Raw genomic sequence first — 60948 nt, 5'->3', positions numbered from 1 at the left:
AAAAGAAAAACAGGGAGAAGCTCAAAAGTCGTCCCTAAGGGGATGCAGAGCATGACGAAGCTACAGAAAGCCGTTCCTAAGGGAGCACAGCATAAGTTTTCTGCTCAAAAGTCGTTCCTAAGGGAATGCAGAGCCAAATACCGCCGAAATCTAAGGCGAAGCGCGAAAAGTCAACGCGAATATCGCCGAAATAGAAGGCGAAGAAGTTCAAAAGACGTTCCTAAGGGGATGCAGAACTTACACCGAAAAATAAGCGGTGCAGCCGAAAAATAAACGACAAAGAGATTTCAGTTATTCCTAAGGGAATGAAGGTTGTGGATGAAGCTTCGAATGTGTGTGTTTGGGCATTCATTTGCACGATACATTACATCATACATTGCATTCATAAACATTCATTTAGACATACATAGGATCATCATCATCATATCATACAGATACAGGCAGTTGCTTCGGCCCTGAGCATACAGCTTCAAAAGCAGATTTATGCTTCGTTGTGTACAAAAAGAAGGGAAGGTGTTTTTCGCCTTCAGCTCAAAAAATACAAGTTTCGTCCACATCAAAGCATTTCATATATCGATGGAAAGGTAAAAATATATTACAAGGTATGGACAAATTTACAGAGTAGAATCTGATTCTTAAGTTACAATATTGTTTATAAAGGTTAATACAAGTGTCTTCTTAGAATTTTTCCACAGCTAGGTATTCGAGCTTCATCACCATCTGTTGAGCTTCGGATCGTCTTCTAAGCTTTGGCTCTGTGTTCTTCGGCTTCGTCATCCTGTACATATCAAAGCATTATAAGAAAAATTCAAGTTTCGAGGAAAAGGTAAGCACAAGGTATGATTTTATTACCGGCTTGAGATGACTCCAAGCTTCGTCACCAGCTAGGCTTCGCCCACCCTTCGTCCATATTTGCTTTATAAATCTGTTTCCTATGCTTCGAGCTAGACTGGGAATATCAATCAGATCTGCTGGTGATAAGCTGAAGTTTGGTCTATTAACAATCTTTCCATGTGTGCAACCAGACTTCATAAAGGCAACAATTGTGCCCCGAGAAGCTAACAGGGCATAGAAATCACCGTGTCCGGCTATAACTTCATCAAGAGCATCAACTTCGCCCTCAATGTGTTCGAAGGTCCCTGGCAGGTCTTCAGCCAAAGGACAAAATTTCTCAGAGCTGGCTCCAACTGAGTTAAAGACCTGCTTTAGCCGCTGCACGCATCGGTTGCTGAACTCTAGATATTTTTCTTGAAGCTCTTTCAATGATTTTTGCAAATTTGAACTTTTTTCGACCTCAACCTCAAACTTTGTATCAAATTTCTGCTTTTCTTGTTCGAAGCTTTTTGATTTTGAGAGAAGCTCCTTATCCAACTTTGCAATTTTGGCTTCAGCTTCTGCCAGTAAGCCTTCCATTGTCTGAAGTTCGAAATCTTTCTTTTCAAGAGCAGCTGCTTGATCTTTTATTTTGTTTTCTAAACCTTCAATTATAATCTCATGTCTTCAAGGTCCTGTTGCATCCTCAAAGCTTTGCTCAATAACATACTCTATACAGAAGCAACCTTCGTTAGAAAACACCTTCGTTGTTAAAAACAATGCAAAGTCGAAGAAAAGTTTTTACCTTGAAGTTAGAATAGAATAAACTACCAACGATATGCTGTCGTCGGTAGCGGCTGATATCGGTCTCAAGCTTCGGGAAACTGATACTCTTTGACAGAGTACCAACGACCTTCGCTCCAGTCCGGTCTCGGAGGTAACCTAAGCTTTCATCGTTGATACCGCCGAAGAGTAGAGCCCCTGACTGATACCCGCAGGATATGGCATAATCTCTCAACTCTTCTTTCTCAGCCTTTGTCAATTCTTGTCCAATTAAGTTTTGAAAGTTGAAATTTTCTTCTTCTAAAGTATCTTCGGCTATTTTCTTCTCTTTCTCAGGCACTGTGGCCATGGTCTCTTCGGCGGCTGTAGCAGCTTCTTCTGCGGCCATATCCAGAAGTATTTTATCTATATCAGAAAGTGTGCTTTCTAAGTTTGCTTCCTTGGTCGTTGCAGCTTCGGCAATTGTGGCTTCGGTAGGTGCAGCTTCGGTAGCTGTAGCGCTCTCGATAGCAGGCGCCTTTGATGCCGAAGCTCGCGGTGGTGTTTCTTCAATGGCCTCTGTCACAGTAATAATTCTTCATTTTTTCGGCCCAGCAGACTTCTTTGTTGCCGAGGGCTCCTTCTTCTTCTGTAAAAGCTTCGACAGATGTAGCCCTAGTGGACTTAGCTTGATAGGCAAGGATTCAGTCATTACCTTTAGAATTTCTTCCACGTTGGCAGCAGAAGGTGTTGAAGGAGTTTCTTCTTCAATATCAGTCGCCTTCTGCTTCGGAGCCGCAGCTTTCCTTTTCTTCGGAGCGACTGCCTTCGGCTCAGGGCTCAATTTTCTTTTCTTCAGGATTTCTTCATCTTCTTTCACCATTCTAGCAGCCTGTCTGCCCACAACACTAACAATTCTTTTTCTTTTCTGCCCTTCGGCGCCCTTGTTCAATCACTCATAGTCTGGATATTCAAAATTCAGGGCATCCATTACCCGATTCAATCTTCGCTTTGGTCGGGTGCCGAAGGCTGCAATCATCAACTGATCTTCTTTTCTCGTATAATTGCCCAAAATCTCATTGCACATAACTTCAATTGTATCCAACCATTCTTGGCAGGGTTCTTTGAAGTGTTTCTTGAACTTGAAATGATAGGGCAGCCGAACGAGTTCATTCTTCTTCTTCTTTCCTTCAAGCTTCGGCATACCCCATTCCCTCAGCGTTGGAAATACTCGGTTGGCCACGTATTCTTGAACTAAGTCCCTAGTTCCAAAGTGTTCAGATACAACTCTAAACTCATACACAACATCTAGGCATGGTGCCCCCGGTGTCATGTTGCACTGAGGCCTAGTTAGCCCGAAGGTTAACTCCAACGGGCTCTGCACTAGCTTCTCCTTTTTCTCATCAATCTTAACATAAAACCATTCATATTTCTAACCGGTCGGCCATTTAGTGCGATAGCTGACCACCGGTGTCTTCATGTCTTTGCAATAAGCAAAGTTGTAGCAGCCAAAGTTCTCATGCAGTCCGTCTTCCCTAGCCTTCGTCTGATAGTGAAGTTCATGTACTCGGCAGAAGGCTTCGGCGAGTGGCTCCACCCCTTGACTTTGGAGGGCCCAGATGTAAACGCTGAGCCTAACAATGGCATTAGGGGTCAATTGATGAAGGCAAATCTCAAAATTTTCCAAGACATCTGCAATCATCCTGTGCAGAGGAAATCTCAACCCTGCTTTGAAGAAGCTCTTAAAAACCACCACTTCATCATTTTCTGGTTTCGGGATAGTCTCTTCCCCACCAAAACGAATCAACCCCTTATCGGCTTCTCTGAAGTAGCCTAACTTCGTCATCATAGCCATATCAGCTTCAGACATAGTTGACTTCCCAAAATCCAAATGGCTGGGCTTCGATGGCATAGCGGTGTTATAATCAATTTCTTCTTCACCAATATCGCCCTCTTCAACATCTTCAGTAACAGGGGTGCCTTCGTCAGGAGCGTCCTCTGTCACAACTAGTCCCGACCGCCTCATAACTTCGGAGGTTGGAGCAATTTTAGTTTCAGTAGTTTCGGTTTCCTCTCCGTCGTGTGCAACCCTAGCTGTTGAGCGCACTCTGGCCATTTGATGTTGAATTTCTTGCGTTTTAACGAAGTTGAGTATTTTTGACGAAGCTCCCTCTTCTCACGAAGCTGGAGCAAAGTGATCCTTTGACTGAGAATACGGTGAATAAGCTTCGGCGGTGGTCAAATTTTTCGGCAGCACAACAGTACAATAGCAGTAAATGCTGTGGTAACTTCACAACTACCCGTCTGTTTATATAGTGCTGCAGGTGGGAAGGTGAATCGTCAAGTCGCTCACACCCGCTGAACAGTCACCCGCACACGCTGAATGGTGGACCATAGTGCCCAAGAAGCTGAATCACCAGATCGCGCGTACTCGTTGCATGGTGGGACCATCCTTCACTTGGAATATTTAAATCGTTCCTCGGCAACGAGCTCAGAGAAGATGTTTTTCGGACCTTCGGCATTCCGAAGCCTGAGAGAGTTTTTCACGGGTCAAGCTCGTTACGAAAAATGATCTGGCACCGTGAAGGGGCTACTGTTGGGGGCCTGCTTCGTCGCTGAAGGTCCCATAAGAAGAAACACCTTCGGAAGATTGACACAAAGCCGAAGCTATCAATCAGAGAGCTTCGGAGTACATTTCCAAATGCACCGACTTAAAGATGAAATGATCAATCGGCCCGTGATAACTTGTATTATGATTGTAAACCTTTGTAAAGGGCATGAATGTAATTTCTCACAGGCTGCGTCCTGTGCCTATAAATAGATGAACAGTACCCCTGTACTATTCACGCTATCTTGTATTCGCTCGTGTGCAACACTTGGATTTTTGCTTTCTGTCAAGCCGAAGGTATAAATGTAATTAAATACCGTATTTAAATATCCAAGTTTATATAATGAAGACATATGGATGATATTATATGTTTGTTCATGTTATCTTCCATATTTCATATGTTTCGCCTTTCATTTTCTTATACCATGATGATGAAGGTACGTCCTTCATGACCTTCATCCGAAGATCATTATATCCTAAGGGAAATACTGCTTCGATAGACGAAGGACATTAACATTTAATACTTTGTGTTGCCTTGTTCTTGACTCATAGCATTTGAGAACAAGTCCCCAACACTCACTAAATTTGAATGACTTGCTTTTCTTTTATTTAACATTTTGGACCACATTTGCACCACTTGTTTTGTTTTTGCAAATCCTCTTGGAAAATCTTTTCAAAGTCTTTTGCAAATAGTCAAAGCTATATGAATAAGGTTGCAAGAAGCATTTTCAAGATTTGAAATTTCTCCCCTGTTTCAAATGCTTTTCCTTTGACTAAATAAAACTCCCCCTCAATGAAAATTCTCCTCTTAGCTTTCAAGAGGGTTTTTGAAATAGATTCCAATTTGAAATTTTGACCTTTAAAGATACCAATTTAAGGATTAATTGTAAATTAGATACAATTGATAAATTTTCATTTACATAGATACAAATGTGAAAATATCAATTAAAACTTCATTTCAATTTTTTTTTGAAATTGTGGTGGTGCGGTCCTTTTGCTTTGGGTTTAATATTTTCTCCCCCTTTGGCATTAAGCGCCAAAACGGAGACCTTGAGAGGCCTTTGAATATTTTGTCCCCCATTGATGAAAGAAATATGAGTGAAGGATTATACCAATTTGAGAGATTTGTGGAGTGACGACGAAGGGTAAATGATACGTTAGAGTTGAGTGGAAGCCTTGTCTTCGCCGAAGACTCTATTTCCCTTTCAATCTACGACTTAGTATAGAAATAAACTTGGAAACACATTAGTCGTAGACTTGGCACAAGGATAACAAGAAATATGCATTTGTACCAGGTGAAAGAGACATGATCAAAGGTATATAAATGAGCTATGTGTGCAATGTTTCAATCAAAATTCCGAGAATCAAGTATATTTAGCTCATTCCTTCAATCAAAATTCCGAGAATCAAGTATATTTAGCTCATTCCTAAGTTTGCTAAAGGTTTTCTCATCTAATGGCTTGGTAAAGATATCAGCTAATTGATTTTTGGTGTTTACATAAGCTATTTCGATATCCCCCCTTTGTTGGTGATCTCTCGAAAAGTGATACCGAATGTCTATGTGCTTAGTGCGGCTGTGTTCAACGGGATTATCCGCCATGTGGATAGCACTCTCATTGTCACATAGGAGAGGGACGTTGCTCAATTTGTAGCCATAGTCCCTTAGGGTTTGCCTTATCCAAAGTAATTACGCACAGCAATGGCCTGCGGCAATGTACTCGGCTTCGACGGTGGAAAGAGCTACTTAGTTTTGTTTCTTTGAAGCTCATGACACCAGGGATCTCCCCAGAAACTGACAAGTTCCTGATGTGCTCTTCCTATCAATTTTACACCCTGCCCAATCGGCATCAGAATATCCTATTAAATCAAAAGTGGATCCCTTGGGGTACCAAAGCCCAAACTTAGGAGTGTAAACTAAATATCTCATGATTCTCTTCACGGCCCTAAGGTGAACTTCCTTAGGATCGACCTGGAACCTTGCACACATGCATACAGAAAGCATAATATCTGGCCGAGATGCACATAAGTAGAGTAAAGATCCTATCATCGACCGATATACTTTTTGATCTACGGATTTACCTCCCATGTCGAGGTCGAGATGACCATTGGTTCCCATGGGTGTCTTGATGGGTTTGCCATCCTTCATTCCAAACTTCTTAAGTATGTCTTGATTGTACTTTGTTTGGCTGATGAAGGTGCCATCTTGGAGTTGCTTGATTTGGAATCCAAGTAAATACTTCAACTCCCCCATCATAGACATCTCGAATTTCTGTATCATGGTCCTACTAAACTCTTCACAAGTTGACTTGTTAGTAGACCCAAATATAATATCATCAACATAAATTTGGCATACAAACAAGTCTTTTGCAACAGTTTTAGTAAAGAGAGTAGGATCGGCTTTGCCGACTTTGAAGCCATTAGTGATAAGAAAATCTCGCAGACATTCATACCATGCTCTTGGGGCTTGCTTGAGCCCATAAAGCGCTTTTGAGAGTTTATACACATGGTTAGGGTACTCACTATCTTCAAAGCCGGAAGGTTGCTCAATGTAGACATCTTCCTTGATAGGTCCATTGAGGAAGACACTTTTCACGTCCATTTGATAGAGCTTAAAGCCATGGTAAGTAGCATAGGCAAGTAATATACAAATTGACTCAAGCCTAGCTACGGGTGCATAAGTTTCATCAAAATCCAAACCTTCGACTTGTGAATAACCTTTGGCCACAAGTCGGGCTTTGTTTCTTGTCACCACACCATGCTCATCTTGCTTGTTGCGGAATACCCACTTGGTACCTACAATATTTTGATTAGGGCATGGAACTAAATGCCATACCTCATTCCTTGTGAAGTTGTTGAGCTCCTCCCCCTTATGAATGTCACCAAGTATGGAGTTGACATGGTGATCTCGTTGAATTGCTTGGTGAACTCTTGGGTGTGGCGGTCTTTGACCCTGAACTTCTTGATCATCTTCCTTGTCTTCATTATCTTCATCTCCCCTTTGATCATTGTCCTCCTCTTGAGGTGGCTCATCTTCTTGATCTTCGTTTTCATCATCTTGGGCCTGATCCTTGTCTTGAGTTGGTGGAGATGCTTGGTTGGAAGATGACGGTTGATCTTGCGCTTGTGGAGGCTCTTCAGATTCCTTAGGACACACATCTCCAATAGACATGTTCCTTAGCGCAATGCACAGAGCCTCTTCATCATCTAATTCATCAAGATCAACTTGCTCCACTTGGGAGCCATTAGTCTCATCAAACACAATGTCACAAGAAACCTCAACTAATCCAAAGGATTTGTTGAAGACTCTACATGCCCTTGTGTTTGAGTCATAACCAAGTAAAAAGCCTTCTACAACCTTAGGAGCAAGTTTAGATTTTCTACCTCTTTTAATTAGAATAAAGCATTTACTCCCAAAGACTCTAAAATATGAAACATTGGGCTTTTTACCAGTAAGGAGTTCATATGATGTCTTCTTGAGGATTCGGTGAAGATATAACCGGTTGATAGAGTAGCAAGCAGTGTTGATTGCTTCCACCCAAAACCGGTTCGGTGTCTTGTACTCATCAAGCATGGTCATTGCCATATCTAGTAGAGTTCTATTCTTCCTCTCCACTACACCATTTTGTAGAGGTGTGTAGGGAGAAGAGAACTCATGCTTGATGCCCTACTCCTCAAGAAAGCCTTCGATTTGAGAGTTCTTGAACTCCGTCCCATTATCGCTTCTTATCTTTTTTATCCTTAACCCGAACTCATTTTGAGCCCGTCTTAAGAATCCATTTAATGTATCTTGGGTTTGTGATTTTTCCTGCAAAAAGAACACCCAAGTGAAGCGAGAATAATCATCCACAATAACTAGACAATACTTACTCTCGCCGATGCTTATGTAAGCGATCGGGCCGAATAGGTCCATGTGGAGTAGTTAGAGCGGCCTGTCAGTGGTCATGATGTTCTTGTGTGGATGATGAGCACCAACCTGCTTTCCTGCTTGGCATGCGCTACAAACCCTGTCTTTCTCAAAATGAACATTGGTTAGTCCTTAAATGTGCTCTCCCTTTAGAAGCTTATGAAGATTCTTCATCCTAACATGTACTAGTCGATGATGCCAAAGCCAACCCATGTTAGTCTTAGCAATAAAGCAAGTGTCTAGTTCAGCTTGATTAAAATCAACTAAGTATAGCTGACCCTCTAGCACTCCCTTGAAGGCTATTGAATGATTACTTCTTCTAAAGCATTGGAAATAGAATGGTCAGTAAATAGACAGTTGTAGCCCATTTTACATAATTGAGAAATAGAAAGCAAGTTGTAATCTAAAGAATCTACAAGAAAAACATTGGAAATAGAATGGTCAGGAGATATAGCAATTTTACCAAACCTTGATTTCCATCCACGAATGTGATAGCTCGTTGGGGATCTTCATTTTTCTCATAGGAGGAGAACATTCTTTTCTCCCCTGTCATGTGGTTTGTGCACCCGCTATCGATTATCCAACTTGAACAACCGGATGCATAAACCTACAAAACAAATTTAGGCCTTGTTCTTAGGTACCCAAACAGTCTTGGGTGTTTTGACGTTAGAAACAAGCACCTTGGGTACCCAAACACAAGTCTTTGAACTCTTGTGTTTGCCCCCAACATATTTGACAACTATTTTGCCTGATTTGTTAGTTAAAACATAATATGCATCAAAAGTCTTAAATGAAACATTATGCTCATTTGATGCAGCAGGAATTTTCATTCTATGCATTTTAACATGTGTGGTATGCCTAGAGCTAGAAGCCTCATTTTTATACATGAATGCATGGTGAGAAACATTATGAGGTTTCCTAGCATGAATCTTCCTAATTTTGTGTTCGAGATAGTTTGCAGGGTATAAAATATAGCCTTCATTATCCTGAACCATGGGAGCCTTGCCCTTTACAAAGTTAGATAATTTTTTAGGGGCATTAAACTTGACATTGCTCCCCTGTTGGAAACCAATGCCATCCTTAATGCCAGGGTGTCTCCCATTATAGAGCATGATACAAGCAAATTGAAAATTTTCATTTTCGAGTTCATGCTCGGAAATTTTAGCATCTAATTTAGCTATATGATCATTTTGTTTCTTAATCATGGCAAGGTGATCATCTGTAACACCCTGAATTTGGGGGTATAAAATTTCTTTATAATTATCACCCAAATTCATGTGTTACTCTTCTCTCTCTCTCACTCTAGGTTTTATCTCTCTCTAGGTTCTCTCTCCCTTTTTCCCTTTTGAGTAAAAATAGCTTAAAGTTAGGGGGATTTAATTATTTATTTTTGCCAAAACATTATGAGTCATGACATGTTGTATCATGCTGAACTTAAAATATTCTTTGAAGTGTTGCACAAGTTTGAATTTATTTGAATTTGATACCTAGTTTGAATTTGGATTTGAAAACCCTAGAGAAAAGAAATAGAAAAGGAATTAGAAAAGCTAGAGAAAAAGAAAAAGAGAAAGCAGCCCAGACGGCCCACTAAGCCCAGCTTCGCCCGCGTGCCTTCGGTCTCGGACAGGTGGGCCCCGCCTGTCGGCGCCGACCCGCGCCCCTCTTCCCTTTCTCCCTCTCGCTGTTCGGTGGGGTTGCCCTGTCGGCGCTTCGGCCCGTTATGCGCTCGCGCATCTGTGCCGCTGTCCCGTGGGCCCCGCTCGCCAATCCCCCCTCCTCCTTCAACCGCTCGCCTGCACGGACCGCGCGCATGTACGTCGAGATTGCCGCGCCCACGTCGCCACCCAGCTCCAATCCGGCACCCTGACCCCCTCTACAAGTCCCCGCACACCCCACTTCCCCCCTGCCTCGCTCATTTCACCTCTGCCCACTCACCCGAGCTACGCGCGCTGGTTCTTCAAGCCCACCGGAGCTTCCCCATCGCCAGGCCTCCTGCGCCCGAATTCGTCGCCGGTAGAGCTCGGCCGCCGTCCGCGATCGTGCTCTGCCACCATTACGCCTAGCCTCGTCCTCATCCCTGCTCCACCCGAGGTGAATTTCCCCGCCGAACTTTCTCTTCTCTCTCCCCCATTTCCTCTGTTCCATCAATTAGTCGCCGGTGATCATCGGTTCTGGTCCCGCACCATCGAACCGAGTCCGCCCGGCCAACCGCAGCCGCCCCGTGCCCTGTTCGCCCACGCGGAGTCACCGGCTCCAGCCATGGTGCTCGCGCCATGCGCACTGCCGAGGTAGACAGCGGTCTTGACAAGGAGGACCCGCCCGTCAGCCTCCCCCTATCTTTCCCCACTCTTGGTCACTGCCTGGAGGGCCTCGTCTGTCAGCACACACCCGCGATATCGCGCCTGCGCGTGCCCTCCACCGCTGACTAGCGGGCTCGACCTCCCTATGGCCCTGTTTGTCAGGCTCTCGCCGTTTCCCCCCTGTTGGTCCGAGTCGCCGACCCGTGGGCCCCGCCCACCAGGGAGCGCCCGCACTCGCGTCCCGCACCGAGGATACCCGGGCCGCTGACGCGTGGGACCCGTCGGTCAGCCCTCGCGTCCGATCCCGTGCGGTCGCTTCTAATCTCGGGCGTCCGTTCCCGATTGGAAGGCCGAGAAGCCAGGATACCCTTTCGCGGTGGTCGATTTGCTTAAGACCCCCTCGGCTTTCTGTGAATAGAACCCGCCGTCCTTAGACTTTACATGCAGGTCCCTGAGTTATTACAAACAGACCCTATCCTTTTAAATAATTACACAGTAGGGCTTAATTTTGTATTTCAACTCCTAAACTTGTTTATTTCATATCTTTTACATATGAACTCCAAATTTAGTGATTCAAATTGCAAAATGTTCATAGAATTATTCTCTGTTTAAATAAATTAGTTCCACTTACATTCTGTGTTTTCTAATTTTATGGTTAACTATGAACTAGTATATGTTTAGATTTGTTTATTTAATAAAATAAAAAGGGGAAATCCTAGAGATTAAAGCATATTTAATCTTGTAAGATTAATAATGTGTATTACATGAATTCATCTATGTTCTAATTTTTAGGTCACAATAAAATAAATTGAACTATGCTATGTATTTGTGAGTAACACTTAGAGAAGTAATAAACTATTTCCAAATGAAGTTGGTTTATGTTATAGTTTATGTTATACTTTGAACCCATTATCCCTTATGTAGTATTGTGCCTTTTGAGATATATTCCTATGTTTGTACATGTTTGGTGTGCTGTTCATTTGTACTTTCCAAATGTATTGAATGCATGCTCGCTTTATTTAGACAACGAGCAGTCCGAGGTTCCTGAGTGTGTTGCTGGAGACCTCCCTGAGCAACAACCTGGTGAAGGCAAGTGTCCTCTGACCTATTATGTCCTACTTACTTTAGAATTCACTGTCTCGCATTACTTTATGAAACCTAAGGATTGACTAGTCTGTATTTACCTTATCCTTGTTTACCTTTAGGGTTATCATGGTTAGCATGTTGCTATTGCCTTAACTTAGTCAATGAACATGATGTGAACATTTATGATATGATACTGTTATCCTGATTATGTGGATGATCTTGTGATACCTTAGGGGGATCAAGCCTTTTTCCTGAGTACCTCTCTGTAAGGACCTGTTCGTGGAGTGACCACCCGGGATAACAGTACAACCATGAGGGTGGAATGGGATGCCCTTAGCTGATTAATTAGATGAACCTAGGGGTGTAGTTGGCTTTGCCGAAGGGTCGTCAATGGGGGCCGGGGCGTAGTGCTCGCTCTGCCAAGGTTGGGGTGCAGAGGTTCTTTCGATTTGTTTTTGTTAGTCACCCACCTTGGGGAGGTGTACTGCGCTTATACGACTGGCGAAACCTAACGAGCAGCTATGCATCAGGGGAGTCTTTGTAAAGGCTATGTAGTGTATCCCTGGCCATTCACCTCGGTAGTGAAGATCAGGTCTGTACAACCCAGGCTGGAAAGGGATCACTGTGACACCCCAGTGTCACCTAGGGTTTCTCTTAAAAAGCCACACCAAGAGCCATTACTTCCTGTGAACCAAAGTAAGCATGAGCATCAAAATAACTTAAGTGACAAAGAATTCACCAAGTATATGTTTAAAAGTGTCATGATCAAAACAATTGAGTCCTTGAAAAGATAAGAATGTGCAACCCTAATTAAGAACTCTAAGTGAACCCCATGAACAAAATTCAAGAAAATAAGCAAAAGGGAATGAAAAGTTTAAAATTTTGAGTTGAGCCAATAATATAAGTTAAAGTATATTTGATAAGCAACAAGATAGATTGAGAAAGCTTAACCAAAATAATTCAAGAAAACCCCCAAATCAAGCTTCTTTTGTTGGGACTCATTGGGAATTCTGAATTTCAGAATTCTGAAATTCAGACCTTGAGCCAAAGATCAGGGATGTTCACCTTGATCCCTAACTCGAATCCTAATGGCCCCATTGACAAATTTGTGTCTAACTAACCCCTCTGTCGTGTGCCAGAAGATGGCATTGGGACGCGAGCCCTAGACACGACAAAACTTGGGATTTGCCTCGGGTTTGGGCAGGGAGATAGACCAGATTTCCTGGCTCCATATCTCTGCAACCAGTAGGCAAAATCCTATGACCTCCACACAAGAATGGTAGCTTGTAGGGAGGAGAAGAGGTTTTGTGCACTGACCCAGGCGAGAGCAGGCTCGGATGAGCGACCACACGCGCCAGAGCTTGGGCAGAACGCACGGGCACACGTGTTCGACCCTGGTCGGCACGCCAGAGCTCGCCCAACCCGCGCGCGCGCTCGCCCCGGCGTCCGGTCAAGTCCGCCGCGCGCCCACGCCCTCGGCCGTGCCCGCCCGCGCCTATAAAGCTTCCCCGGGCGCACCTCTCTTCGCCCCGCACTCACCCTCATCGGCCAGCCACCGTTCCTTAGCTCCGGCGAGCGTATTTCCGCCCGCCATTGCCGCCAGAGCTACGGCCGCCGTGGCCAGCCCACTCCAGCCGCCCTCCAGCCCAACCTGTGCTTCGGCTAGCTCCGCCAGTAGCCCGTGAAGCTCGCCAAGCCCTCGGACCCGACCGGACTTCACCGGAGGCCCGAGATCAACCTCACCGGACTTCGGTCTTCCGCCGCCGCGCGTGGACCGAGCTATCCAGTGAGTCTTCGCCCAATTCCTTTCGCTCATGTCTTCTCTGGCATCCCGTGGATCTCCCTGACCCATTTGATTGAACTATCTCGCCGTGACCAGGCCGGTCTCCTCGCCGCCGACGAGCATCCCCGCCTGCGCGCGTGGACCGACCAACTCCGGCCATCTCCGTTGACGTTCCGCACACCGTTGTGATCCCCGCGACCTCCCCTTCGCCCTCGACCACTTCACCGGAACAGTCTCGCCGCCGGTGAGCCCCTCCGCCCTTTTCTTCGCCGCGGCTACTGTTTGAGGTAGAAGAAGGACCTCGGGTTAGGATCTGTAGAACCCGAGGGGTTTTCTGTAATGTCAGCGACTCATATGAATAGTAACCTAAGGACTGATTCGCGAGGAAAACTTAGAAAAACCGCCAGGGACCCCAGTGCAAAGTGGTTTTTCCCTTTTATCAATTCTGTTATTCTTTTTAAATAACCAAAGAACTTAGAAAATTCATAACTTGATGAAATCTTAATGAAAAGCTGTCAAACCAATTTTGCTAGCTCTGGAATATTATGATCTATCGTTTAAAATTATTGAACCATATGCTTTCTGTTCTAAATTTTAGAGCTTAAAATTAAAAACAGAAACCCCCTAAACCTTGTTTAATTAAGGAAAATTAGTTTTTCTTTTGTGCTGAGCTTAAGAAATTTTGTAGATGCTTATACCCTAATTAGACATTGTTTAAAAATAGTAGAATCCCCAGCATTAGAGATTATGATGTAGTTATTCATTTAAAGCCATGTTGTCCACAACTTAGAGAAAATCAGAAAAGCATTAGAAAATGTTGAACAGTGATTAGTAATATTTTTCCTAGTTTACTTATGCAACAAAGAACCTAGGAAAAATGCAGAGACCATTAATTAGGACCAATTTCTAATTAAGATGCTTTAATCAGCCTTATGTGGACTGAAAATCAATTATTAAAATTGCAAAACCATAACCAAAGTGGTTAACAAAAATCCAGTGAACTTATAACCACCAGAGCCCCACTACAAAAATACAGAGCACCCCAGCCTAACTTTTTAAGTAAGGAAAATAAATACAAAGTGGTAATAAGGCATTTTCCCAATAAATCATAAACAACCTCAAATAATGAGATAATGGGCAACCAAAAATTTGCTAAGTCCATGATGAGATAAACCACCAGAGAAAAATACAAACCCATGAAAAAGAAGTGAACCCATGCCTTTTGCTAGTAAGTTGTGAGAAAGGCCATTTAGCTCAAATAATGCAAACCACCCCTTCCCTTAGGCAAAAGGAAGCCAAACTCCAGAATGACTGCTCTTGCACAAAATACTAGCTAAGAAAAATAAGAACTCTGTTGTTTGATGTTTTTCAAACATAGTGGTAGTAGAAAGCACCCCTTTGGCTAGAAACCTTAAGAAAACCATAGGAAAAGAATTAAAAGGTATTAATGACTAGAAATTTGTATCAAGTCATGTTATGACACCTAAAAGCCAGCAAAAATAAGTTTTAAAGAATTACCCACTGTTAAATAATAGTTGTAGTTCAAAGTACCCCTTCTGCCTTAAGATTTGGCAATTTTGTCCAGAGAAAACCATTCACTTTCTGAACCCCAAATTTTGAGACAGAGAATCATACACCAGTAACAAGCCACTGTAATTTTTGCAGAATTTTTGGAATTCTATAAAAGCAACTTGTAGTTCAAACCTACTCCAAAACATTAAAGAGAATAAAAGAAAAGAGAAGAAGGAATAAACCTCATCCCATTAAAACTAACCCAATTTACCAAGTATACCACTAAAGGGTTTTACATAAGAAAGGTTAACTTGTTTAAATTCAAAAAGACCATACATCTTTAAGTTGTAAATTCTAAAGCACATATCATATCATGCATGTATCTAACGCATTGCATTCATTAGATTGTAATCTTGCCGACGGAGAGTACGTGCTCATCCCCGAGCAAGGACCTGTCCAAGAGGAGGACCAGGAGCAGGCTTCAGAGGCTGCTATTGAGGATCTCCCCGCAGCCCCAGCAATTGAAGGCAAGCCCCGGTTTTATGCATAACCATGTTAATATATGCTACTTTACTACACTTAATGCTTGTAGGACTGTAATGTGCACTTAAGTGTAGGAGTTGCTTGAAACCCCTAGTTGCATGAACTTAGGACTCCTTTTTGAGATGAATACTAGTATTCTAGGTCGAGTAGCTGCTTGCTAATCAGGATCTCGGTAGAAGTCGAGTGATTTTTCTAGCACTCGCGCGAGGTCAGGAATTGATTGTATTCATCTTGATAATGGGATATATGTTGGTCTATGGATTTGGATCCAGGGAGGATGCCTTGTCCATGAGACGGGAAAAATGAATTAAGGATTAATGTGTGGATACCTGAGTCAAGCTTTTGAATGTACTAAACACATGCCGGGAAAAATGGTAACCGGTAAACCTAGTACCTGAGTGAAGCCGGGCGCGGACTTTATCCCTCATGCGACCTGAGACAGGGTCTCCCATGCTAGCTATGGTGGGTACAAGTGCGGTCACTGCACGGCGGCAGCCGGGGTCAGTGGAGCATTGTATGCCAAGGCGGTGAGGCCTGGACGCGAACGGGGAATCGATGGGGACGGTTGTCATGTGCGGGGTCAGAGTGCCCTGACATGCCGTGTGTTTAGGTTTACCTTGCAAGGTTAAAACTCGATTCGAATCGTCTGCTTCTCGCAGCTAATGAGACTGCTTGATTCCTTGTACTGCATCGAGTAAGAAGTGAAATGTGGATTACATGAGATAACTTGTTGATTGAACTAATTGCTTGTTACCATGTATGCTTAGAAGGAGCCAATCTAGCTAAGTTAATGATGGTAGAAATTGAAAAGCTAAAAGTTGATTTTAGAAACAGCTAGTGCTTTTGGCAAACCAAACCCCTCAGCCAAACAGCTGCATAGTCTAGAGGTAGAGGAGTAGACTCCTCACACCGGTTAAGTCTAGCTGAGTATTAGTATACTCAGCCTTGCTTGTGGCACCATTTTTGCAGGTACCATGCAGGATGTAGTTGATGGTGTGACTTGGCCTACCACCCTGCCACCGGGTTGGACGGTCGAGTGGGATGTTGCTCCGGCAGGAGAGGAGCATGAGGAGTAGTGGGCTAGGCCTTGCCCATTTCCTCGTTACCGACGACATCGATTATCCGCTGCACTTTAATTTGTGAACTTTATTTGCTACTCCAAAAACTCCGATTTATGTAATAACTCCGTACTTAATTTGAGGTTTCCTGTTTTATTGTATTTCTTCTGTGACTCACCTTCGAGTGAGATTGTGGAATTTGATCCTGGTTAAGTGGCTCTATCAGACTAGATCTGAGGGACTGACGGGTTATTCCGATTTAAGTGTGTTACGGCCCCTGAGGCGTGACTTAGGCACTTAAGCTGGAATAATTCGGGTGGTTCTGCCACAGCTGGTATCGGAGCAAATTCCACCACAGAGAAGGACAATAAACCATGAATACCGATTTTCAAAATCTAAAACTTGCCTAGAAACTACTACGGATCGTCACGACTAGACCGCTAGACCTAGGACGAAAGGCCTTAGGCATAGAGGGAGAAATAGGTGGCTAATTAATTAGGCCCTGTGGGCCAATACTTATATTTTAGGATGCCCTAAAAAGGCACCCTATTTCCCTTTTGAGAGGCAACGTTTCTTTCCGCATGCATGCATTATAAAACACAAAGAGGAATTAAAATTTGAGCTAACCCCTTTTCTTTAAATCATCCGGGCTCTCTTTTTCTTTTTCCTTCCACCATAATCTTTATCTTGATTCCCTTCCGCAGATGAATTCACCTACCCCCGCCAGTGGAGGAGACTCTCGTTTCAGTTCTGACTTCCTTTCTCGCGATGGCTTTCCTTCCATCTTGTGGGAAGTGCTTAACTCCGCCGGTTACCCTACGCCCCCTATGTACACGGTGCAGTTGTATGAGGAGCATCGGGTACCTCGTTGTCGGGTCTGGCTAACTTTGGAGGCTCATCCCCTTCAGCCGGGTTGGCGTTCTCTTGACTCTGAGACGATTGGACTCAGGACGGACGACACCGTTGAGGCAGCAGCCATGAAGACTCTGACGACTTTCTGTGGCTACCATCCCCTGGAGATGGTGATGCACCCCTTGGGACTCTTCCCTGCTGAAAAGAAGGATGATCCCATGTGGTGTAACCGCGTGAGCCACGTGAAGGATGTGTGGGCAATGTATCCTGACTTGGTTGGGAGGGTCACTGTTCAGTGCATGAGTGCGCTGTACCGCCTTCAGACCCTTCAGAGCGATGCTATGACACTTCTTGCTAACACCGCTCAGGCTGCCAAGCTCACTCTCGATAGTCGGGAAGATTTTGTGGTCGACCTATCCACAGAGTTGGTGGAGAAGGATCTGCAGGTGGAAAGGCTGAGCCAGCGTATTACCACCCTGGAGCAGCAAGTGGAGATCCGAGATAACACTATTGATGTCTTGGAGAACCAGCTCCACGACGTGCAGAGGGAACTCGAGGAAGCCAATGACCACTTGGACATGCACCACCTGGAGATGGAGGCCAATGAAGCAGGAAGCGAGGGAGAAGAGGCTCCCGAGGAGCTAGGACCAGCCCCTGGTGCCAATGGGACTACCTCCGCGATGCCTCCTTCACCCGTATCCAGTGTCGCTTCCACCGCTCAGGGTTAAGCAGTCGCTTTGACATTTCTTTAGGCGGATAGAAACCTATGCGAGCTTAGTAGTATCACCTTTTGGACTAGGCTTATGGGTACTTTCCCCTGATTAATGTAACCCTGTAAACTTTTGATATCTGTGGGATCCTTGTCACCATGTTATCTTCATTTTCGAACCTAATATTATGATTATGGCCTTTTCCTTCCATATGAGATGATATCTTGTCGTTCGGAAATATGAGTCGGGATAACATTGGCGACAATCTCTGTTTTCAGATGGCAGCGAGGCAGCGTCGCGGGCAGAATGAGCAAGCTCCCCCGCCACCTCCTCCAGCTCCCACAGTGCAGGAGCTGATGGCCCAGCAGAATGAGATTCTGCGACAGCTCTTGCAGCGCCAGCCCCACCAACAGCATCATGGTGGAGGCCAGCATCAGCGACCTCCGGCTATGGCAACATACCAGGAGTTTCTGAGCACGCAGCCGCCCTTGTTCACCAAGGCAGAGGATCCGTTGGACGCCGACGTGTGGCTTCGCGTCGTCGAGTCCAAGTTTCCCCTCCTCACGGGAGACTGCCCTGATGAGGCCAAGGCTCGCTTCGCCGCACAGCAGCTTCGCGGCCCAGCTCGGACTTGGTGGGACCACTTCCGTGCTATGCTCCCCGCTGATCATGAAGTATCTTGGGAGGAATTCAAGACCGCCTTCAGAGGACACCACATTCCAGCTGGCATTCTTGATCGGAAGTTGAATGAATTCATGGCCCTCAATCAAGGAACCCGCACGGTACTGCAGTATGCGCAAGCCTTCAACGACTTATGCCAGTATGCAGGGTATCATGCTGATTCTGATGAAAAGAAGAGGGATCGCTTCCGCAGGGGTCTCAATACCAAGCTGCGGGAACGACTCAACACTGTCCGGGCCAATAGCTTCAATGAGTTGGTCAACATGGCCATCTCTCAGGAGGATTGCATTGTTGCTCACCGGGCAGAGAAGAAGAGGAAGGCACCAATGGCAGCACCATCCGCTCAGGCTCAGAGGTTCCGGATTGTTTCTCACAATCAGAGCAGGGGTTTTCAGCAGCAGGCAGGCAGATGGGTGATCAGGCCACCTCAGCAGCAGCAGCAGCCGGCACCCAACCGCTATCCAGCTCCCGCCCCAAGGAACAATCAGCCTCCGCAGCAGCAGCAGTTCCGCCAGGGCAATGGGAACAAGTGTTTCACTTGTGGCAATGTGGGCCACTATGCCAAGAATTGTCCCAGGAACCAGCAGAGGCAGATGCCAGCACCAAATCAAGACAAGGGAAGAAAGCAGAAGGTGCAAGTCAGGCAAGGGAAGCTCAACTTCACTGCTCTAGAGGAAGTGCCAGAAGGAGCTCCTATCATGACCGGTACCTTTTCAGTTTATAATCAACCTGCTTTAATTCTGTTTGATTCTGGTGCATCTCATAGTTTCATTAGCCAAAAGTTCAGTGCTAATTGCAAACTGCCATTCTCTCACTCAAAAGGGTCATTCATGAATAGTCACACCTGGGGGTAAAATTGCAACTAACCAATTAAACCAAAGTGTGCCTATTCAACTGGGAAGCCACATTGTCAAAACCACTCTTCTTGTGTTGGGATTGGAAAATGTGGACATTATTCTAGGAGCAAATTGGATGACCTTGCACCAAGTTGTGCTTGATGTAGCCAGTCGTACCGTGGAAGTTAATTCTCCTTTCTGCGGGAATTTCACTTTGATTCTGCCTAGTCAGGGTTCTTCTCAGTCATGTGCTTTCTCTATGACGGAGTTACCCCTGAAGAAGATCCCAGTGGTCTGTGAGTATGCAGATGTCTTTCCTGATGAATTGCCAGGAATGCCACCGGACCGGGATATTGAATTCGCCATCGAGTTGCAACTGGGAACGACCCCAATTTCTAAGAGGCCCTACCGAATGCCACCCGCTGAGTTGGCAGAGTTGAAAAAGCAGTTGCAAGAGTTGCTGGATAAGGGATTTATTCGCCCAAGCACTTCGCCTTGGGGATGTCCAGCGCTATTTGTGAAGAAGAAGGATGAAAGCTTGAGGCTGTGTATAGATTACCGCCCTCTTAATGCGGTAACTATCAAGAACAAGTATCCTTTGCCTCGTATTGACGTTCTCTTTGACCAGTTGGTCGGGGCCAAGGTGTTTTCCAAGATAGACCTTCGCTCTGGCTACCATCAGATCAAAATACGAGCAAGTGATATTCCGAAGACGGCATTCTCAACCAGATATGGGCTGTATGAATTTTTGGTGATGTCATTCGGGCTGACAAATGCACCAGCATACTTCATGTATCTGATGAATTCTGTTTTCATGCCAGAATTGGACAAGTTCGTAGTGGTTTTCATTGATGATATTCTGGTGTACTCGAAGAACGAAGAAGAACATGCCGGGCATTTGCATGTAGTGCTTCAACGTCTGCGAGAGCACCACCTTTATGCCAAGCTATCCAAGTGTGATTTTTGGCTAAAGGAAATCAAATTCTTGGGTCACACTATCTCTCAGGATGGAATAGCTGTTGATCCTGATAAAGTGCAAGAGGTGATGAACTGGAGGCCACCAACGACTGTTCGCCAGATTCGGAGTTTTCTGGGATTGGCCGGTTATTACCGAAGATTTATTCCGGACTTCTCTCGGATTGCGAAGCCTATTACTGAGTTGCTGAAGAAAGAAGTCAAGTTTGTGTGGAGTCAGAAGTGCGAAGATGCCTTCCATGCATTGAGGCAGCATCTGACCACCGCACCAGTTTTGGCGCAACCCGACAGCAGCAAGCCTTTTGATGTATATTGCGATGCCTCTGGCACCGGGCTAGGTTGTGTCTTGATGCAAGACAACCGAGTCATTGCTTATGCCTCAAGAGCACTCAGGCCTCATGAGCAAAATTATCCCACTCATGACCTTGAGTTAGCAGCAGTGGTTCATGCATTGAAGATGTGGAGGCACTACCTGATGGGAACCCACTGCAACATCTTCACTGATCATAAGAGCCTTAAGTACATTTTTACTCAGGCTGATCTCAACATGAGGCAGAGAAGATGGCTAGAGCTGATCAAGGATTATGACCTGGAGGTACATTATCACCCAGGGAAAGCTAATGTGGTAGCTGATGCCTTGAGTCGGAAGTTGCAATGCAACTGTATTCTGATGGATTCTCGTGTTAACACCTTGTGTGATGAGTTGAGCAAGATGCAAATTGAAGTGATTCCTTCTGGTTCTTTGTCTCACATTTCTGTTGAGCCAGCTTTGCAAGACCAGATTATCATGGCCCAGCTCAGTGACAAGGGAGTGCAGATTATCAAGAAGAATCTCCATCAGAAGGTTGAGAAGTATAATTGTTTCCGCCAGGATGAGAAGGGTGTGTTATGGTTCAAAAGCAGATTGGTAATTCCTAAGGACCGGGATCTCAAGAAGAAAATTTTGGATGAGGCTCACCTCTCCAAATTCTCTATGCATCCGGGAAGCACCAAGATGTACCATGATCTGAAGCTTTTGTACTGGTGGACCAGAATGAAGAGGGAGATAGCCTAGTATGTATCAGAGTGTGACACCTGTCAGAGGATAAAGGCAAGCCACTTGAAGTCCGCTGGAGCTTTGCAACCACTGTCCGTACCTTCGTGGAAGTGGGACGACATCAGCATGGATTTCATTGTGGGTCTGCCCAACACCTCTCGTCATCATGATTCAATTTGGGTTATTGTGGACCGATTGACTAAAGTGGCACATTTTCTTCCTGTGCACACCACTGATAAGGCTCAGAAGTATGCAGAATTGTATATCGACCGGATCGTGTGTTTGCATGGATTACCTCGGACCATTGTTTCTGACCGAGGAGCCCAATTTGTTGCCAGATTTTGGGAACAATTGCAAGAGTCTTTGGGAACCAAGCTAATCAGGAGTTCAGCTTACCACCCACAGACTGATGGTCAGACGGAAAGGGTAAACCAGATTCTGGAGGATATGCTGAGAGCTTGTGCGATCGATTGTGGCAAGAACTGGGATAAGCACCTCTCCTTGGCAGAGTTTGCTTATAACAATAGTTATCAGTCCAGCCTAAAGATGGCACCTTTTGAAGCTCTCTATGGGAGAAGGTGCAGGACACCACTCAATTGGTCTCAGCCTGGTGAAAGAGAAGTTTTTGGACCTGATTTGGTGACTGAAGCCGAAAGGAAGGTCAAGCTGATCAGGAAGAATCTAGAAGCTGCTCAGGCCAGGCAGAAGAGCTATCATGACAGAAGAAGGAAACCTCTCCAGTTCGAGGTGGGAAGTTTTGTATACCTCAAGGTATCACCCACCAAGGGAGTGCAGAGGTTTGGAATCAAAGGCAAGCTAGCCCCTCGTTACATTGGACCTTATGAGATCATTGAAGCATGTGGACCCGTGGCATACAAGCTGAAGTTACCTTCAAAGATGTCTGCCATTCACAGCGTATTCCATGTATCTCAGCTAAAGAAGTGTGTTCGATTGCCGACTGAGATTCTAGCAGAGCCAGAATTGGAGATAGAGCCAGATCTCTCGTACCAAGAGTACCCCTCCAAGATTCTGGATTGCAAGGAAAGATCAACTCGGGCTAAATCGATCAAGATGTTCAAGGTCCAGTGGAGTAATCACTCAGAGGAGGAAGCTACTTGGGAAACCGAGGAATTCTTAAGATCCAACTTCCCCGATTGCCTACCTAAGGAAGCTGGTATGTAATCACCCCCAACCCCTCCTCCTGCCTTTCGAATCTAATTTCCAAAAATATGATCTTAATTCAGAATGAAGTAACTAAAAGATAAAACTTAAAAGGACTTCCTTCTGAAGTTGCAAAGAGAATGACATTCGAAGAGCAGTTTTGCCCTAATAATAACAATCATCACCCTTTTTCCTATCAGTCTCACCCTTCGCTTCACCCCGGGAGGACTCTGGCCTGAATCTCGGGACGAGATTCCTTTAAGGGGGGAAGGTTGTGACACCCCAGTGTCACCTAGGGTTTCTCTTAAAAAGCCACACCAAGAGCCATTACTTCCTGTGAACCAAAGTAAGCATGAGCATCAAAATAACTTAAGTGACAAATAATTCACCAAGTATATGTTTAAAAGTGTCATGATCAAAACAATTGAGTCCTTGAAAAGATAAGAATGTGCAACCCTAATTAAGAACTCTAAGTGAACCCCATGAACAAAATTCAAGAAAATAAGCAAAAGGGAATGAAAAGTTTAAAATTTTGAGTTGAGCCAATAATATAAGTTAAAGTATATTTGATAAGCAACAAGATAGATTGAGAAAGCTTAACCAAAATAATTCAAGAAAACCCCCAAATCAAGCTTCTTTTGTTGGGACTCATTGGGAATTCCGAATTTCAGAATTCTGAAATTCAGACCTTGAGCCAAAGATCAGGGATGTTCACCTTGATCCCTAACTCGAATCCTAATGGCCCCATTGACAAATTTGTGTCTAACTAACCCCTCTGTCGTGTGCCAGAAGATGGCATTGGGACGCGAGCCCTAGACACGACAAAACTTGGGATTTGCCTCGGGTTTGGGCAGGGAGACAGACCAGATTTCCTGGCTCCATATCTCTGTAACCAGTAGGCAAAATCCTATGACCTCCACACAAGAATGGTAGCTTGTAGGGAGGAGAAGAGGTTTTGTGCACTGACCCAGGCGAGAGCAGGCTCGGATGAGCGACCACACACGCCAGAGCTTGGGCAGAACGCACGGGCACACGTGTTCGACCCTGGTCGGCACGCCAGAGCTCGCCCAACCCGCGCGCGCGCTCGCCCCGGCGTCCGGTCAAGTCCGCCGCGCGCCCACGCCCTCGGCCGTGCCCGCCCGCGCCTATAAAGCTTCCCCGGGCGCACCTCTCTTCGCCCCGCACTCACCCTCATCGGCCAGCCACCGTTCCTTAGCTCCGGCGAGCGTATTTCCGCCCGCCATTGCCGCCAGAGCTACGGCCGCCGTGGCCAGCCCACTCCAGCCGCCCTCCAGCCCAACCTGTGCTTCGGCTAGCTCCGCCAGTAGCCCGTGAAGCTCGCCAAGCCCTCGGACCCGACCGGACTTCACCGGAGGCCCGAGATCAACCTCACCGGACTTCGGTCTTCCGCCGCCGCGCGTGGACCGAGCTATCCAGTGAGTCTCCGCCCAATTCCTTTCGCTCATGTCTTCTCTGGCATCCCGTGGATCTCCCTGACCCATTTGATTGAACTATCTCGCCGTGACCAGGCCGGTCTCCTCGCCGCCGACGAGCATCCCCGCCTGCGCGCGTGGACCGACCAACTCCGGCCATCTCCGTTGACGTTCCGCACACCGTTGTGATCCCCGCGACCTCCCCTTCGCCCTCGACCACTTCACCGGAACAGTCTCGCCGCCGGTGAGCCCCTCCGCCCTTTTCTTCGCCGCGGCTACTGTTTGAGGTAGAAGAAGGACCTCGGGTTAGGATCTGTAGAACCCGAGGGGTTTTCTGTAATGTCAGCGACTCATATGAATAGTAACCTAAGGACTGATTCGCGAGGAAAACTTAGAAAAACCGCCAGGGACCCCAGTGCAAAGTGGTTTTTTCCCTTTTATCAATTCTGTTATTCTTTTTAAATAACCAAAGAACTTAGAAAATTCATAACTTGATGAAATCTTAATGAAAAGCTGTCAAACCAATTTTGCTAGCTCTGGAATATTATGATCTATCATTTAAAATTATTGAACCATATGCTTTCTGTTCTAAATTTTAGAGCTTAAAATTAAAAACAGAAACCCCCTAAACCTTGTTTAATTAAGGAAAATTAGTTTTTCTTTTGTGCTGAGCTTAAGAAATTTTGTAGATGCTTATACCCTAATTAGACATTGTTTAAAAATAGTAGAATCCCCAGCATTAGAGATTATGATGTAGTTATTCATTTAAAGCCATGTTGTCCACAACTTAGAGAAAATCAGAAAAGCATTAGAAAATGTTGAACAGTGATTAGTAATATTTTTCCTAGTTTACTTATGCAACAAAGAACCTAGGAAAAATGCAGAGACCATTAATTAGGACCAATTTCTAATTAAGATGCTTTAATCAGCCTTATGTGGACTGAAAATCAATTATTAAAATTGCAAAACCATAACCAAAGTGGTTAACAAAAATCCAGTGAACTTATAACCACCAGAGCCCCACTACAAAAATACAGAGCACCCCAGCCTAACTTTTTAAGTAAGGAAAATAAATACAAAGTGGTAATAAGGCATTTTCCCAATAAATCATAAACAACCTCAAATAATGAGATAATGGGCAACCAAAAATTTGCTAAGTCCATGATGAGATAAACCACCAGAGAAAAATACAAACCCATGAAAAAGAAGTGAACCCATGCCTTTTGCTAGTAAGTTGTGAGAAAGGCCATTTAGCTCAAATAATGCAAACCACCCCTTCCCTTAGGCAAAAGGAAGCCAAACTCCAGAATGATTGCTCTTGCACAAAATACTAGCTAAGAAAAATAAGAACTCTGTTGTTTGATGTTTTTCAAACATAGTGGTAGTAGAAAGCACCCCTTTGGCTAGAAACCTTAAGAAAACCATAGGAAAAGAATTAAAAGGTATTAATGACTAGAAATTTGTATCAAGTCATGTTATGACACCTAAAAGCTAGCAAAAATAAGTTTTAAAGAATTACCCACTGTTAAATAATAGTTGTAGTTCAAAGTACCCCTTCTGCCTTAAGATTTGGCAATTTTGTCCAGAGAAAACCATTCACTTTCTGAACCCCAAATTTTGAGACAGAGAATCATACACCAGTAACAAGCCACTGTAATTTTTGCAGAATTTTTGGAATTCTATAAAAGCAACTTGTAGTTCAAACCTACTCCAAAACATTAAAGAGAATAAAAGAAAAGAGAAGAAGGAATAAACCTCATCCCATTAAAACTAACCCAATTTACCAAGTATACCACTAAAGGGTTTTACATAAGAAAGGTTAACTTGTTTAAATTCAAAAAGACCATACATCTTTAAGTTGTAAATTCTAAAGCACATATCATATCATGTATGTATCTTACGCATTGCATTCATTAGATTGTAATCTTGCCGACGGAGAGTACGTGCTCATCCCCGAGCAAGGACCTGTCCAAGAGGAGGACCAGGAGCAGGCTTCAGAGGCTGCTATTGAGGATCTCCCCGCAGCCCCAGCAATTGAAGGCAAGCCCCGGTTTTATGCATAACCATGTTAATATATGCTACTTTACTACACTTAATGCTTGTAGGACTGTAATGTGCACTTAAGTGTAGGAGTTGCTTGAAACCCCTAGTTGCATGAACTTAGGACTCCTTTTTGAGATGAATACTAGTATGCTAGGTCGAGTAGCTGCTTGCTAATCAGGATCTCGGTAGAAGTCGAGTGATTTTTCTAGCACTCGCGCGAGGTCAGGAATTGATTGTATTCATCTTGATAATGGGATATATGTTGGTCTATGGATTTGGATCCAGGGAGGATGCCTTGTCCATGAGACGGGAAAAATGAATTAAGGATTAATGTGTGGATACCTGAGTCAAGCTTTTGAATGTACTAAACACATGCCGGGAAAAATGGTAACCGGTAAACCTAGTACCTGAGTGAAGCCGGGCGCGGACTTTATCCCTCATGCGACCTGAGACAGGGTCTCCCATGCTAGCTATGGTGGGTACAAGTGCGGTCACTGCACGGCGGCAGCCGGGGTCAGTGGAGCATTGTATGCCAAGGCGGTGAGGCCTGGACGCGAACGGGGAATCGATGGGGACGGTTGTCATGTGCGGGGTCAGAGTGCCCTGACATGCCGTGTGTTTAGGTTTACCTTGCAAGGTTAAAACTCGATTCGAATCGTCTGCTTCTCGCAGCTAATGAGACTGCTTGATTCCTTGTACTGCATCGAGTAAGAAGTGAAATGTGGATTACATGAGATAACTTGTTGATTGAACTAATTGCTTGTTACCATGTATGCTTAGAAGGAGCCAATCTAGCTAAGTTAATGATGGTAGAAATTGAAAAGCTAAAAGTTGATTTTAGAAACAGCTAGTGCTTTTGGCAAACCAAACCCCTCAGCCAAACAGCTGCATAGTCTAGAGGTAGAGGAGTAGACTCCTCACACCGGTTAAGTCTAGCTGAGTATTAGTATACTCAGCCTTGCTTGTGGCACCATTTTTGCAGGTACCATGCAGGATGTAGTTGATGGTGTGACTTGGCCTACCACCCTGCCACCGGGTTGGACGGTCGAGTGGGATGTTGCTCCGGCAGGAGAGGAGCATGAGGAGTAGTGGGCTAGGCCTTGCCCATTTCCTCGTTACCGACGACATCGATTATCCGCTGCACTTTAATTTGTGAACTTTATTTGCTACTCCAAAAACTCCGATTTATGTAATAACTCCGTACTTAATTTGAGGTTTCCTGTTTTAATGTATTTCTTCTGTGACTCACCTTCGAGTGAGATTGTGGAATTTGATCCTGGTTAAGTGGCTCTATCAGACTAGATCTGAGGGACTGACGGGTTATTCCGATTTAAGTGTGTTACGGCCCCTGAGGCGTGACTTAGGCACTTAAGCTGGAATAATTCGGGTGGTTCTGCCACAATCACGACTTATGGGTAAAGTGTACAACCTCTTCTGAGTGTTAGAAACTGGTATATCGGTTGAGCTCACGGTTAAGAGCAGCCTTGGGATCCTCTTTGATTAGAAGAACTTTGGATACTTTTTATGATGATGATTAAGAATGTTGGTTATAAAATCTGATCTCTAGTATTTCCTCTTTTGAGGAAGTACTTTTGGGTAATAACTGGGTTTATTACTAAAAGTTGGCTCTACTAATAATAATGAATACTTGACTAACTTAAAAGCAACTGCTTGACCTCAACCCCTCATACAGCTAGTCCACTTTAGCCAAACGGGACATTTGCTGAGTACGTTGATGTGTACTCACCCTTGCTTTACAAACCACCCATCCCTAGGTTGTCCCCACTGTACTCAGTGCTCAGAAGGTGATGTTGGCAACATGGATGACTTCGAGGAGTTCCAGGAATATGACGAGTTCTAGTTCTTTCTTAGTGGCAAACCCCCAGCCAGTTGCCTATGTAGGCTTAGCATCTACGTTTCGTTTCTCCACACTTTGATATTTATGTTGAACAATGGTTATGTATTAGACTCTGTGGATGTCTTGGACATCTTGATGTAATAAAGTACCTTTCCGCTATTTATTTCGAGCATTGTGTAATGATGTCCAATTATGTAATCGTTGTGTACGTGAGTTTCTGATCCTGGCACGTACATGGTTCGCATTCGGTTTGCCTTCCAAAACCGGGTGTGACATCATCTATAGCATCAACATTAATATATCTACATCTAGTGCAAATAGAAACATGCTCAACAGTAGATGTAGAAGATTTGCATGTATTTAATTCTTCTATCTTAGATTTTAATCTAGCAATCTCATCTCTAAGACAGGAAATAGAATCATTGCAGACATTCAATTTTTCAATCTTAGAAACTAAACTAGCATTTTTATTTCTAAGACTAGAAATTGAATCATGACAAATGCTAAGCTCTTTAGTTAAGTTTTCACATTTTTCTACTTCCTGAGCATAAGCATTTTTCAGTTTAACAAATTTTTTGTTCTCTTTAATTAGGAAGTCCTCTTGGCTATCCAAGAGTTCATCCTTCTCATTAATTGCTTCTATTAATTCATTTAATTTTTTATTTTGGTCCATGCTAAGGTTGGCAAAGAGAGACATTAAATTATCTTCACTATCACTAGAGCTACCCTCATCACTAGATTTTGTATATTTGGGGGTGGCTCTAGAGTGTACCTTCTTCTTCTTGTCGTCCTTAGCCATGAGACACACTTGTGGCTGACGTTGGGGAAAAGGAGGCCCTTGTTGACGGCGATGTTGGTAGCATCCTCGTCGGAGGAGGAGTCGGTGGAGCTCTCGTCGGAGTCCCATTCCCGACATATGTGGGCATCGCCACCCTTCTTCTTGTAGTATCTCTTCTTCTCCTTCTTCTTCCCTTTCTTGTCGTCGTCCCTGTCACTTCCACTAGAAATAGGACATTTAGCGATAAAGTGACCGGACTTACCACACCGACAGCATACCTTCTTGGAGCAGGACTTGTAATCTTTCCGCCTCCTTTGTTTGAGGATTTGGTGGAAGCTCTTGATGATGAGCGCCATTTCCTCGTTGTTGAGCTTGGAGGCGTCGATTGGAAGCCTACTCGATGTAGACTCCTCCTTCTCTTCCATTGCTTTGAATGCGATGGGTTGCACCTCGGGTGTAGAGGTGGTGCCTTGCTCTAAGTTGACAATATGTTTGGAGTCTTTGATCATAAGTTCAAAGCTCCCAAACTTGCCAATCACTTCCCCGGGAGACATTTGTTTATATCTAGGGTCTCCACGGATTAGTTGCACTTGAGTGGGATTACGAAAAACAAGTGATCTAAGAATAACCTTAACCATTTCATGGTCATCCCACTTGGTGCTCCCGAGGTTGCGCACTTGGTTGACCATCCTCTTGAGCCAGTTGTACATGGCTTGCGGCTCTTCTCCTTTGATGAGAACGAATCGACCGAGCTCCCCCTCGATTGTCTCGCGCTTGGTGATCTTGGTCACCTCTTCCCCTTCGTGCGCGGTTTTGAGGACGTCCCAAATTTCTTTGGCGCTCTTTAACCCTTGCACCTTGTTATACTCCTCTTGACATAGAGAGGCGAGGAGTATAGAAGTTGCTTGGGAGTTAAAGTGCCGTATTTGGGCGGTCTTGTCCGAGTTGTAGTCTTTGTCCCCCACCTATGGTACCTGCGCTCCAAATTCAACTATGTCCCATATGCTTTCGTGGAGTGAGGTTAGATGATGCCTCATTTTATCACTCCACATACAATAATCTTCACCATCAAAATATGGTGGTTTGCCTAGGGGAACATAAAGTAATGGAGCACGCTTTAAAATACGAGGATAGCATAGGGGCATCTTACTATACTTCTTGCGCTCATGGCGCTTAGAAGCGACGAACGAGTCGGAGCTTGATGTGGAGGGTGACGATGAGTCGGTCTCGTAGTAGACCACCTTCTTCATATTCTTCTTCTTGTCACCTCTCCGATGCGACTTGATGGAGGAAGAGGATTCTTCCTTGTGTTTGTTGCTGGACTCCCTTGAGAGAGTCCTCCCCGAGCTTGCGGATTTGTCGCCGGTCATTATCTCCCTCTTGGCGTGATCTCCCGACATTACTTCGAGTTGTTAGACTCTAATGAAGCACCGGGCTCCGATACTAATTGAAAGTCGCCTAGAGGGGGTGAATAGGCAAAACCTGAAATTTATAACTTTAAACAAGCACTAAGGTCGGCGGTTAGCGTTAGAATTTAATTCAAGTCAAAAAGAGAGGGAAAAATCAACCAAGAAATAAGGCGAGTGAACACGGTGATTTGTTTTACCGAGGTTCAGTTCCAAAGAACCTAGTCCCCTTGAGAAGGTCACAAAGACCAGGTCAATTTCAACCCTTTCCCTCTCTCAAACAGTCACTTAGACCGAGTGAGCCTTCTTCCTTAATCTCACGGGTCACTAAGACCCCGCAAGGACCACCACACACTTGGTGTCTCTTGCCTCGATTACAAAGTACTTGAGAATAAGAGAAAGAAAAGAAAAAGGCCAAGCCAAGCAACAAGAGCAACAAAAGAACACAAGAACACCCTCTCACAAGTCCCTAATGGAATTGAGTTGAATTGGAGGCTTTGGAGAGGATCAAATCTATTTGATGTATCTTGGAGTGGAGTCTTTTGCTCTTGTATTGAATACATTGTTTGGAATGCTTGGAAGGATATGAATGAGGTGGTTGGGGTATTTATAGCCCCCAACCACTTCCATAGCCATTGGGGAGGCTGTTGGCGATGGGCGCATTGGACAGTCCGGTACGCCACTAGACAGGTACTGTGCCCTGTTCGATGCGCCGCCATGTCACCCAACCGTTAGGGTTTGGAGCAAAGTCGACCGTTGGAGCTTTGTCTTCTTGCGGCACCAGACAGTTTAGTGCCCTCTGACTTCGTGGCTCTAACTTCTGCCGCGGCACTGTTCACGTGGCAGGTACTTTTGCAGTTGATCGTTGCGCGCAGATAGCCGTTGCCCGCTGGCTCACTGGACAGTCCGGTGGCACACCGCACAGTCTGATGAATTATAGCGGAGCGCGCCTGCATTTTCCTGAGAGTGGCTGGTTGACCCCTATACGGTTCTGGTGCACCGAACATTGTCCGGTGGCACACCGGACAGTCCGGTGCGCCAGTCCACAGCACACTCAAGTTCCTTTTGCTCCTTTTGAATTGGGTCCCTAACTTGAATATTTTATTGGTTTGTGTTGAACCTTATGCACCTTTAATACATGAATTCTAGACAAACTAGTTAGTCCATGTGTTTGTGTTGACGATCAACCACCAAAAAAAATTATAGAAAAAGGTTAACCCTATTTCCCTTTCATCATAAATAAATGTCAGGGATACAAATGTACTTTTACCCGGGCTACGTCCCGTGCCTATAAATAGATGAACAATAGCACCATACTGTTCACGCTGAATTGTAATCACTCTTTCACGTCTTCACCTTCGAGCAAGCCGAAGTTATCTACGCAATATTAATACTGTTAATATTCATACATGTTTTATGGAATGCAAATATGAATAAATTAATAAGATGCAGTTACTGTTTTCATCCTTTTGCATTTCTATTCACATGTTAAATGATGAAGGTATGTCCTTCTTGACCTTCGTCTGATGAGCATTATACCCATGTGGAAATAATGCTTCAGAAGATGAAGGTCCGTAATAATTAACAATTTTGTTGCCTTGTTCTTGACCTACAACATTTGAGAACAAGTGACCAACAAGTGTATATATTTATATATTTATTTTTATTTACATAGTATTTTCTTTCTCCTCTTTTCTTTGTTATTTCCCATTTCTAAATTTTCAAATTAGGTATTAAATCTCCAATTTGGATATTAACTTATTTCGGTCACTATGGTTAATATTATTATTAGATGCACAACCAAATAACTCCAACATGATGCACAAGTTATTTATGTGTCATTTGTTATTTATTCACTTCTAAATGTGGTTATTCACATGTTCAAATAAATAGAGGCAAATCATATAAGGAAATTATCTCCTTTCTTACTCTTTACAACTTGGGTATTACAAATCCTACCCCCTTAAAAAATCTTGTCCTCGAGATTAGGAAGGACTTGGAAAGAGGTGGGGAAAGTAGCCTCATCTTCACCATGGTGACTCCACTATACTTTGCACATTGTTATCACTTTATTCCTTGTAACCTAAGTCAAAGTGTCTATGATCTTGATAGGATACTCCATGTAAGTTAGATCACCTTGAACACTGAGTTCTTCCATTGGTAACTGTTCATCGAGGACACAGAGACACTTCTTGAGTTGAGATACGTGGAATACATCGTGTACATCAGACAGATGATCAGGTAGCTCAAGTTGGTAGGCCATCTCCCCAACTCGCCTAAAAATTCTGAATGGTCCAATAAAGCGAGGGGATAACTTGCCTTTAACTTTGAATCGTCTCATCCCACGAATTGGTGACACCTTGAGGTACACGTGATCACCCTCTTCGAATTCCAATGGTCTTCTTCGATTATCAACACAGCTCTTCTGCCGAGTTTGTGCTACCCTCAAGTTCTCCCGGATCATACACACTTGTTCTTCTACCTCTTGAATAATTTTAGGCCCATAGAACTGCCTTTCTCCAGTCTGATCCCAATATAGAGGACTACACTTTCTGCCATATAAAGCTTCAAATGGTGACATCTTCAAACTGGCCTGGTAACTATTATTATAAGAGAACTCAACATATGGTAGACTCTTGTCCCAACTGCCTCCATGCTTAAGGGCACAAGCTCTTAGCATATCTTCCAGTACTTGGTTAGTTCTCTCAGTTTGGCCATCAGTTTGAGGATGACAAGACGAAATGAAGTTCAACTTTGTACCCATGTTCTCATGAAGGCTCTTCCAAAACCTTGAGGTGAATTGGGATCCACGATCAGAAAAAATCTTCTTCGGTACACCGTGTAAACACACAATTCGAGCCATGTATAACTCTGCCAGCTGAGAACCTTTGTAAGTAGTATTGACCGGAATGAAGTGAGCCACTTTGGTCAATCTGTCTGTAACACCCCTGGTGTTACTGTCACTAAAACTTGAGCATAACATCATAAGCATTGGCATTTCATATGTTTGACACACCTAGAGTGCATTCACTAGGCAAAATTTCAAACAAGTTGTATTGATATGACCTTTTGCAAATAAAACCCTGGAGTAGGGTACTTAACCCTAAATGTGGTTTAGAAGGGTAAAACAAAATCCAAAAAGAGAAAACCCTAAAGCTTAAGTGAAATAGTCATAAAATGTTACTAAGAATGGACCCACATTACATTCACACCCCTGAAATACCAAAAACCCTAAAAAGGAACCCTGGAAAACCCTAAACCTAAACCGTAGGGGGCTAAGTGCAAAATCAGTGCACTTCTGGACTAAAGTGTAAAAACCATGATAATAAGGTGTCCTTAGTCATATGGTTCACAATCATGAAGATTTACAAGCTAAACCCTGAATTTTGGACCTATTTGCAAAAAGACCCTATTGGTGTTCTAAAGGCTAAGTCTGAAATTCAGTATTTGAGCTCATCTTTGAGGCTTTGTAACTTTCAAATTATAAGGTTTTTGCCCTAGGTCACCACATCAATTTTATAGACCTATTATAGGAGAGCAACTTTGATGCAGACATTATCTTTGGTTGTTATGCAAGAATTGGAGAAAAGCAAGCCCAAAGTTGCTCTATCAGAACTGGGTTAGATAACTGAAACTGAACCCTAGATCAGAAATGGTCACAGTGAGATGAGGCTAAATTTGATGCGCCATATCTTTGAATCCACTCGGTTTTGACCCAAATATCCTGTAGAAGGTTTGAAGGCTGTTGAATCAAGAACAAACTTTATTAAGGGAGATTGCTCTGTTCTTAACAAAAATCCAGAGTTAAAGATGGAAGAAGGTGGTCGGTTCAGACAAAAACCGAAGATCGAGCGCTGCAAATATCTGATGAAGCGATAAGAACAGGGGCACTGTTGAAATGGATGAACTTGCGCGATCCAGTGCTAGGGATTGATCCAGGGTGGATAGCCTCAAACGTGGCATGATTTCGCGAACCCGGTCGACCGTGGCCGGAGATAGTCACGGCGGCCACCGTGACTCAGCCAGTTTTGCCATGGTGTCATCCATGCCCTGATTCTACCTCACTGTATCTCTTCCTTATGTGTAAGCTTGCGCTAACAAGGTTATACGTGGCCATGAAGTGATCGCCGGACCGCCGCGGCTATAAATAGCCCTGTGGTCCATGGCGAGGTATGAACATCACACACACAATGAGTTGAATCGAAGCCAAATTCACGCTGCCTCTTCCTCCTCCTCTCAAATTGATTGTGCACGGTAAAACTAGAGTCCCTTGTGGCTGTATAGCCCCAAGCTCTGCCCTCAATTTCACCCGAGCACGCCACGACGCCGTTTTCCCCCAAATCGGTCAGCCGCGCCGCCGAGAACAGCTCGTCCGTGGCCAGCCCGCTCTGGTAAGATTCTATCCAATTAAAGCGTTGTTTTAGTAGCTCTGCATGCTTGTGAAGCTTGTCGTGGCAACCGTTAGCTCAATTCGGCCATGGTTAAGCGAGAACGCGAGCTCGTGATCACGGTCTCCGCCGTGCACATGGCCAGACCATTCCCAAAGTATTCAAGCTAAGATTAGTGAGTGTTTTCCTGAGTCACCTTAGGTCGGTTATGCCTCCCCGATAGCTAGACTTGGCAGCCATCGCCGGCCATGGCCAGTACAGGCCGCATCAGGGATGAACGGTGAGCGCGCCGCGGTCAGGGAGCTTGTTGGAGAAGAAAAGAAAGTCCAGGGACCTTTGCGTAACTGTCAGATAGAGGATAAATAGTGGCTGGGGATTCTTAACAAAATTTTTCATACAGCGAGGGCCTCTGTGCAAATTAACCCGTGCGCGCGCAGGCGCGCGTGGGCGCGTCCCTGTTCCTGTGCAAGGTGGGCCGTTTGGGCTGCTTTCGGCCCAGTACTGTTCACGTTTTCTCTTTTCTTTTTCTGTGAAACTTTGGAAATTTGTAGAAAAATGTAGAAAAATGGTAAAAATGTTAAACCAATTTTGCTAGATTTCTAATTTTTCATAGAATTTAATAAAAATAGTTTCATGATTTTTAGATCAAATAGGGAATTTTGGAGCATTTAAAATAGCCTAAAACCTTGCTTCTGGATTTTAGAAAATCAATAATAATTCCAAAAATTTCCAAACTTTTTAGATGACCCTTATATAATATTTAGAAGCCTTGGGTAGAGTTTGGTATGATTTGGATCTTATCGGATACTTAGAACCCAAAACCCTACCCCCTGCCCTGTGAACTTCAATATTGACTCTAGAAACCCTAGTTCCCTGAAGGACCGTGAAGGAAAATTGTATTCAAGACTTTAGATAACCAATTTCTATTGTTTTTGCATCTTCATGAGCACTACATGAACATTCATTATTATACTTGGCTATATATAGCAAACGAAGAAGAAGTTGAAGTTGAAGAAGAAAGGACACCACCACCACCACCTGAGGAACATCAGGCAGGCAGCTGTTTTTATTTTGACATCTGCGGGTCCGAGCCTAATTCAGCAGTAAAACAAGGCAAGCCCCAGTGCATGCAACCCCTTGTGTTTTTAAATAATTTTTGCACACTTTAAGTCAAGTGAAATGTGCATTAGGTTTATAGGAGTTGCTTGGAAACCCTTTGATGCATTGCCTTCCTTGATATCCATACCTTTATAGATACTTCTGGTGAAGTATCAAAACATGATTTACAAAAATGCTTAGCCGTGCTCAGATCTTGTGGATAGATGTTGTCTTTTGCATTAAGGCCTAGCTCAGGGGTTATCCTAAGGAAAGATGGCTTCTACCAGCAAGAATATTTTCATTGAGAGCGTGGTGGGATCTTACTACAAAGTTCCCTTTGATGCTCTTTTCATCCTAAGGAATACAAACAATCCTAAGGGTGGAAGTACTTGAATCGGGACTTGGGCTAGGAACAGGTGATGTTCTACCCAGGTTGATTAAGGATTGGATGCGTATGTAGGCTTGCTGATCAAGGACTATCTTAACTGGCCACATGCCCTAGAAATGGGACAGGGTAAGCTTTGCCTCGGGTAGACTAATACCAGAATAAGATAACACGCAATGGGCGTGGAGAGATGGCGAGAGTAGCGTGTACCCTCCGTGGCAAGAGGCTGGACGGTGGTGTATCTGTGCTCTCGGTTGGCGTGAATCTGATCTGGTCTTAAGAACCCCAGTGGCGAGTTGACATATGCAAGGGTTGAGTGCTACATATGTCGTGTGGTTAGAGATCCTCAGCTGAGTAAATCGATTCGGATCGCCGTTATATCCCCGGACAGTGGAGACTTGATCACTGCCCTACAACCTAAGTCAGGATGTGAACCTCATGAATAAAAATGATGTTGTATTGATGAGATGGTGAAATTAGACTAGATGCAAACAAGGTCTATTAATACTTAATCTAGCATTAAAATGTTGAAAGTAAGGACTCACTTTAGTAAGCTATTTCTGCAAAAGTATCTAAGTTGATTCTTGCTAAAGCCTCTCCTTGATTCCCAAATCCAGCATATCCTTGAGAGTCTTTCACTTTGTCGGGTTAGTCTTGTGAAAGTACACTTCGTACTCAGGGCTTTGTCCCATGTTGTTTTAGGTGAAGAAGCGACAAACTTTTGTTGCTTCTGTTCAAAGGTGGTACCCAAAGAGGAGAACCAAGACTAGAGCTGCGGGAGGGAAGGCCCTCCGTTAAAACTTTTTACTGTCTATTTGGGGAGAAGTTTTTGCCCCCATGGTATGTAATAATAATACTCAGCACTCATATAGTATGTTCTAGTCTGTAAATATTAAACACTATCTTACTTTTCAATAAAAGTAAATTATTGTAACTGCTTCCGCATTTCCGTATCTCCGATGAATTGTAATGTTTGCGTGACGGGTGAAACGCTCTTGGGAAAGGAAAAGAAATTCAGATAACAAACTTGTCAAGTGGTCAGGTGCACCTGCAGGGTTGTCTGAGGTCCGTTGGACAAGGACAACTGTAGGTGGGCCTAATTACTTGGGAGGTTCCGTCACAGCTGGTATCAGAGCGAAGCCCATCTCTGCAGATATTATGAGACATCTTCAAAAAAGGAATTTTCCAAGACTTATCTAGAAAATTTCTTCCCTTCTTACCTAAGTATCTCTGAAGAGTTTATTTTAAAGACCAGGTAGTAAGAGTGCAACGTATAGAAGGTGTGAATCAACTAAGGTTGATTCTGTAATTACACTTGCATCATGCTAAAAACTATACTATTAAGATTTCCCCCTTAGAGAAATGTTGCCACGCACCAGAAAGACCGCGCGCAAATCTACTGGACCCATTGGCGTACCCCGCCATCAACTTGCTCCAAGACATGAAGAAAGTTATGCCTGATCATCTTCTTTATTTGATGCCTTTGAATTCCCCATACTTATCTAAGGCATACCAACTTAACCTTGTGATTGTTTTCCCTACGTATCTAATCAGATACTAATCCTTGACCTTGTGATCTCTACGATGGGTATAGAAATATGCTTGGGGCTGAATTAACAGTCTCCCATCGTACTTCTTTCATCAAGTTTAGGTTATGGCCATGCCTTGTTCATTTTGTCGGACCATGATCTATTTGGCTCTCTACTTGTAACCATCTTTACTGGTGGAGTATCTCTTTGTATATTGTCACCCTTGCCCAATCCATTAGTGTCACGCGAGATTTCTTATTGGTTACGTCCGGCAATGGTGTTATGACTAAAACCGATGGCACCGCGATGAAACTGAGGGCCTCCTGTGGATGCACACACATGGTTGCGCTACTTGGCACCCGCTGGTATCACCATTAATAGTCATAATCCATTATTAGACTATATCGATATGTTATCTTTGCGCAAATTGTTCTTACCACGTGAGATTCATTATTGGTGCCAGTTTTGTAATGGTGTCATGGTTAAGAACTTATGGTACTGCGGTGAAACTGAGAGCCTCCTATGAATGTGCACACAAGATTTTGCTGCTTGGCGCATGCCGGTATCGAGGTCTCTAGTCATGATCCATTATGGAATTACACTGATGTGTTATCTTCCATTGACCTTTCCTTGAAACAATTTCTATGTTGTTTGTGAAGAGATCAAGCAACATCTATCATTTCCGTTGGATCAAAAGGGCATACCACTTTCATGTGTGGTCTTATTTCTTTTGATCTTGGTAGTGACTACTCATACAAGTTCCCTTTACATCCTTTGTGTAAAGGTGAAGCCTTGGAGCTTTTTAGTGTTGGAAAACAACTGATTAGCTCTCAAAATAGAGATCTGCTTCCCCTGCTGCTGAAATGCAGGAGTTTGTACATTCGCTCTCTTATTTAACCCATGTATTCCCTAACCAAGTGGATAATTCATCTCGCATGAGGAAACAGATGAACAACTTGACCAAATAGATTTTTACCCACATACATACTCTCTTATTAACAAAGAGTGAACTCTCAACCCATGGCTTACCAATGGTACTGAGAGGATTTGCTTAATGTCAAAAGTAGTTCAACAAGTTGGTTTTGACTAACTTGTAACTACCCAATGAACAAAGGCTGAGTTTAGATATCGTTTTATCGAGTTGTCTAAACTCACTTTGGTTCAACCCACCCTAAAGAAAGTACTTACCAAAATCAAATTAAGTCGACCAGTAACCACCTAATTATCGCTCTAGTCGCGCCTCGACCGCCTCACACGTGCTTTTCCTACGTGTGTGATCATGCCGATCCATGACTAGTGCTGGATAAAATGGACTGGTTGCAAAGTCCGCATCTACAGATCCCTCCGCTGGTAATTTTCTTGAATCTATATCACCTTTCGTGGACTTGGATTCCCTGGCTAACACGAGTTGACCGTGATGTTATTCGACATTCACACCCGTCTCGTGTGCTATGAACTTACTGTAACCACTTGTTGGTAAACCACTTTCTGTGTGTTTTATCCAAGATGGTGCATCTGATTCTGTTTGGGTAAAATTGCGTAATTGTCGCTCGCCCAACAGACTCAGATAGTACAGTGCCATCAGAAGAAGCAAATTGCACACATGGAACCTTATGTGTTCTTCTGGCTGACATCGTCTCTATTGGTGGACAAAGATAAAGATTGAAATCGCATGCTATGTGGCGAGATGTGACACTTGTAGACGTGTCAAGGCCATACACATGAAAGCTGCTGGGCCATTGCAATCGTTACCTATTCCAACATGGAAATGAGAGGATATTAGTATGGACTTTATTGTGGGATTGCCCAGGACCACTAAAGGGTATGATTCTATCTGGGTTATCATTGATCGACTTATAAAGATCGCCCACTTCCTTCCGGTCAGGGTAAAATATACAGTGGCCACGTATGTAGAATTATACATTGCCCGTATTCTCATTTTGCACGGTATTCCGAAGACTATAGTGTCGGATCGTGGACCTCAATTTGTAGCCAAGTTTTGGGAAGCACTTCACAAATCCTTGGGTACTAAGTTGCTCCATAGTTCGGCCTATCATCCGCAAACCAGTGGGCAAACTGAGAGGGTAAATCAAATACTTGAAGATATGTTACGGGCTTGTGCTTTGGAATTCCCACAAAAATGGGATGATTGTTTACCATTAGCGAAGTTCTCATATAATAATAGCTATCAAGAAAGCATTAAGATGGCACCCTTCGAAGCTTTATATGGACGACGATGTCGTACTCCGTTAAACTGGTCTGAACTAGGTGAAAGAAATTTCATCAGGCCTGATATGGTAAAAGAGACAAAAGAGAAGGTTCAACGAATAATTCATAATTTGAAGAAAGCTCAAGCTCGTCAGAAGAGTTACGCAGACACACACCGGATACCCTTGTACTTTCCAGTTGGAGACTATGTCTACCTGAAAGTTTCACCAATGAAGGGTATATCACGTTTCGAGGTAAAAGGGAAGCTTGCACCCCGGTATATTGGTCCTTTTCCTATACTTGAACAATGTGGACCAGTGGCATACCGACTTCAACTACCCAAAACCTTGTCTGCTGTACATAATGTGTTCCACGTGTCTCAGTTGAAGAAGTGTCTTCGGGTTCCAGATCGAACTATCGAAGTAACAGATGTTGTCCTAGAGCCAGACTTGACATATTCAGAACACCCTATTCGAGTCTTGGATCAAAAGGACAAGGTTACCCGGAGAAAAACTCTCAGGTTTTACAAGATACAGTGGAACCAGCATTCAGAAAGTGAGGCTACATGGGAAACTCAGGACTTTTTAGAAAGGAATTTCCCAGGCTTTTTAGCCTCATGTAATTTGTAAAGTGTATACAATTGTTGTAATAAAGGAGTAAGCCCCAAACCACCTCTGCCTTGTACCATGAATAAAGAATTAAAGACATGTCATGTTTCCTTTTCCATTACTTGCCCTAGGACTTTTAATCTCGGGACGAGATTCTTTTATGGGGGGAAGGATGTAACACCCCTGGTGTTATTGTCACTAAAACTTGAGCATAACATCATAAGCATTGGCATTTCATATGTTTGACACACCTAGAGTGCATTCACTAGGCAAAATTTCAAACAAGTTGTATTGATATGACCTTTTGCAAATAAAACCCTGGAGTAGGGTACTTAACCCTAAATGGGGTTTAGAAGGGTAAAACAAAATCCAAAAAGAGAAAACCCTAAAGCTTAAGTGAAATAGTCATAAAATGTTACTAAGAATGGACCCACATTACATTCACACCCCTGAAATACCAAAAACCCTAAAAAGGAACCTTGGAAAACCCTAACGCCCCGTTTGGATCACTGGAATTGAATTCCATTCTAATAATAGTAATTTAGGCATATATCAATTAAGCTAATTCACTTTTATACAAAATATATTTGTATACTATTATTAGCAAGATGTCCTAAATATTTATGTGCTACATTTTTACTATAGAGGAGTAGAACAAAGAGTGCCATGTAAGTTATAGATTAGAAACAAATTCTAATCATGCATAAAATCATTTCCTATCCTCCACCCTATGAATTTGAGATAGGCTTATATCTGAACTTTGGAAAGTGGTGGAATGCCAAATTCCAAACTAAATAAGTTACTTTATTAAGTGAATTCCAATTCCTTTAAAATGAAGGGATCCAAACGCCCCGTAAACCTAAACCGTAGGGGCTAAGTGCAAAATCAGTGCACTTTTGGACTAAAGTGTAAAAACCATGATAATAAGGTGTCCTTAGCCATATGGTTCACAATCATGAAGATTTACAAGCTAAACCCTAAATTTTGGACCTATTTGCAAAAAGACCCTATTGGTGTTCTAAAGGCTAAGTCTGAAATTCAGTATTTGAGCTCATCTTTGAGGCTTTGTAACTTTCAAATTATAAGGTTTTTGCCCTAGGTCACCACATCAATTTTGTAGACCTATTATAGGAGAGCAACTTTGATGCAGACATCCTCTTTGGTTGTTATGCAAGAATTGGAGAAAAGCAAGCCCAAAGTTGCTCTATCAGAACTAGGTTAGATAACTGAAACTGAACCCTAGATCAGAAATGGTCACAGTGAGATGAGGCTAAATTTGATGCGCCATATATTTGAATCCACTCGGTTTTGACCCCAATATCCTGTAGAAGGTTTGAAGGCTGTTAAATCAAGAACAAACTTTATTAAGGGAGATTGCTCTGTTATTAACAAAAATCCAGAGTTAAAGATGGAAGAAGGTGGTCGGTTCAGACAAAAACCGAAGATCGAGCGCTGCAAATATCTGATGGAGCGATAAGAACAGGGGCACTGCTGAAATGGATGAACTTGCGCAATACAGTGCTGGGGATTGATCTGGGGTGGATAGCCTCGAACGTGGCATGATTTCGCGAACCCGGTCGACTGTGGCCGGAGATAATCACCGGCGACCACCGTGACTCAGCCAGTTTTGCCACGGTGTCATCCATGCCCCGATTCTACCTCACTGTATCTTTTCCTTACATGTAAGCTTGCGCTGACAAGGTTATCCGTGGCCATGAAGTGATCGCCGGACCGCCGTAGCTATAAATAGCCCTGTGGTCCACGGCGAGGTATGAACATCACACACACAGTGAGTTGAATCGAAGCCAAATTCGCGCTGCCTCTGCCCCCTCCTCTCAAATTGATTGTGCACAGTAAAACTAGAGTCCCTTGCGGTCGTATAGCCCCAAGCTCCGCCCTCAATTTCAGCCGAGCACGCCACGACGCTGTTTTCCCCCAAATCGGTCAGTCGCGCCGCCGAGAACAGCTCATCCGTGGCCAGCCCGCTCTGGTAAGACTCTGTCCAATTCAAGCGTTGTTTTAGTATCTCTGCATGCTTGTGAAGCTTGTCGTGGCAACCTTTAGCTCAATTCGGCCATGGTTAAGCGGGAACACGAGCTCGTGATCACGGTCTCCGCCGTGCACATGGCCAGACCATTCCCAAAGTATTCAAGCTAAGATTAGTGAGTGTTCCTGAGTCACCTTAGGTCGGTTATGCCTCCCCGATAGCTAGACTTGGCAGCCATCGCCGGCCATGGCCAGTACAGGCCGCGTCGGGGAAGAACGGCGAGCGCGCCGCGGTCAGGGAGCTTGTTGGAGAAGAAAAGAAAGTCTAGGGACCTTTGCGTAACTGTCAGAGAGAGGATAAATAGTGGCTGGGGATTCTTAACAAATTTTTTCATACAGCGAGGGCCTCTATGCAAATTAACCAGTGCGCGCGCGGGCGCGCATGGGCGCGTCCCTGTTCCAGTGCAAGCTGGACCGTTTGGGCTGCTTTCGGCCCAGTACTGTTCACGTTTTTCTCTTTTCTTTTTTTGTGAAACTTTGGAAATCTGTAGAAAATTGTAGAAAAATGGTAAAAATGTCAAACCAATTTTGCTAGATTTCTAATTTTCCATAGAATTTAATAAAAATAGTTTCATGATTTTTAGATCAAATAGGGAATTTTGGAGCATTTAAAATAGCCTAAAACCTTGCTTCTTGATTATTAGAAAATCAATAATAATTCCAAAAATCCCCAAACTTTTTAGATGACCCTTATATAATATTTAGAAGCCTTGGGTAGAGTTTGGTATGATTTGGACCTTGTCTGATACTTAGAACCCAAAACCCTACCCCCTGCCCTATGAACTTCAATATTGACTCTAGAAACCCTAGTTCCCTGAAGGACCGTGAAGGAAAATTGTATTCAAGACTTTAGATAACCAATTTCTATTGTTTTTGCATCTTCATGAGCACTACATGAGCATTCATTATTATACTTGGCTATATATAGCAAACGAAGAAGAAGTTGAAGTTGAAGAAGAAAGGACACCACCACCACCACCTGAGGAACATCAGGCAAGCAGCTGTTTTTATTTTGACATCTGCAGGTCCGAGCCTGATTCACCAGTAAAACAAGGCAAGCCCCGGTGCATGCAACCCCTTCCTTGTGTTTTTAAATAATTTTTGCACACTTTAAGTCTAGTGAAATGTGCATTAGGTTTATAGGAGTTTCTTGGAAACCCTTTGATGCATTGCCTTCCTTGATATCCATACCTTTATAGATACTTCTGGTGAATTATCAAAACATGATTTACAAAAATGCTTAGCCCTGCTCAGATCTTGTGGATAGAGGTTGTCTTTTGCAATAAGGCCTAGCTCAGGGGTTATCCTGAGCAAAGATGGCTTCTACCTGCAAGAATATTTTCATTGAGAGCGTGGTGGGATCGTACTGCAAAGTTCCCTTTGATGCTCTTTTCATCCGAAGGAATACAAACAATCCTAAGGGTGGAAGTACTTAAATTGGGACTTGGGCTAGGAACAGGTGATGTTCTACCCAGGTTGATTAAGGATTGGATGTGTATGTAGGCTTGCTGATCAAGGACTATCTTAACTGGCCACATGCCCTGGAAATGGGACAGGGTAAGCTTTGCCTCGGGTAGACTAATACCAGAATAAGATAACACGCAATGGGCATGGAGAGATGGCGAGAGTAGTGTGTATCCTCCGTGGCAAGAGGCTGGACGGTGGTGTATCTGTGCTCTCGGTTGGCGTGAACCTAATCTGGTCTTAAGAACCCCGGTGGCGAGTTGACATATGCAAGGGTTGAGTGCTACATATGTTGTGTGGTTAGAGATCCTCAGCTGAGTAAATTGATTTGGATCGCCGTTATATCCCCGGACAGTGGAGACTTGATCACTGCCCTACAACCTAAGTCAGGATGTGAACCTCATGAATAAAAATGATGTTGTATTGATGAGATGGTGAAATTAGACTAGATGCAAACAAGGTCTATTAATACTTAATCTAGCATTAAAATGTTGAAAGTAAGGACTCACTTTAGTAAGCTATTTCTGCAAAAGTATCTAAGTTGATTCATGCTAAAGCCTCTCCTTGATTCCCAAATCCAGCATATCCTTGAGAGTCTTTTACTTTGTCGGGTAAGTCTTGCGAAAGTACACTTCGTACTCAGGGCTTTGTCCCATGTTGTTTTAGGTGAAGAAGCGAGAAACTTTTGTTGCTTCTGTTCAAAGGTGGTACCCAAAGTGGAGAACCAAGACTAGAGCTACGGGAGGGAAGGCCCTCCGTTAAAACTTTTTACTGTCTATTTGGGGAGAAGTTTTTGCCCCCATGGTATGTAATAATAATACTCAGCACTCATATAGTATGTTCTGGTCTGTAAATATTAAACACTATCTTACTTTTCAATAAAAGTAAATTATTGTAAATGCTTCCGCATTTCCGTTTCTCCGATGAATTGTAATGTCTGCGTGACAGGTGAAACGCTCTTGGGAAAGGAAAAGAAATTCAGATACTGAACTTGTCAAGTGGTCAGGTGCACCTGCAGGGTTGTCTGAGGTCCGTTGGACAAGGACAACTGTAGGTGGGCCTAATTACTTGGGAGGTTCCGTCACACTGTCCATGATCACCCATATGGAATCATAACCCTTCAAAGTGCGAGGCAACCCAGTAATGAAATCCATACCAATTTCTTACTAGTACCTTTAACGGGTGAAGTAGTCCAGCTGGTCTTTGGTGTTTAGCTTTGACTCTTTGACATACATCACACACAGCCACGTATGCAGCTACATCTCTTTTTATCCCATACCACCAGTACTTTTGCTTCAGGTCTTGGTACATCTTGGTGCTACCTGGATGAATAGAGTAATCAGAGTCATGGGCTTCCTTCAGTATAGTCTCACGGAGGCTGTCAATTTCAAGAACACATATCCAATTCTTGAAGCATATTGTGCCTTTATCATCCTCCGTGAATTCTGGACCTCTTCCTCAGTAATCAGATCTTTGATCTCCTGGATTTTAGCATCACCGATCTGACCTTTGCGGATTTCTTGCTCCAAGGTAGGTTCTACTTCAATAGTGATCCCTTCAGTGTGTGCAACCATTCCCAGTTGAGTCTTCTAAAATCTTCAACTAACTCATCGGGTAACTGAGCAACAATAGTTGCATGGACATGCTCCTTTCGACTCAAGGCATCTGTAACCAGATTCACCTTGCCAGGATGATAGTGAATTTCCAAGTCATAGTCTTTGATGAGCTCCAACCAACGGTGTTGCCTGAGGTTGAGATCTTTCTAAGTAAAGATGTACTTTAAGCTTTTATGATCGGTGTAGACTTGGCACTTAGTTCCCATAATATAATTCCTCCATATCTTGAGCGCATGCACTACGACTGTCAGTTCTAAGTCATGAGTGGGGTAGTTCAACTCATGTTTCCACATCCCAAGCCCTAGCGACACTCATCACAATATATATCAAATCCCTTTTGCAGATCCGGAATAATCAACACTGGGGATGACATCAATCTTAACTTTAGTCGATTGAAACTATCTTGGTATTCCCAAGACCAATTAAACTCCTTTCCCTTCTCTAACAATGAGTTCATTGGCTTAGAAATCTTGGAGAACCCTTTAATAAATCTCCGGTAGTAGCCTGCAAGTCCCAGAAAACTCCGGATCCTAGTAACTGTGCTTGGTATCTTCCATGCCACTATCTCCCTCACTTTAGCAGGGTCCACTGATATTCCACCATTAGAGATGATGTGTCCAAGGAATGGCACTTTGTCAATCCAGAACTCACACTTGCTATACTTGGCGTAGAGTTGATTATCATGTAGCTTCTGTAGCACCATCCGCAGATATTCCTCATGATCACTATCATTCTTGGAATAAATAAGAATGTCATTGATGAATACCACGACGAATCTATCAAGATACTCCATGAACACCTTGTTCATTAGATTCATGAAGTAGGCTGGTGCATTAGTTAGGCCAAATGACATGACTATGAATTCATATAGACCATATCGGGTTGATAAAGCGGTCTTGGGAATATCAGATGGCCTAATCTTCATTTGACGATAACCCAATCGGAGATCAATTTTAGAGAACACCCTAGCACTTCTCATCTGATCAAATAAATCTTCAATATGAGGTAAAGGATACTTGTTCTTAATAGTAACATCATTAAGCGGTCTATAATCCACAAACATCCTTTGTGATCCATCCTTCTTCTATACAAACAGAATCGACGCTCCCTAAGGTGAGGAACTCAAACGAATGTACCTAGCCTCCTGTAACTCCTTTAATTGTTTCTTAAGTTGTTTTAGTTCTTCAACTGACATCCTATATGGCCGCTTTGAAATAGGAGCGGTTCCAGGTAAGAGGTCAATGACAAATTCAACTTCCCTATCTGGTGGCATCCCGGGTAACTCCTCTAGAAAGACATCGGGAAAATCTCTAACCACACGGATGTTACTACCTACAAATTTCCCATCCACTAGATATACGACGGGTCTAGTAGTGGCGGTTATGGTAATTTCGACTTCGAATCTTTCTCCTTTAGAGCTGGTGAGTTCTACGGTTCCCCTAGCACAATGTATAAATGCCTTTGCTTTTCTTAACTATGACATACCAAGGATCAGGTTTATACTCCTCTCTTCTAATACTATAGGTGTGAAAGGGAAATGTGCCCTTGAGCCATTTCTAAGTGTTTTGGTGATTTAGTGTCCAACACAAGTGCCTAAGTGTCAGAAGGTGGACAAAGTACAAATCAAGTATAAAGGTGTGGCGGAACCGCCCGAATTATTCCAGCTTAAGTGCCCAAGTCGCCCCCTTAAAGGCAGCAACACACTTAAACCGGAATAACTCGTCAGTCCCTCGGATCTAGTCCGATAAAGCCACTTATCCAGGATCGAATACCAGTAGCTCACACGAAGGTGAGGCACAGAGAAATACAATAAAGCATAATACCACAAATTTAATAAGTATCAATAGTGATTACATTATCGGAGTTTCAGAAATAATAACCATAAATTTTAATGCAGCGGAAATAACTAACGGAGAAGAACCGAGTAACATGGCGAAGCCTGGCCACTCTACTCCTCTTGGTCCTCTCCTGCGGAAGCAGTAACCCACTCGACCGTCTATCCCGGTGGCAGGGATGAAGGCCAAGTCATACCATCAACCAAATCAAGGAGGTACCTGCAAAAATTATGCCACAAGCAAGGCTGAGTATACTAATGCTCAGCTAGACTTACCCGGTGTGAGGAGTCTACTCCTCTACCACTAGACATGCAGCTGTTTGGCTGAGGGGTTTGGTTTGCCAAAAGCACTAGATGAGTCTAAAATCAAGTTTTAGCTTTTCAAGTTCTAGAATAATAATTTAGACTAGATGAGCACCTGACTATCCATACATGGTATCAAGCAGTTTAGTCAATCAACATCTTTTGCCAGTATCTCATTTCCACTTATTACTCAATGCAGTACAATGGATCAAGCAGTCTCATTAGCTGCGAGAAGTAGACAATTCGAATCGAGTTTTAACCTTGCAAGGTAAAACTAAACACACGACATGTCAGGGCACTCCGTCCCCACACACGTCAACCGTCCCCATCGATTCCCCGTTCGCGGCCAGGCCTCACTGCCTTGGCATACAATGCTCCACTGACCCCGACTGCCGTCGTGCAGTGGCCGCACTTGTACCCACCATATCTAGAATGGGAGACCCAGTCTCAGGTCGCATGAGGGATAAAGTCCGCGCCCGGCTTCACTCAGGTACTAGGTTTACCGGTTACCATTTTTCCCGACATGTGTTTAGTACATTCAAACGCTTGACACATGTATCCGCACGTTAATCCTTATTCAAATTTTGTCTCATAGACAACGCATCCCCATGGATCCGTGTCCACAGACCATCATCATTCCGTTATCAAAAATGGATACAACCAATTCCTGACCTCGCGCGAGTGCTAGAAAAATCACTCGACTTCTACCGAGATCCTGATTTAGCATAGCAGCTACTCGACCTAGCATACTAGTATCCATCTCATAAGGAATCCTGAGTTCATGCAACTAGGGTTTCAACCAACTCCTACACTTAAGTGCACGGTACAAGCCTACAAACATTAAGTGTAGTAAAATAGCATATATAAACGGTTATGCATAAAACCGGGGCTTGCCTTTAATTTAACACTTAGGTAGTGTTTGCTGGGGAGGTACTCACTTGGCGAGCATCCACTGGATAAGTCCATCATTCTTCAGGTCGTCCATCCACTGCATCTTGTGGCTGGCACCACATCACTTGCACGATCGTCATCTCTCGGTCCTAAATGAGATGCAGGAAGCATATGTATGAATATGATGAAATATATCATAAGATAATCCCAAAATGGATGGTAGCGAACTAAACATTAAATTGTAAGACACCGCGACAACTGTACGCAAGCGCTAGTTATCTATATGTCATCGCGCATACGTAGTCAATCATCACTGGAAAACAACAAACACTTCCTATAATTATCTATTGCAAACACGACATCATAAGTACAAGCATTCGCCACGTTCACTTTTATCATTCATTAGTTACTTATTATTAAATAGTTAAGTACGCATAAATTTACGATGACTTACACATAGACAGACTTAGTTAAAAAGGAATAGTTGCTTAATCGGGTTTTACAATCATTCACAACCTTCTACTACAAGCATACACCCCAGAGAACACACATGAGGAGATAGTTAATTTACAATTATAAATTGTACTACTTTAATGACGTTGGTTACTTAGTAGTATTAGCAGAAAGCCAAGACATGACATTATTCATTTTGTTTACCTAATATATAACTATACTTGCTAACTGTTGATTAAGCTAAGCTACTTATTAGACCTTAACCAATTTAGTTCACTAACGTAGTGAGATGTGTACTACTTACTTATATATAACCCCAATTATACCAATCACTTATTATTATTACTCATGTTCAGTCAAATCCCAAGACAAACAAGCAGTCGACTCAAGACAGCTACAACAAAGTAGGGCAATCAATCACATTCAACATGTTTGGGACAGCAGCACATCAGTCACTCATTTTAATCATAACTCTTTAAATATTAATCCAAAAATAGCAAACTAGGACTTTATGGAAAGCTTAAAAAGTGAACTACAACTTTGGTATTTTTACCTCAACAAGATTCAACACTTAGCAAGGTCAAAAAGTGCTAACACAGCAGCTCTGTCTAGATTTGGACAGATTCAGACTTGCAACTTCAAAAACTCACAACTAAAGATTCAGACATCCAAACTAATTGATTCTGGACTTTTTGGAAAGGTAATAAAATTGTCTACATATCATTTATAAACATCTCAAGGTGATTCAATTTTTAACTAAGGACAAAAGACACTAGAAGGCTTTGCTGTCCAGAATTAGACAGATTCAGTCTTCAGACTTTAAACATCCATAACTTAATCTTCAGATCACCAAAAAGAGTGATCTAATACTTTTTGGAAAGCTTGGCAAAAGCACTACATACTTTTATAATCACCAAGAATTGATTCTATGCTGAACTGAATCGAACAATCCAGTTTCCGAAATCTGTTCTGTCAGTGGACAGAATACAGCAACCAGTTTGTAAAATTCATAACTCCTAATCTGTCATGCCTATGGTTTTGAAATTTTAACACAATCAAGATAAGAAAAGCATCTACAACTTTCTTATAACGACCATGAACAGATTGTAACATTAAATTAGGTAAACAATGCAGTTTCTGAAATCTGTACAGAATTTGGGCAAATTCAGTTACTGAATTTGTGAAAAGCATAACTCCTAAACGATAAGACTTATGGCTGTCAAATTTTAACACCAGCAAGATAATAAAGTTATCTACCACTTTTCTATAGCACATATCTACAGAAAATACAATTTAGTTTATCAAACATACAGCACAGGGAAATCACTGCGTGCAGTCCAAAACAACAATTAATAAATTTCAGCTCCTATACAATTCAAGAATTGCAGCGTTCTAGACCCTTGAATTATTCTAACACTTTGACAATTGTTAGAGTTAAAATGACCAAGTTAGAACTAACAAGTAGATTTACTAATTTTTATACAAGTTATTTCGCGCTCTAGAACTACCATACACAATTAGTAACGCATCTACCACAATAATCTTACCCAGCATACATATATATCGATGCGCTCTTCACATAGTAATTTGTATTTTAACTTGGGCATCACATGAACACTACTAATTTTTACCCGCGACCGTAACCATGCGCATTTAGGCCATAACAAGCAAATCATCGTGATTACGAGCTTAACCAACCCATCTAACACTTCGGCTAACTAGAGCAACGACATAGCCCGCTAAATAAAATACACGTCGGCTTGACTATTATTATCACTATCTAAGGCACAACATACAACACAACATTTTTATAAACATATATATTCACATGTATATTCACACATCGACCAAATCATACGAACCGTAAACCTCTAATCTCTAACTCAAAACCATCATGCGCTTATTTCCCAATTCATGAACACATAACGCGTATTGACCCGACTCAAGATATAGAGGAAGCGATTACTATTTTGGCATGTCACCACCTCTCTAATTAAGCCAAAACAATTTCTACTTATATCGACCAAACATTTGTGTCGAGCACACCTTATATTACCTTGTCTCGTATACAACCATGTTGTAGCGTGCATTCGAGACACTACCGATTAACTTAACGCAATTACCACTACAATGCACTTCGATATACACGTTCGACATCACAGTGCTTCGACAAACCCCACACTTCCAATCTACTTGTCACATCCAAACACACCACGTGCCCACTGCGTTCTCATGACCAATTTTAGCACAATTATTTACGACAACATTTATCGACTAGACAATGAAACACTAACCGATCATTCGCACATCTCATCTTAAAAACACATCACATGTCACATAATTTATATCTTCGATCCACTCTATCCTACACTACGATGAATACATAAAATATTTTTAACATAGACGAACATCTTAGCCGACTGCAAAAATTACCAAGCAGGCTTTACGCTTTTTTTAAAATTTACCACAACTAACACACTATTTTACGACGAAGTGTTTTTAACAACCAATTAATACTTCTATGAACCACCCTCGCGACACGTAAATGAACCATCGCAGTCAAACATATTCAACATCAATATACACCATATATGTATGCATGCCATCAATCGAATCACATCAATAGTAAATCATAAATCCATCAACCTGTCAAACTCGGATTCGAGTTGCTCATGCGTCCACGGTTTAGGCGCTTCATCGAACCATGCGTCGCGCGAGGCGCCGCGGCAACATCTAGCTGCGATTAACATCACTTAAAGGTTCAAACATTTTATCGAGCACAAAGAATGTGATAGCAGCAAGGGTAGTAGATTTTCACCAGTATTTGATGCCGTAGCAGCTGGGGCTGCACAGATCCAGCGAAGCACGCGATGCGGAGGGGATTCGGGACTTGCTGCTGCGTGCAAGGTCTCGGCTCGGGGAGCAACGCGAGTACAAGGCCGCCGCGGGGGTCGATGCTGTCGCGGATGGGATGCGCACACCCGATTCGAGCCCGACGACGAGTGCGACGAGGCAACTCTCGCAACAGGTAGACCATGGGGGCAGCAGCGCCATGGGATGTTGTCGATGGACGATGAGGGCGCCAGCGAGGTGCTTCAGAAGAGGAGTGTGCTGCTCCTACAGAAGGCTGGGCGCTGAAGCGCTGAGCATATTCCTGCACTCTCTACTGCAGAGAGGAAGTTGAGAGGAGAAGCAGCAGGGAGCAGGGGCCAGCGCCCTGGTTGCTAGCGGCCGAGAGCAGAGAGAGAAACAAAATGGAGCAGGGAGGGGCTTGTCCCGAGCAGGGGAAGGGAAAGCTCAGCCATGGCTGCACTTGGGGAGGCGGCGTCGAGTTCCTGCCCATGGGGAAGTCATCCTCCATGGAACCGGACAGGTGCAGAGGGAGACATTGCGGCTACTAGGGATGGCGAGCTGCACAAAAAGGGGAGGGATTTGCGTGTGCCGTAGCAGAGCTCCGAGCGGGGAGGAGAAAGGAGAGGGGGTCGGACGCCATGGATGGGGGAGAGGCGCCCTAGGAGTAGGAGCTCCTGCTGCTGGCGTCCATGGGAGGAGGTGATGTGCATCCATGGAGGCCGAGCACCAAGGAGGGAGGAGCCCGGTGTGCTAGTGAAGATTTGCAGGGGCGCGCGCCGGATCTGGGCACCATGGAGGAGCAGGGAAGACACCACACGCTTGGAGGAGAGAGGGAGTGGAACCTTGAGCGCTGGATTAGAGATGGAGAGCTCGGGCGTTCCTGGCGTGCGTGCGTCGTCTGCTGCCTAGATGAAGGGGGCGCGCCCACGGGGAAGAAGAACAGGGAGCGCCGGTGGTCTGCTGCTGTGGGGAGGGAAGCGCGGTAGAGATTTTCTTTAACTCAGAGAACTATTTTATGATCAACATGGAGATTATCAGGCCAGATATTAGTACGAGATGGGATACGAGAAGGAAGCACTCAAGAGATCATGATTACTGAGCTTCTCAGAGACACGAGGGAACCAAGACAACAGCAACATCCATTGAACCTAATGGACACACTGTCTAGAGAAAAAAATCGATAAAACAGTGTCATGATCCTCAGAGAAGAGTATGAGAACGATCATATTGAGATATTAGACTGATCCACATTTGATACATGAGAACAGGTTATAGCAGATAACCAGATAACGGAGCAGAATCAATGAAAGATCCAGATATTCGGATGATAAGGCCACAACATGATTCGCAAAGGAAAAGATTACTAGATCCAGGCGAAAAGAGAGATCATCAACTCAGATGGCTTCTAGGTTGAGCAGAGGAGAATTTAATGAGGATTTTGGACAAGGTTTCCCAAAAAAAAAGAATGTGAGGCTAGACATGGTTTGCGCGAACAGACAATAAACATTTTTTTACATAAACAAGTGCACAAGGAAGCTTTAGTCGATTTAGAGGTCAAGCTATGGGAATCTACAAGTTGTGTAGGTGTAAATTCAAGTGTGAAACACACAAGGGTCAGAAACACCAACACAAGCATATGATAGTTTTTTATAAGGTTTTACTTGCTAACCAAAAGGTTGTTTGGGGGGGGTCTTTTCATGAGCAGAACATACAACATTTTTTTTAAAAAAAAGGGGTTGAACAATTACAATACCACCTAGATAGCAAGACAAGAGAAACGCATAACACAACCTAGTCAAAACTATCATGACACACAGGATAAGACATTTTTTTGCAGTTCATAAAATAGCAATACAACATATTATTCACAATTTCTTATTCCTGGAATAAAGGCGAGAGAAGCATGTTGGTGCACAAGAGACAATGATGCGACAATCATGATGCATGCTCATTCTAGTCGTCTTCTCAGACCTAACTACTTTTTCGGGTGCTTCTACAGCATCCCTATTAATAATATTAGTAGCCTTTATGGCCTATATAAATAGCCACCTAGCTACCCATCTATTTCCTAAGGCTTCACGTCCTAGGTCTGTCCGTATCATCCTTACGATCTATCCAACTTTGGTTTCTAAGCAAGTTTTACTTTAGAAAAGGTTGGAAATCATGACTTATTGACTTCTCTGTACTGGTAGTCGCTCCGATACCAGCTGTGGCAGAACCGACCGAATTATTCCAGCTTAAGTGCCCAAGTCACCCCCTTAAAGGCAGCAACACACTTAAACCGGAATAACTCGTCAGTCCCTCGGATCTAGTCCGATAAAGCCACTTATCCAGGATCGAATACCAGTAGCTCACACGAAGGTGAGGCACAGAGAAATATAATAAAGCATAATACCACAAATTTAATAAGTATCAATAGTGATTACATTATTGGAGTTTCAGAAATAATAACCATAAATTTTAATGCAGCGGAAATAACTAACGGAGAAGAACCGAGTAACATGGCGAAGCCTGGCCACGCTACTCCTCTTGGTCCTCTCCTGCGGAAGCAGTAACCCACTCGACCGTCTATCCTGGTGGGAGGGATGAAGGCCAAGTCATACCATCAACCAAATCAAGGAGGTACCTGCAAAAATTATGCCACAAGCAAGGCTGAGTATACTAATGCTCAGCTAGACTTACCCGGTGTGAGGAGTCTACTCCTCTACCACTAGACATGCAGCTGTTTGGCTGAGGGGTTTGGTTTGCCAAAAGCACTAGCTGAGTCTAAAATCAAGTTTTAGCTTTTCAAGTTCTAGAATAATAATTTAGACTAGATGAGCACCTGACTATCCATACATGGTATCAAGCAGTTTAGTCAATCAACATCTTTTGCCAGTATCTCATTTCCACTTATTACTCAATGCAGTACAATGGATCAAGCAGTCTCATTAGCTGCAAGAAGCAGACGATTCGAATCGAGTTTTAACCTTGCAAGGTAAACCTAAACACACGACATGTCAGGGCACTCCGTCCCCACACACGTCAACCGTCCCCATCGATTCCCCGTTCGCGGCCAGGCCTCACCGCCTTGGCATACAATGCTCCACTGACCACGACTGCCGTCGTGCAGTGGCCGCACTTGTACCCACCATATCTAGAATGGGAGACCCAGTCTCAGGTCGCATGAGGGATAAAGTCCGCGCCCGGCTTCACTCAGGTACTAGGTTTACCGGTTACCATTTTTCCCGACATGTGTTTAGTACATTCAAACGCTTGACACAGGTATCCGCACGTTAATCCTTATTCAAATTTTGTCTCATAGACAACGCATCCCCATGGATCCGTGTCCACAGACCATCATCATTCCGTTATCAAAAATGGATACAACCAATTCCTGACCTCACGCGAGTGCTAGAAAAATCACTCGACTTCTACCGAGATCCTGATTTAGCATAGCAGCTACTCGACCTAGCATACTAGTATCCATCTCATAAGGAATCCTGAGTTCATGCAACTAGGGTTTCAACCAACTCCTACACTTAAGTGCACGGTACAAGCCTACAAACATTAAGTGTAGTAAAATAGCATATATAAACGGCTATGCATAAAACCGAGGCTTGCCTTTAATTTAACACTTAGGTAGTGTTTGCTGAGGAGGTACTCGCTTGGCGAGCATCCACTGGATAAGTCCATCATTCTTCAGGTCGTCCATCCACTGCATCTTGTGGCTGGCACCACATCACTTGCACGATCGTCATCTCTCGGTCCTAAATGAGATGTAGGATGCATATGTATGAATATGATGAAATATATCATAAGATAATCCCAAAATGGACGGTAGCGAACTAAACATTAAATTGTAAGACACCGCGACAACTGTACGCAAGCGCTAGTTATCTATATGTCATCGCGCATACGTAGTCAATCATCACTGGAAAACAACAAACACTTCCTATAATTATCTATTGCAAACACGACATCATAAGTACAAGCATTCGCCACATTCACTTTTATCATTCATTAGTTACTTATTATTAAACTAGTTAAGTACGCATAAATTTACGATGACTTACACATAGACAGACTTAGTTAAAAAGGAATAGTTGCTTAATCGGGTTTTACAATCATTCACAACCTTCTACTACAAGCATACACCCGAGAGAACACACATGAGGAGATAGTTAATTCACAATTACAAATTGTACTACTTTAATGACGTTGGTTACTTAGTAGTGTTAGCAGAAAGCCAAGACATGACATTATTCATTTTGTTTCCCTAATATATAACTATACTTGCTAACTGTTGATTAAGCTAAGCTACTTATTAGACCTTAACCAATTTAGTTCACTAACTTAGTGAGATGTGTACTACTTACTTATATATAACCCCAATTATACCAGTCACTTATTATTACTACTCATGTTTAGTCAAATCCCAAGACAAACAAGCAGTCGACTCAAGACAGCTACAACAAAGTAGGGCAATCAATCACATTCAACATGTTTGGGACAGCAGCACAGCAGTCACTCATTTTAATCATAACTCTTCAAATATTAATCCAAAATAGCAAACTAGGACTTTATGAAAAGCTTAAAAAATGAACTACAACTTTGGTATTTTTACCTCAACAAGATTCAACACTTAGCAAGGTCAAAAAGTGCTAACACAGCAGCTCTGTCTAGATTTGGACAGATTCAGACTTGCAACTTCAAAAACTCACAACTAAAGATTCAGACATCCAAACTAATTGATTCTGGACTTTCTGTAAAGGTAATAAAATTGTCTACATATCATTTATAAACATCTCAAGGTGATTCAATTTTTAACTAAGGACAAAAGACACTAGAAGGCCTTGCTGTCCAGAATTGGACAGATTCAGTCTTCAGAATTTAAACATCCATAACTTAATCTTCAGATCACCAAAAAGAGTGATCTAAGACTTTTTGGAAAGCTTGGCAAAAGCACTACATACTTTTATAATCACCAAGAATTGATTCTATGCTGAACTGAATCAAACAATCCAGTTTCCGAAATCTGTTCTGTCAGTGGACAGAATACAACAACCAGTTTGTAAAATTCATAACTCCTAATCCGTCACGCCTATGGTTATGAAATTTTAACACAATCAAGATAAGAAAAGCATCTACAACTTTCTTATAACGACCATGAACAGATTGTAACATTAAATTAGGTAAACAATGCAGTTTCTGAAATCTATACAGAATTTGGGCAAATTCAGTTACTGAATTTGTGAAAAGCATAACTCCTAAACGATCAGACTTATGGCTGTCAAATTTTAACACCAGCAAGATAATAAAGTTATCTACCACTTTTCTATAGCACATATCTACAGAAAATACAATTTAGTTTATCAAACATACAGCACAGGGAAATCACTGCGTGCAGTCCAAAACAAAAATTAATAAATTTCAGCTCCTATACAATTCAAGAATTGCAGCGTTCTAGACCCTTGAATTATTCTAACACTTTGACAATTGTTAGAGTTAAAATGACCAAGTGAGAACTAACAAGTAGATTTACTAATTTTTATACAAGTTATTTCGCGCTCTAGAACTACCATACACAATTAGTAACGCATCTACCACAATAATCTTACCCAGCATACATATATATCGATGCGCTCTTCACATAGTAATTTGTATTTTAACTTGGGCATCACATGAACACTACTAATTTTTACCCGCGACCGTAACCATGCGTATTTAGGCCATAACAAGCAAATCATCGTGATTACGAGCTTAACCAACCCATCTAACACTTCGGCTAACTAGAGCAACGACATAGCCCGCTAAATAACATACACGTCGGCTTGACTATTATTATCACTATCTAAGGCACAACATACACCACAACATTTTTATAAACATACATATTCACATGTATATTCACACATCGACCAAATTATACGAACCGTAAACCTCTAATCTCTAACTCGAAACCATCATGCGCTTATTTCCCAATTCATGAACACATAACGCGTATTGACCCGACTCAAGATATAGAGGAAGCGATTACTATTTTGGCATGTCACCACCTCTCTAATTAAGCCAAAACAATTTCTACTTATATCGACCGAACATTTGTGTCGAGCACACCTTATATTACCTTGTCTCGTATACAACCATGTTGTAGCGTGCACTCGAGACACTACCGATTAACTTAACGCAATTACCACTACAATGCACTTCGATATACACGTTCGACATCACTGTGCTTCGACAGACCCCACACTTCCAATCTACTTGTCACATCCAAACACACCACGTGCCCACTGCGTTCTCATGACCAATTTTAGCACAATTATTTACGACAACATTTATCGACTAGACAATGAAACACTAACCGACCATTCGCACATCTCATCTTAAAAACACTAATCACATGTCACATAATTTATATCTTCGATCCACTCTATCCTACACTACGATGAATACATAAAATATTTTTAACATAGACGAACATCTTAGCCGACTGCGAAAATTACCAACCAGGCTTTACGCTTTTTTTAAATTTACCACAACTAACACACTACTTTACGACGAAGTGTTTTTAACAACCAATTAATACTTCTATGAACCACCCTCGCGACACGTAAATGAACCATCGCAGTCACACATATTCAACATCAATATACACCATATATGTATGCATGCCATCAATCGAATCACATCAATAGTAAATCATAAATCCATCAACCTGTCAAACTCGGATTCGAGTTGCGCATGCGTCCACGGTTTAGGCGCTTCATCGAACCATGCGTCGCGCGAGGCGCCGCGACAACATCTAGCTGCGATTAACATCACTTAATGGTTCAAACATTTTATCGAGCACAAAGAATGTGATAGCAGCAAGGATAGTAGGTTTTCACCAGTATTTGACGTCGTAGCAGCTGGGGCTGCACAGATCCAGCGAAGCACGCGATTCGGAGGGGATCCGGGACTTGCTGCTGCGTGCAAGGTCTCGGCTCGGGGAGCAACGCGAGTACAAGGCCGCCGCGGGGGTCGACGCTGTCGCGGATGGAATGCGCACACCCGATTCGAGCCCGACGACGAGTGCGACGAGGCAACTCTCGCAACAGGGAGACCATGGGGACAGCAGCGCCATGGGATGTTGTCGATGGACGATGAGGGCGCCAGCGAGGTGCTTCAGAAGAGGAGTGCGCTGCTCCTACAGAAGGCTGGGCGCTAAAGCGCCGAGCATATTCCTGCGCTCTCTACTGCAGAGAGGAAGCTGAGAGGAGAAGTAGTAGGGAGCAGGGGCCAATGCCCTGGTTGCTAGCGGCCGAGAGCAGAGAGAGAAAAAAATGGAGCAGGGAGGGGCTTGTCCCGAGCAGGGGAAGGGAAAGCTCAGCCATGGCTGCACTTGGGGAGGCGGCGTCGAGTTCCTGCCCATGGGGAAGTCGTCCTCCATGGAATCGGACAGGTGCAGAGGGAGACATTGCGGCTACTGGGGATGGTGAGCTGCACAAAAAGGGGAGGGATTTGCGTGTGCCGTAGCAGAGCTCCGAGCAGGGAGGAGAAAGGAGAGGGGGTCGGACGCCATGGATGGGGGAGAGGCGCCCTGGGAGTAGGAGCTCCTGCTGCTGGCGTCCATGGGAGGAGGTGATGTGCATCCATGGAGGCCGAGCACCAAGGAGGGAGGAGCCCGGTGTGCTAGTGAAGATTTGCAGGGGCGCGCGCCGGATCTGGGCACCATGGAGGAGCAGGGAAGACACCACACGCTTGGAGGAGAGAGGGAGTGGAACCTTGAGCGCTGGATTAGAGATGGAGAGCTCGGGCGTTCCTGGCGTGCGTGCGTCGTCTGCTGCCTGGATGAAGGGGGCGCGCCCACGGGGAAGAAGAACAGGGAGCGCCGGTGGTCTGCTGTTGTGGGGAGGGAAGCGCGGTAGAGGGAGGAAGTTGGCCGGAGGTGGAAGACGAGCAGGCTGCGTACGTTAGAAGCTTGGCGGCCAGGAAATGGAAGAAGGGAGCGGCGGCTGGTTGATTTAACAGGAAGCTGCTGGCACTCGATTGGCCACCGCGGGCGGCATCACCTACTGGCCGGCTGCAGCTATTGGCGAGCAGGTGCGGCATGCAGCCGTTGGCCCAGGGGCGACATTGGCTGCTAGTGAGAGCAGGCCGTGGCGTGCGGGAGAAGGGTGGCACGCGTTGTATGCGTAATCGTTTTCTCTTTTCTGTTTTTAACACTACTAACATGATACACGAGAGAAATCAAAAAAATAAATTATTAAAGTCTTAATCTCTCTAATTTAATTAACTATTAACGCGTTTCACATTTAACAGTTCGTGATTGAGATGGACGAGAAAGCTCAGATTTTGGCAGAAGGATCGGCTCAACGTCGTCTAGCGAAATTTCTCGCGGCCTGTTTTCAAAGTAAATTTAACTCAAGGTTTGACCAGACTTTCAGATTTACGATCAAACGATGCGAGTCGTTCTTATAAATTTGTGCCGAATTAGTTTGTGCCGAAATGTAAGATTTCCCCCATTAAAAATTTATAGTCGCTTTTGTTCGTGTCAAAACTTAAAATTATGTCCCATTTTTATTCGTGGCTCACTAAAATACCGTTGTCATGAATTTAGGTTGGCCATTTTGTGTGAGTTTTGATTTTACATTTTTGGATTCAGGTCGGTTACGGTATTAGCAAGTCGGGTTGGGTAAAATTTATTTCGAAGTTGACGCATTAGAGATTCCGCTCGAGAATACGGACCCAGATAAAATATTTGGACATGGATCGAAGATCGAGGAATTTGATTCGGACACAGCTTGACCAGCAACTGTCGAGCGCTTGATTAAATGAGCTTTGAACGAGATTTATAATCGAGATTGATTATCGAGTTTGCATTCGTGCCGAGAAATAAAAGTTTTTAACAGGCTCCAAATTCGGCCTTCTGTGCGACTGAATAACTCCGAATTCGGTGAAATGAGAATGAATAGTCTGGATAATCAGAGACATACGCGAGCGAAAAATAGAAATTTTCACTGAGCATCCGAGATTGGGATAAATCTTCTGACGTAACACGAAACTGACACCAGGGGTGTCACAAAAGGTATGTTTCTCAGACTTAGTACATTGTTTTAGAGACAAATGTATTGTGTCTAAGTGCTGGAAACAGGAGAAATCGAATTGGA

The 60948-nt window shown here is 43.5% G+C and overlaps 1 protein-coding gene and 2 pseudogenes across 2 annotated transcripts; 1 reads left to right on the top strand and 2 right to left on the bottom strand.

Annotated features, from left to right (window-relative positions):
* Window positions 1–773: 773 nt before the first annotated feature.
* On the bottom strand, window positions 774–31278 carry LOC109941460 (uncharacterized; annotated as a pseudogene).
* Window positions 31279–51556: 20278 nt separating this feature from the next.
* LOC103640144 (uncharacterized) lies at window positions 51557–52117 on the top strand. Its single transcript, XM_008662784.3, has 2 exons — window positions 51557–51698; window positions 51780–52117. Exons 1-2 carry the CDS (start codon window positions 51557–51559, stop codon window positions 52097–52099), a joined length of 462 nt encoding a protein of 153 aa, XP_008661006.1. The 3' UTR covers window positions 52100–52117.
* Window positions 52118–58460: 6343 nt separating this feature from the next.
* LOC100275930 (uncharacterized) lies at window positions 58461–59759 on the bottom strand (annotated as a pseudogene). Its single transcript, NR_157579.1, has 2 exons — window positions 58687–59759; window positions 58461–58605 (listed from the first exon to the last, which is right to left on the bottom strand). The product of NR_157579.1 is annotated as an uncharacterized protein (transcript).
* Between the last annotated feature and the right edge of the window lie 1189 nt (window positions 59760–60948).

This window comes from Zea mays, chromosome 1 (genome assembly GCF_902167145.1).
Source record: "Zea mays cultivar B73 chromosome 1, Zm-B73-REFERENCE-NAM-5.0, whole genome shotgun sequence".
Lineage (NCBI taxonomy): Eukaryota > Viridiplantae > Streptophyta > Magnoliopsida > Poales > Poaceae > Zea > Zea mays.
Note: the sequence above shows the minus strand (reverse complement) of the source record. Positions and strands in the feature narration are given on the sequence as shown.

Coding starts and splice junctions, on each gene's coding strand:
- LOC103640144 (XM_008662784.3), top strand. CDS start 51,557: ATGCATGCCATCAATCGAATCACATCAATAGTAAATCATAAATCCATC. Junction 51,699..51,779: donor GGCGCCGCGGCAACATCTAG/CTGCGATTAACA, acceptor GTAGATTTTCAC/CAGTATTTGATGCCGTAGCA.